Below are 72089 nucleotides of genomic sequence, written 5' to 3' on the forward strand. Positions count from 1 at the left end.
TCACAGGAACAGATGATTGGCTCAAGGTAGGTATTGATACAAAACAGCATTTTATTTTTACAACTTTGTTTCAATTCTGAGAATTCTTAAAAATACTTAAGTAGTGGCATTCAAATTTTGTCATTGCGTGTATATAAAATGTCCACGCTCAATAAATTGTCTTAGCGTCTAGAAAATAAATTTTATTGTTTTTCTAATTTTTACTGTGTTTGAAGTGGGAGTCACATTTTTATTCACCTGGAATAATTTAACTATTATGAGAAAACTCATTAGAGTAATTTAGAAAGGGATGTGTCATATTCTAAACAAATTTATTCAAAACATATTTTGTGCAACAAAAATATAAAATATCGATTTCTTTAATAGCTTAAAGAAAATGTTTAAGCATTTTAGTTAGAATAATATCTATGCAGTATGACATATCAGCACATTATTATTTAAACAGAGAATCTAGTTTCTTAAATAAATTCTTAAAAACACATTATTAATGTAAATTTTTTTTAAATTTATATTTGATGCATACTATGGTGGTTTTATACCTGGCACAGTCTAAATTCTTCCTCAAGAGTTAACAGTATTCAATGGTATAAATGTATAAATAATATATTGGCTAATAAATAAACATAATATATATCTATCATATAAATATAATTTTCGCAGTTATTTTAAGATGATTCGCTAGCGGAATGTACTGTAGTGTATTATGAAAATACCTAATTATGCAAATTAACCCGTCCATCGAGGACATACACATACTGGTAAACAGATGTAGGTATACTAAATAAAAGTTATGTGTCACACGTAATAATTTCGATGGCTAGGAGGCCAAAATGTGTATGTCCCCCGAAAATACATTTTTAAATATTTTTTCTCAAAATCGTTTTATTAGTCTATTGGGTTGATATGGGTCGTCTTTTTGATTCGGTAAAACATAAGTCAATATCATAATTAAAATATACCTTTATTTATATATTAAATTTTGTGTTTTTAGCACAATATAGGTTTTTTTAGTGCAGACATATATTAAGTCCTAAATTAATAAGGCATATAATAAATATTTTAACACGATATAAATGTTAAGTGGACAAATAGAATAAGTCCGGGACTTTTTACGTTTGTCAAAAACAATTCATTCAATTTTGGACTTGATTTCACACACCACACGACCGTTGTGTTATTCCTTACAGGCCGTTATTGGTACCTACCGTTATTTGGGTAGTTATGCCCACGTACACTCTATGCCTTGTCTCCAACTTCATCCGCGTGCAGACCGTTGATTAGGGACTGCAGAAAAATACGCCCGACCCAAGTGATATATATATAATCCGATTGCTCTGTGAAAATCGTCAATCAAAAAAAGCACACGCTACAGTGCGAACACCTCCAAGGGGCTAACCGTCCATTCTTATCGTATATTAATATACGCCTACGAAGTGTTCGGACCATCTGGGGAGGCAACTCGACGGCCGACGGGTCCGCTTCCACCAGCCCGCGAACTTCCACGGCGGGCACGTGGACTAGCACGTAAGTGGCGTCACACAGTACCTCATAATCTTAACCCACCATCACCACATCAGCCACCACCCGGAATACGCCCCGCAGTAGTTGCATCATTCTCCGCGGATCGTACGGCGTCGGCACATTCACTATCGTGACTAGTGATGTGACATTGGGAATATTCCCCAAGGAATGTTCCCGGGAACAGGGAATATTTCCGGAATATTCCTCAACCTCTCAGGAAATTTCCTTAGGGAATATTGAAAAAAAAAAAAATAAAAAATCGAGTTGGAATAGAACGACAGTCTATACTAGTATATTTTGTTCAAAAGTATGAATTAAGAGTACTGTTTTACTTTTATTTTAAAGCAATTTAAACAAAAAGACTGAAGTCTAGTTATATTTTTATTTTATTCATTACATTTATAAATAAAAAGTTATTTAGTGCCTAGTTATGTTTATTTTCACAACGTATTTCAATACAAAGTAGTAGTTTGGATACTTTATTAATTTTTTTCCTTTTTTTATCAAAAGTTCATATACCATAATACATTATTATTATAAAAGTATTAATTAAGAGTGCAGTTTTGCTTTTATTTTTATTAATAAAGAGACTGAAGTACCTATAGTTATATATAAATATATGTTGTTCATTATATGTATTAGTAAAAGTTATTCAGTATTTCAATTTTAGTATGTTTATTTTTATTTTTTCAATATAGATAAATTAAAGTTATATCGTTTATTTTGCGATCATTGACCATTGTACAGATTTAAAAAATTTAAATTATCGTTACTTAGTATCTTTTTTTATAAAGAATAAATATCTAAACTGACATAATATCAATAAAGAGCTGTCATTTGGATCATTTACAACCATAAGTTTAATTTAAAACTGAAATCTATGATCAATATTTAAACTTATTATATTCCCGGGAACCTAACCCGGCGTTGGGAACACGTCTAGTGTATGTTTTGTAAGGACCGACGACCTAAATATGACGACCATGTGATATCAAAAATAAATGTTAAGTATAAAATAGATATTATGTTTAATCATATTCCAAAAAACCGTTAAAATAGTTAAGTACATGTTACAATGTCTATTTGTTATTCAGTTAAAAAAATTAATTGTAAAATGGTTTGTATAAATTATTAAAGATAGTCAAGAATGTTGTACCATACTAATTTATTAATATCTGTAGTCTGTAAAATTTAAATTTCTGGAAAAGAAATAAATTATTCAAAATATTGTTATTCAATTACTACCTATGTTAATAATTATACGTCGTATTCAATGATTTAAACATTTTGTTCACTTTTCATTTATACATGATATTACATAAGTAACTATATTATATAACATATTATAGCTAGTTAGTTTTTTTAAATATTTACCTACACGTTATTGAGTCAATTAATGATCCGGTTGGAATTTACCTAGCCAATATTACCAAGAATTTTACCAAGAATTTATCAGCTACCTATTAACTACGAGTTTAATGTTAATCAACATTGTATGCTATATACTTACATAAACATACTTGAAAATTCTTGCTAGTCATAAGTTTTAGTTTGATACTGATTTCAAAGTTCTGGGTCAAAATGTATTGGTTATGTGAACTTGGTCCAACTTTTGATTTTTTGGTTTCACAGTGAGAGTTTGGACTTGCAAATTCAAAACTATACTTACAAATAACTTGCGAAATAATGGCATATATTTTAAAACAATAGCAGTATTTAGGTGCTCAAACTTCACAAACGTAGCACAAACATACGGGATTTCAGCGGAAACCAGCCCAAACAAAAACCACGGGTTTAAACTAAAAATGTTTAATGGGCGTGCTGGGGACATGCTATAAATATTAAGACCGTAATAATGTATACATAATTTTTCCATAATCCATACATTTATTTATTGTATTTTTTATTACCATCGTGTAATAGAATTTCGTTTGCAGGCATGCTGCAAAAACAACTACCGCGATATGACTCTGACGCTCAATAGGTACGTTCTTATAGCTTGAGCATACGGGCGACGGGTAGACAGATACTGTATTTAGGTAGTATATTGTACATCGTAAAAAAAATTCATTCGTACAGTAGAAAGGTAATAATGAAAATTATAATATATATATAGGATTTTTGTGAACCTGAAACTTCAGCGTTCGTCATTTATTATTACACCTCAAAAAACAAAAACGTAGTATTTAAATGCACAAAAATAATGATTTTTTTAGGCCTTAGAGTCTTAATATATAATATAGTAATATCTTCATCATATATACTTATTGCATTTAGAAATCATTATAACTTTTATGAGCACAAACCACTGCCACTTTTATGACGACCCAGGGATAATGTTAATTTGTGTCACCTCACTGTAATCCATTGAACGTTTAAACTTTTCCCGTAAGTCCATAATAACTTTGCCCTTGGCCACAAGTATAATAAATATGAATACTCCTTGTAGTCTTTTAATTGCATTACAAAATTCCAATATGCTCCATTTATATTGGAAGAATATAGATATTATCTCAAATGACCATGGAATTCCCATAATCAGAAATAGTTTGATGTTCATTACAAATCTGCCAAAAATTAAAAATTATAAGTTATATTGAGTCAAATGGAAAGATTTTATATATTTTTTGACCAATAAATCAAAAACTGTTAGAAGATTTTTATTGTCCTGTGGAGAAGAGGGAAACTCCAAACTCAAATTTATAAAATTTTTAGATTAATAATTATTAATAACTAATAATTAATTATTAATGACGTCATATTACAATTTATATTAGAATATTACCTAAATAATATGTTGTAATATAGTACAAGTTAAAAATATAGATTTCTCATTGTCTTCATAAATAAAGACGCTTATCACTTATATTTTAACTTGCCTCACAGGGATTAATGTTTTAAATATCTAATAATGTTTAAATAATGAATATTATGTATAGGTACCAAAAGTAGTCAACAAACTATATTAGGTATGTGAAAGAATAGTACTCTACTGTATTCTTACATCTCTTTGTTAACAAGAAAACTTTTTGTTTTTGAATTTGTAGGGATAAATTTATTGAGTTCAGATTTAATTCTTGAACAATGAATAGCAGTTAGCAAGAACAAAATTAAATTGGCAGTCAGCATCATTGACACGCATATAATTATGAAAATTAAGTTTCCGGTGGTGCGGCAGTCTGGAAAAATATTAAATATAAATCAATAATTATATATTTATAACCATGTAATATACAAATTTAATAGAGAAAACCAGTGGCGCCGATGTTCATTCTAAGTTATATTGAAAAATGTTAAACTTTATACAAACGCCTATACCGTCGATTATTATTTTTTCCCCTTTATGAATCCAACAAAAACTTTTTTTATCAACGTTTAAAATGAGTAAATAATATAAAAGTTAATAGTTGCAAATAAAATATATGAGTAATAAATATTTTTTAATCAAAATTAAATTAATTTTTTAAAGTTGTAATTAACAAAGGTAGGTAGGTATTTTTGAAAAATAATCCGTTCAACTACTTATTATGAATGTATGTATTTGTATTTTGTGTAATAGTAATACTAATAAGTAATATCGTATTGTTGTGTATTAATATAAAACTTATAATCATATAAATAATTATTATCTTCAAGCAAAAAATTTAAATCAAGTCATTAATACTTGCTTCTATAGTTGTGTAGGTCACACACATTAATCGGATTCAATTCTCTTTAAAGTCTCTTTTTATGCTTTTAAGCATTTTAGATCGTGAATCACTTTATATTTTAAAATTGTTAAATTATTGATAGGTATTAATTAATTAATTCAATTATTCATCATTACGAGTAGGTATGCATAGTCCAAAGATGTTACTACTTGATTTACTAATTTCTTTAAGCCTAAAACTATGACAAAAAATATTGGACATCTATTACGTTAGTCTGTTTTTATGGTGCATGTACCATACCGGGTATTACGTATTGGAAGAAGACAAGCTAAGTGTAAAATGGAAAACAAAAATATTCTATATTATGTCCACTGCTATCCTCATTGTACTTAATTTGACCTTAACATTGTCTACTACTAGATGGACATGTAGGGCAGCTGCTTCATTTTCTTTAAAAACAACATTCCATCTATTTTAACTATTATAACTAATAATTATAAATATTTAATAAACTAGCTGTTTATAAAAATTAAATTAAATGAAAATTCCAAGTAGGAAAATACAATGAAATGTATAGGATATATTATATATGTGTTTGTATGTGAGTGTGGTATAGCCGGTATAGGTATAGGAATGTTACAGGGGTAGATTGTGTTATATCGACCCTTCGAAAATTATTTTTCTACCAACCCTTAATTTGTTATGGTTGCCCAATGGCCTATATATTGGCCACATATATCGCATTTGTTAATAGTATTCTATTATATTATAGCTGTCATAAAAAAATGTAACGCGGTATTGTGGCCATTTTATCCTACCAGCCCAAAATGTTAGCAGGCCTTCAAGTTTTTTTTGAATGCTTGACTGGCCTATCCAGCTCTAGGAATGTATGTATATTCTGTATTACATGTATAATTAAATGTGCTGCACCTGAAGTAAAATCTTGGAATCACCTATATGATTACATTATCTTGTGGTCATAAAATATTAACATGTAAACCAAAATAATATTTACAATATTTAAATTTGATAAAATAAAAATGTCGAAATTAATTAATTTAAAATAACTGTGTGAGCATACCGGAAAACCAGCAACTCGTATAGCTCTTTGGGGCTCCAAGAGTCCATTCCTTTTCGTTTGATAATTGTAGTAAATATAAATAACCAATAGATGGGCAAATACTTGAAAATCCCCAACAGTAAATATGGTACATAATGGTACGCACTGATGTTGATGTATTTATTTTTCTTAAATTGTTGTACCTAAATTAAAAATGTGTTGAAAATATTATATGCAATTATATTATTATTATAATAATTCACCTATATAGCAATAGGTAATAGAATAAATATGTTCTACGCATAGTTAACTATGATAAATTTAATAACATGTATTAATATGCTCCATACTAGGTAGGTACTACATTTCTATTCAGTTATATAATATTATTCATCACTCGTTTCTTTGGTTGGTACATTATTACTAATGTGTAGGAATTTCTCACACGACGTTATTATAATAATTAATATTTATATTCCTTTTTCAGGGGCGTTATTAGAGGGGAATTAAGGGGTTGTTAGGTTGTATATGGTTGGTTCTTATTAAGTCCGGGGGGAGTGAAAATACTTTAAATATATTAATATATATCTTCATTTTTTTATAATGTTGATAGTACCATGATCAGTACTTATACTTATAAACATTTATTTACTTTTATTATATACTTCACATATTATATAGGTATTAAATAACTTTTATTCAGGTATAGCTTATCAATGTTTCATATTTTGATGACTATTGATGTTACTTCAAAGTTACACATTTTCACATGCCAAGGGCCCTCCTCCTCAACCATAAAACCAACACTGGTTATGACAGTAAAAATAGCAGTTCGAAGTAAAATGAATTATAAATTTATTTTATGAAAATGATTACACTATCACAATAATATTATGAAACGCACAAATATGCAGTAAGTGGTACCATTTATGTTTCCACTCAACACACAAGACAAAACACAGCGATTTGTAAGTCTTATCCTGTATATAGGAGTAATTCTAATAGAAGATGACTAGTTATTATTGATAAGTTGAATTATAATTATCTGCCTACTTGTTTGTAGCTCAGACGTTTATAACACCACAAAATAGAAACATTATTCTTTAACGTACTTTATAGCCATAATATTATGTAAAAATATAATTTACATACCTCATCTTCCAGTAAATATCGAAGCATATTACGTTTAACCAGCAAAATGTTGTCAAATATGCAAATAAAGTAAAATAATCTGAAATTACATTTTAAATTAATTCAAAATACATAAACAAATTAAATATAAATTAATAGTATATTATATAATGTGGAATTCAAAACATGTTTGCCGATAAGACCAATAATAACGGCAATATTTATATTTATTGTTGTTTAGTTTTTAGATGCATGGACAATTAGTAGCATGAAGTTAACCCCTCCACACATTGACATTCTCACTTTAAACCTTCACCAATATTTTGGAACTTATTTGGATCTTATTGGAACTTAATTTTCCGAATTTGGAACTTCATATTTCTCCCAGTAAAATTGTATTTTGGTTGGCACATTTCAATGATAATTTATTAAATTCCGATTATCTTGATTTATAGTTAAGCCCAGGGGAATAAACTAATCCACTCTCCAACCTTTACTTAAGGTGGGCCGAATCTGAAATACCCTTCGGAATTGCTAGCCAATACTGTTTATACAGGGATAGAAAGTAAAAGGAAATTTGAGAAAGATAAATCAATAAATTTCTTAAGACTCTGAGGGTGTTTTAGCTTTCTTTTAAACCATGCTGTAGCTTAAAGGTTGATCATGCCTCACGCATGAATTTAATTTTAGCTCATAAGATAGGTAAATCAAATTAGTTCAGCTGACCGCAAATTTACTATCTTTAACGTTTGTAAAAAGTAAACTATGTATTTGGGTTTCAGGTCATCTTAATGTATGGGATATTCAAGGATTTGTATAATTTAATGTTTGATCGCGCAAACCTGCAAAAAGATTATTATCAAACTTAATAGTACAAAAAATAACTAAAAACGTTTTTATGTTTTTAATATAATATTTATACCTACATATTATAATTTATAATTTATTATTGACACTTGCGATCAACCAAAAAGAAATTAAATAATTATTCAAGGAAATTAGATTCTGAGTGGAGCGATAAATGAATTGATTTTACATTGGTGTTTTTTTTTTATATGACTGTCGTCACCGTTTAAGGCAGTAAAACTACTTAGATTTTCTTCAAAAGTATCTTGTTCGATGGGAAAGTGAATCTAGTTGGTACATTTGGGAGGTGAAAATTCCAAATGGTTTTCAAAAGCGTCGGAAAAAACAACATAAAAATTATCGAAAAACGGGAATTTTTACGCAAAATCGTTTTTGGTGCAACTCTAATATAAATGACCGTATATTCCTGAAATTTTCACTGGTTGTTTATATGAAAATTTCCTATACACAATAAATACTTTGATTTGTTTGTAGTGGTTAAGATATTTTAAATTTCTAATTTTTTCAGTTTTTTTTTCTAAGTATCTCAATACAATTTTATTTGTTGGCAAAAAAAGCTTAAAAACGTACTACAAGGCCTATAGTATATTGTTACAATGGCGTTTGAAAAATATTAAAAATTCTTAATCATAGTTTTAAGCATTGCAAGTTCAAATCTTGACAATAGACGGAAAAAACATGAAAGTTAGCAAATCATTTTGAGTCAAGTATTCATAATAACTTTTATTTTTAAATTTAAGATTTTGTTGTGTAATACAAGATTCCTCATAAGTTTGACTACCTTCATAATAAAAAGCAGGTAAGACATACCGAATGGAAGTCTTACGGGTTCGTATAAGTTGTCGAATGCCATCATGTCGATTGTTCTGCATACGTACAACACGAGCAGGCAGGCAATGTAGCACATGACGTAGTAGCCGTGGACGTTCCGGAGGCTGGGCAGTGTGGCGTACACGAGCAGCGTGAGTGCCAGGCACACAACAGACGTCACGTAACCGGACAGAATTAAGAAGTAATGTCTACTGCTAATGCTGCCCTCGGCGTACTTGTTGCATATGTCCGCCATTAGATTTTGAAACCGGCTTTTTTCGCTAAGGTAAAGAATGCCATCCGTAGTCAATATAAACCCTTCTTTCAATATTTTTTTATTGAAACACTGGACATTGGCAAATAAAGGCAGCACCCCATAACTTTTGCCACTACGATAGTCACTGGGGCATAATATCGGTAGTATTTTGTAGTCAACCGGTGAATAGTCCACGCAGTATTTCGTGTCCGGTGCGAGGTCTTCGTATTTAGTAACGTAAGTTATATTATCTATTTCCAACATAATATTGAATTTAAACTTTCTCTTATTTATACACGGGAGATTGACGTAGGTGTAGTAAGGCTGCACTGTGCTGTTCGACCGGCCCACAGGATGGCCCTCCGCGTCTGTTTCATAGGCGGACATCGTGAACGGCTTCTCGCTCTCCAGCATGCAATCACTGTATGATATATTATACTCGTTAGTGTAATTAGAGGGAGATAACGCTCCGGTGCAAAGTAAAGTTAATTGCTAATGGTATTTATAATGGCAATTTCAATTTTTTCTTTTTACAAGATTTAAGCTATATTAAATTGATACGTTCTCATTATAATTTATTAATTGTAAAGGTACCATCAAACTGACCCAAACGCCCGACTACGAACACATTAATTCAAACTACAATTATTGAGAACAGAATAATGATAAGAAAATAGAGATAGCTAAAATCAAAAAGAAATTATATCCAGTAATGAGAATATTATATTAAAAGAATCTCGTGGCACTGTATTTTGTTTTCTATCTCTCTTTGACCGACCCACGCACAACCTAGCTAATTAATTACTCATCAGAACCAATTTCGTGTTGCTTAAAATTAAAATTAATGGACTGTTATAAAAACAAATAAAAAAGTTAACTGTTTAATACGTGTGATATTTTGCAATATTAAAATTTTTCTGCGATAAAATTATTATTTTTATATTGTAGTACCTATATTATTTCATACTCATAACTTATCATAACAAGACAGTCCACGCACAAAACACAGATGATTATCGTAACTAAGATCTAGGTCTAACAGAGGGTCAATTCACTCTAACATTAATATTCCTTTTATGTTCTGCTGAATGCAAATTTTTAGTGGCCAGCGTATGGTTCAGAAAATAAATAGGTCGTGTAGTGCCCAGTGGTATGCACAGGATATAGTATTTTTCTTTTTTTTTTTTTGGGGGGGGGGTCATAAAATAATTTTTATAATATGATATTTATACTTCATTTAAGATTTAACCTTGACTACCCAGTTGTAATTCTTATATATACCTACGTTTTTAAATGTTTAAGCGTGAATAAACGTCCAAAGTTAAGTAATTTTTAAGATATATAAATAGATCCATGTAGGGATATTATATCTCCCATAATGTTTTAATCGGTTCTGGATCCCCCGCAAATAAAATTATCAAAAAATACATGTAATAAATTATAATATAAGAAAAAACCTGTGGAAGTATATGCTTAGAAGGTATAGACAATGTCAAGAGAAGGTAGCTCGTTATGACTTATTGGCCAGTTCACCGAAATGAAAGGGTTAAATTTGTGTTCAGTAATTTATCGTTGATTACAAAAAACGATTCTGAGCAATGACAGTCGGTCAGCCAATATTTTAAAAGTTATTTTATAATTGTATATTAGTAATATGCTAGGTGGTGCCAATACTTTGAAAATATTATAAACATTATAAATATCGGAATGAAGTGGAAGAAAATATTCCTCATACCTATGTTTTTTTGTAAGTACCTAATTAAAATTTAAGTTTAGTGTAAATTCATATAGATTTTTTGGCGAATATTTGAAATTCAAATTATGTCAAAATGGGATATTCAAACATAAAATAATGATTTCTTATCAAACAATTTTTATTATTTTGCCACAATTCAAAACCAATTTATTAATTTAATGGTTCAATAAAATTGAATGGTACAATCATAGGTTACAAAATCATGTTCAAGGGGCAATTAGCTTACTATTGATTAATTAGGTAAATGTTTAGTGATTGATCAAGCAATCTGGTATTAAAATTGTAAAATTAATTATCGAATTTGCAAATTATTTTATGAAGAAAAGTTATAATTTTTATTTTTTTTATAAAGCATTTTCTTACAAAATTATTCAATATTAAAAAAAAAACAATTTCAGTTATTTAATTGTAGTTTAAAAAATATAATTCGCAGGGACTTGATACTTTCACCATGTACCTATATTATTATTTCCTATACACAATGCAATTTTTAAAGTACCTATTTAGAATAATTTTAATCAATTTACACCATCGTTCTCAGTATTTATCTAGGTTGTTATTAACTTGTAAGTTAATAATATCTACGTTTTGTAATATTTTTAATAATAAAATTATCACATACAACATACATTTTGTTTTTTTTAATTTGTTGAAATTACCATAGTACCAATTCATAAAAAAAATGTATTCATATCGATGAAATAATAATGTTTGTAATAAAATATACTTAGTAACATAATTATGGATAGACAGACTACTGGCACCACTTTTTTTTCATAATTTTTCATCCTATACAGTATACAATGATTTATAAATTTATTGGTCATTGAATTTAAATATTTTGAAAATTTAATAGTATATAGAAAATAATAATGTTAGTATAAGTAGAATGTTTTAACTTTTAAGTAACAATAAACACTTCAAGTAAAACTTCAGTAACATCCAACCCTTATAAACAATGAATGTGACTTTACTTTCAATTTTATTTTGTTACTTTCAGAAAGAATAACTTATGGTGCACCTTATTTGAATGTTCAAATCAGTGATATTAAAATAAAGTATTATGCATTTTCAAATACAAACTAATTCATGATTTTTACGACTTTGGTCAATTTTAAAACTACAAACATTCATACAAACAAGCTTATGTTGGGGAAAAACCTGTTAACTATTCGTACGCGTGATACTGTCGTAGAGACTTAAGTATTAAATATTCTTAATAAACTAATGAATTAGAAAGGTCGTATAATAAAATCGTATACAGAAGTGCGTTGAAAGTCGCTCCTATAAATTAACGTAATAAATTGTAACGTTATAATTTATTGTTTAAATTTCAATATTGCATTTTAAGTATTAGATATATACCTAATATATTATGACAGATTTTGCAATTGTAAAATTATTTAATATAATTATTCAACATGCAATGAATACATTTAAAAAAATGTTATTGTTGAAATAGGTACATTTTTTTATGATTATCATACTTACAAAATTGAAACTGAAAAACATTTAAAATAAAATAACATAAATATTAAATAGATATAATATCTATATTATGATCCGTGACCGGTTTTCGATTCAAGTTCGAACCAGTCATCCCAGGTGTTATAACTTATAATATTATATAATATGTCTACAGAAATGTACTGTAGTAATCCTCACAATGTACAAGTAGAATTGTGCCAAAATTGTTTTCAATTTATGACCATATTATTTATTCATTTATAGTTTATATTTAATACCAAACTTAATTTTATCAGCAAGCGAAACAACTAAAGTAATTATAAATATAGCAAAATTGCAAAAGCTAAAGCCTTTTAAAACTATTGCACATTTTGTGTGAAGTAGCGATAAAAAATATGTTTTACTTATCTACCCTTATAGATTACAGAACTATGAGACGTAACAGATTAATTAATATAAAACCATGGTAGTCAATTTTATGGGTAAGGATTGAAAATTAAAAACAAGGTGCCACATAAGTAGATTTTCAGTAACCCAAAAATCTAAATAATAAAAAAACATTATTTTTTAATAATTATTTTATTTTTAAATTTGGACGAAATTAAATATCAAAAATACAGTATGAAATTTTTTTAATATCATTCAAGTCAAAATATCTATTCAATAATGAATGTTCTTACCCAGAATACAATTCATAATTTGTTTTATTAAGTTTTTTATTAAGTTTGAAAATCTAATACTACATTCTCTCTAAAAGTTATTTACTGGAAATAAAAAAAAATAAGTTTATTGTTAAATTTAACATATTAATTTAACATTATGTGATTTTGTTTATATTCTACGAATATTGATCGTAGAATATAGTATAGCATATCATATAATCATCATGGAACATTCCACTGATACTTAAATTATAATTTTTTATACTCAATGCAATTTCCAAAGTAATTGAATAATTAAACACAGAAAGCGACCCACCCTCAGCAAAATTATATTTGTTTGGTAGCACATTTCATACATAAGCATGATTGGATTTTGGCGCAACTTTACATTGACAAAATAAACAAATAGCTGGCAACACTAGCACAAACACAGTGAATCTAATAATTAGGTATTATAATAATTATAGACATTTTTACAAAATATATTGTACCATCCGACACCCAACCCCTTAAATTAACCATGTTCTCGGCATCACTATGTGTAAATAAACACACATTCGGAATTTTACCAATCAGGACAACTCCTAACCTCCACCATCCCTTTCCCGCCAAATAACCACGGCACCAGTTGCAGCTGTCGATACGCTCAGTACCTATAAGCTTTATATATTACTTTATACTCAAATACATAGGCCGTCGTGGCCTTACTAGTAGTCGTCGACGTACATCTGGTCACGATTGCAGCACTTGTTGACGCACGTGTAATCATCCTGGCCACAGTGCTGTTTGCGTGGCCGGCACGTCTGGGCCACCAGCTCATCGGATGGCGTCAGGTTGAAGCAGTAGCCCGGCGGCAACTCGACCGCCGACGGGTCCGCCTCCATCAGCCTACGCACCTCCATGGCGGGCACATCGACTAGCACTTGCGAGTCGTCGCAATATAGCTCCTCATTATAGTAACCCACCATCACCGCATCGGTCACCGCCCGAAATCCGTCCTTCAGTCGCTGCATCATCCTCTCGTCACCGTCCACCCCAGCCGGTCCGAATTTCTGCCATTTCGAATAGAAAGGCGGAAAGCACTTCCAGACCGGCACTGCCGTCAGGTTGTCATCACACGGCTCCCCATTGATCGTCTCGATTATGTTGAACGTCCGATTTTTGTTCCGGCAAAACATCTCTGTTGAAGTACTGTTGCAACAGACCACGGCGTCGGCGGCCCACCAGCCGATCGCGACCATGAGAAACGCGACGGTGACAGCAAAATACGAACGGACGGTATTCATCGTGTGCCCACACTGTTTGCATTCTCGTTCGTGACTGTCGGCGCCGCGCCGCGTATGTCTGCAATCGAGACCGTTCGACGAGCTGCCGTCGCCGACAGCCGCGCTCGTATGTAATAATATTATAAAAATGTAATATTTAGGTCTTCGCCGCCTAAATAATATTATAATATTATTGAAATATGATTATTATTTATATAAATGTATACACATTTATACTCTGTTCAAAATAAGACGATGACTTGGCGGTGACCAGTTTTCGTTCCCTATTACGACGACGCGTCGGGCGCTGTTACGGAACAAAGCCACGCACATGCACACAACTCGGCCGTCGAGTCATCGACGTGTGTGAAGTTCCCCCCCCCCCCCCCCCCCCCCATATCGGGAAAATCGATCCGGACCAATTGTAAGTTAAAGATATTTATTTGTAAGTATTTGTAAGTTGTTTTTTGGAATTTGTAAGTTGGTCCCCACTGAGTTATCTACAGCCCTAGATATTAACCATCAGCCCCCCTCATATCGACCGAATCGATCCAGACCGATTGTAAGTTAAAGATATTCATTTGTAAGTATTTGTAAGTTAGTTTTTAGAATTTGTAAGTCAAACCTTACCCGTTGGTGTATTTCTCAAAATCCGTTCTAAGTGATAACTTCATTATAATTATATGATACTTCACCTATTCTCCAGAAAATCTGGTTTTTCGACTAGGTTTTCGACCATCCATTACCACGGGAAAACTAATTTTTATCTACATAATATCAAAAAAAATTGTTGAATAACATAAATCAAAACAATTAATTAATGAAACTATAATATGTTAAAACAATTAATTAAACTAAGCTGTTAATACATTAATAATATTTAAAAATAATTATGTTCATTTTTTTTATGAATAGTTTTTTTTTTAAATATACATTTTTTATTTGACTTATCAAATATACATTTATTTATTAAAAAGATTTTCTTAATGAATAGATTTTTTTATCAAGTATAAATTGTTTAACTACCATAGATTGAACATAGATTTATAAAGCCAATTTTAAAAAGCTTATTGCGATGAAATTAAGAATTACTAAATTCAATAAACTAAATTAAATAGATTTTTTAATTTATACTTATAATTAATAATAAATTGATACTTTAAAATATTAAAGAATGACTAAAAAAAATTAACTTATTAAATATACATTTTTTTATTAAAAAGATTTTCTTAATTAAAAATGAAATTCGCCAAAGGGTAGGGGTTTAACTTACAAACTCTGAAAACCAACTTACAAATACTTAAAAATGAATATCTATAACTTACAATTGGTCCGGATCGATTCGCCCGATATGGGGGGTAAATTTCACACACGTGAGTCATCGTCTTATTTTGAACAGAGTATATATCTTTTTACAGTACCTACTTAAAAGTCTGTTTTTTTTACTGAGCCATTTTTTACACGGAGTTACACGATGTGTTTTTGGTGAATTTATTTTATCACTATAAGTTTCTTTTTTTTATTTAATAAGTACTTTTATTTGTAATTTATCCATTTTTTTAATATAAATATTATACTATGTATTTAGAACAAAGATAAATTATTTGAGTAAAATAAACCATAACTAAAATATATTTGGATAGATCTTATTTTTTGATTATTAACTATTATTTTATTTTTATAATAATTACAAAAAACTAATACGTAATATTTAAAGACACAAAAATAATGATTTTTTTTATGCCCTAAAGCTTTGAGTCTTATTGTCTTAATATATAATATAACATTATTTACATAATATTTATATTCATATTGCAATTTGGAAATAATTATAACTTGTATGATATAGTGTTAATTTGTGTCGATTCACTGTAATCCATTGAACCTATAAACTTATTCCGGAAGTCCATAATAACTTTGCGCTTGGCTACAAATATAATAAATATATATACTCCTTGTAGATTGGTCATTGCATCAGAAAAGTTTGATATGATCCCCTCTTCAATTTGGAATAAAGAACATAGTATCCAAAAAAAATATAATGTTCCCATAATCAGAAATAGTTTGATGTTCATTACAAATCTGTAAAAATTAAAAATTAAAAGTTAGTTTAAGACAAATGAAAAGAATTTAAATATTTTTTAACCAATAAATCTAAAATTGTTTAGAAGATTTATATTAACTAGTGGAGAAAACGGAAATTACTAATTTTAAATTTATCAAACTTTTAGATTCATTAGTAATAACATCATATTTCCTATGTAATAACTAATAATATATTGTACTATAGTACAGTGATATAGATTTTTCATTATATTCATATTTTTTGACGCTTATCACTTATATTTTGACTTACCTCACAGAGATGAATGTTTTATATATTTAATAATGTTTAAATAATGAATATGTAGGTAACAAAATAAGTTAACAGACTAAATTAGGTATGTGCCCTATGTGAAGATATAGTACCCTACAGTATTCTTACTTTTCTTTGTAAACAAGAAATCTTTCTGTTTTTGAATCTGTCCCTTTGAATCCGTTGAGCTCAGATTTAATTCTTAAAAAATAAATAGCAGTTAGGAAGAACATAATTAAATTGGTAGTCACCATAACTCTGGAGGGTAGCAGGTCGACATTTAAAATTCCTTAGAGCGAGTTTTGTCTGGAATAATATTAAATATAAATAAATAATTATATATTTATAACCATGATGGTTGAGCTGAGTAGTGATTTAACACCATATGTTATATTTGCAATGTTATTTTTACTACAGATACAAAATAATCATTAATGTAACAATATTATAATCGTGGTTTAAAATATATTTGTGTAAAAATTACATTTTAATTTATTAATAATAATAAAAAGTAAACAGCTCATAAATTATGCGTGTGAATTTTCTACAAAAGGTAGTTAACATTAATTATGATACCTTTGATTAAATTATTATGGTGTAAATCTTAGTATACCTACGTATTGAATTATGAAATTGCAGGTACTACAAAACTTGTTGCTTTTATTTTCTTTACAACATATTTTTTGTAGTTAATTGAAAATTAATAAAAGTGAACTTTAAAAATCAAAAAAAAAATATCAATTAAATAATTTAAAATTTTTTTATTATTTTATTAGATAGAATTTATCCATTTTTTAATATAATTAATATACTATGTATTTAGACTGAAGATAAATTATTTAAGTAAAATATAACATACCTAATATAAAATTTAATAAATCGTATTTTTTGATTATTCACAAATATTTAAATTTTGTATTAATCACACAAAACAAAAACGTAGTATAGAAAGGCATAAAAATAATTATTTTTAGTATACCCTGGGGCTTCGAGCCTATTATATAATATAGTAATATCTTCATCATATATACTTATTGCATTTAGAAATCATTATAACTTTTATGAGCACTAACCACTGCCACTTTTATGACGACCCAGGGATAATGTTAATTTGTGTCACCTCACTGTAATCCATTGAACGTTTAAACTTTTTCCGTAAGTCCATAATAACTTTGCGCTTGGCCACAAGTATAACAAATACGGATACTCCTTGTAGTCTGGTAATTGTAAGCACAATGTCCCAAATAATCCAATTATTTCGGAAGTATAGATTTTGCATCTCAATTGTGAATGTGATTCCCATAATCAGAAATAGTTTGATGCTCATTACGAATCTGTCAAAAATTAAAAATTTAAAGTTTATAAATAATTTTTGACCAATAAATCAAAAATCATTTAAAATATTTAAATTAAAAAGTGGAGAAGACGGAAACTACTAACTTTAAATTTATCAAACTTTTAGATTATTGAGTAATAACATTATATTATATAGGTATATAATATTTTGTACTATAATTCAAGTTAAAAATATGTATTTATCAGTATCTTCATATTTTTAGACACTTATCACTTATATTTTCACTTACCTCACAGAGATTAATGTTCATAGCATTGTAAATTATTTTAAGTGCCCTTACATTAAGCATTAAATGACACAGCTGGGCACATACGGCAAACAAATAATAAAGCTTCCTAGTTTCTTAAATATAGTTATTAGGTACCACAATAAATATAGGACTTGACAATTTAATAAATAGATACTTGAAGTACGCCACAATTTCAAATATATTTATAGTGAAGGAGTTTTAAATAATGAATATGTACGTGCTTACTAAAATTAGTTAGGTATTTAGGTTGTCATATTCTATACAATTTTGTATTTAAAACATTTTAGTTAGAATCATATTTATGTAGTATGATATATTGGAGCATATTAATGAAACAAAAAACCTCGTTTTTTAAATAAATTCTTAAAAACAAATTATTATAATTATTTATATTTGTTTTTTAACTTATATTAGATACATATTACATATTATGGTGATTTTATTCTGGGCACAGTCCAAATTCTTCCTTGAGAGTAAACAGTATTTAATGGTAAAAAATAAATAATTTATCAGAAAATTAATAAACATAATATAAATACCAATCGTAAAAATACAATTTTCACGAATATTTCAAGATCATTCGCTAGCGGAATGTACTGTAGTTCATTATGCAAATACCTAGTTATGCAAATAAGCCCGTCCACCCGATTTCATACAATATGGTGATATGTATTATAGGTAATAAATCAAAATTATGTGTCAAACGTTTATCATATTTACACGTTTTTAAGGTAGAAATAACTGATGGTTTTTATTATATATAGAATATCCCAGTTTATTACAAACATAAGATAGGTATTTTATAATTTATACATTAACAATTTTGGCGCAATTTTGCTGGTACATTGTGAAGGTTGCTACAACAGAACATTTCTGTAGACATATTATATTATAATATAATATTATAAGTTATAACACCTGGGATGACTGGTTTGAACTTGAATTGTAAACCTATCCCGGATTATAATATACATAAATCCATTTATCACCTACGTCCATTTGTTTTAAATGTTTTTAGTAAATGTGTTTTTTTTCAAAACATTTAAAATACAATAATAAAATAATATTCATGTTCGCTTATGTTTTTTAGACGTATTTGGTTGGTATATAAATATTAAATAGGTAAACAGGTATTATGAAATAATACATGAAAACAATTTCACAAAAACGGGAAACATTGACATTTTTTGAACACAAATAAAAACACAATTTATTTATTTTTTTTAACACAATGTTCAGTTTTCTAAATTCTAATGTAAGAATTCAGTAGGTATATGATATACATGTATACTATTGTATACCTACTTTTATCATTTAAACATTAAAATATTTAAAAATGTTGAATACCATTTTAAATGTATAACACCAAAAGTTAGGTATACATTTAGGTACCAAACAATTATGAAGGTGATTTATGACGATTATATGTAAATATATAACTTATTTAAAAATAAAACAAAATTTATTAAAATATTGAAATATTTCATTTTTTTAAATTTTACACTTTTACAAAGTCCGGTATTCCAACTATTGTTCATTCAAAAAATTAATAAAGCCTACTCCATTTACGCTAGATATTTACTACCAAAATGTCCGAGGTTTAAATACTAAATCAAACTACCTAAATGCTCAAAACCCTCATTCTAATTTCAATGTACTCGGGTTTACTGAAACTTGGCTTTTTAAAAATATTAGTTCCTCTGAATTGGGTTTTACTAATTATAAAGTATATAGATATGTCCGTAATATAAATACTAGTGTCTAGTAGCGTCTCTAGAAGAGGCGGTGTTCTTATTGCCGTTGATAATAAATTATATTCAGAATTGTTAAATGCATCTTCTTGTTCATTAGAAATTGTAACTGTTTTAATAAAATTAGATAATAGAATATGTATTGTTAGTTCCGTATATTTTCCTATCAGCTTATCAGTAGATTTGTATACTTTTTATTTTGATATCAAAGGAAATATGTTAAATAATTATCTGAATGCTGAGTTTTTATTATTAGGTGATTTTAATTTACCTTTGGCAGAATTTTCTAACGCAAAATCTCTTTTTTTCAACAATTTATCCTTTCTAAACTTTAAACAAATTAATAATGTTTTAAATAAAAATAATATTTTACTCGATTATGTTATAACTAACTCAGATACCTACCAGTTTCCTTAAATACTTCACCTTTTATTAATGTCGATTTACATCACCCCCCTCTTATTAATAACTATTCATTTCCTTACCTTCATATAAATAATCTGATACATCACGAAATATTGTATAATTAGAATAAAGATAATTACAAAAAATTATTCTTAAGTTAAGTGCTTTTATTTTGCATAATATTTTTCAATTAAACGATGAAGATTATAGCTTATAATATAAATTTATTTTACTCTGACATTTGTTCAATTATAAATTATTTTGTTTCAACTATATTAAAATTTTATTTTAATTTAATTTTATAAAATCATTTTTATATATTTAATTTTTAATTTGAATACTCAGTTTTTACCTACCACGATTTTAAATTAATTAATCTGTTACGTACGAGTTTCCTAACGAGACATCACTGATGTATTATCAATATACGCAAGATATTTATAATCGCGGACCGTCACTACAACTTACCGCTCCCGCTTTTTTTTTTGTTCCATTCTACCAATCGATCTAATTATGCAATACTATTTCAGAAAACTGATCTGAATTCGTTAGAATGTCTTTTGAGTACGTTCACTCCACATTTTAAGATTTCTGTTTTAATTCTGAATAAATCCCGAATATTTAACGTTTGAAAATTGCGAAATTTTAAAATATTCAAGCTAAATTTGTAGTGATGGGGGGGGGGGGGGGGGGGGTGAAATTGGGAAAAGTGGACTGACCAAACATAATAACGAATTCAAATTGGTTTGAAAAGTATTATCGAATTACTAGACCCATCCGTATGATGGAATAAAAATTGGACGTTTTGGGTAAAATAACTGTTTAATATATTATAAACTATAGTATTTCGTCAGGAAGTTATTTCCTGGCTAGCCCCACATCGTGCCATAAAAAACCTCATTTCATTAAAAACCAAACAAATTGAAAACTGACAATGTCCGTAAAAAGCTCAAACAAAGTCAAAACATTTTAAAAATGAATGGTGTATAGAAAATGAGAGTATAAACATTCAGTGAAATTTCCATGTATCTACAGTTATTTGTTTTTAAATTAGGTAAAACCAAATAACTAAATTGCTACTTGAGAAATCAAGGGAATATCCAATCTTGTAAAAATATGAACTTCAAACGCTCATAAAAATTTAATTTGATTTGCTTGAAACATTTTTTTTTTTGATAAAGGTAAACAAAGTTATGAGGATCCTTATATTACATTTTTAAGCATTTTTACCCAACAAATAATATTTTGTAAACGATGAAATGTATCATAACTGTTGTGTTTCGATAGCTGACTTGCGACTAAGCCACTCCGTCGGATAGTGGACAATATGTGAGTCCTTTATAATCAGGACCCCACTATAGTTGCGTAAGTACATCAACAACTTCACCAGAAAATATAACTTTAAACTTATATCAGGTCTGTCATTCTTACTTAACCTAACCCTATGGTTACACACATTATTTTTAAACCAACTTGGGTAAATTGCTTGCTCGGACAGTTGAAATCCAATACATCCCATCACTCTTTATGTAAAACCCCCTTGGGTTAGTGTCTAGGTAAACACAACCGATTTCACCAATGTTTGAAGAACAACTATCCGACTACCAAACTTAACCAGACCCATAGGCTCAATTGGAGGGGGGCTTGGGTGTGCTTAGCACCCCCAATTTTGAAATTAGCACCCCCAAAATTGTTCATGTTAATTTACATTTTAATAGTCATTATGTATAAAAAAACAGTTTTTATTATGTTATTTTTTCTTTATATTTATAAATTATATTATTATTTAAAAAACTAATCAAGTGATATTCTGATGAAACGTTTGTGTATGTAGTGTGTAGACGGGTAATACGTAAGACGTGTAATAAAAACATAAAATCATAGTGAACATTTTAAGTTTAGATTATTTGTTAAAACCGTAGCGGTGTCGATAACACCCGTTCGTACAGCAATTCGGCGAAAACACATCGCTGGACACATTTGCAGTGTGACAAAATATATTACTCAGAATACTCTATGCATGGCTAAATATATAGGTATGATTGCAACTTTGTGATACGCAGGTGTCATGGCTGCCACTGGCAGTGAATATTATCACTTTGATTTATTTGCTAACAAATTATTAATTTCTTGGCTAAATAAATCCAAAAGTCACTGCCAGCTAAGATTCCTTTCCATGCTAAAACATGCAATAATTGTACGTGCGCAGCCCATAACGAAAATGCGTCTCAATGCGATCATACCTATATATTTAGCCATGACTCTATGTTTCTATGGACAAACCCCAATCCACTATTGCCACTGTTATAATTTTATCATTGATAAATGATAATGATAGTAAATAATTATATTTATACTAGTGACCAATCGACCAATGTTTTTGAATTGCTATTTGCTTGTATTTATCATCTACATAAGTGAACACTGCCACCCTGCATACATTAACAATTAACCGCTCGAATAGACAATAGTGAACGTGTGAATAAGTTAGTTAGTAAGTTTATTTGAAAGAACCATTTGGATTATTTTGTTTTATAAGTAATTTAGTCATAAACTTTTACTCATAACAAAGTGTTTTTAATAATTGAAAAGTATAAATATAACAAAAAAACGACCGATTGTGAAGCCAATGGAGAAATATCTGCCATTACCAGTAAGTAAAAACCTATAAAATCTCTAAACTAAAATTAAAGTTTGCACTGTCATCTTTCTGAGTGGTGTAAGCAAAATTATTTTACACTCTTACCACTCTTGTTTTCATTTTCACACTTCCAATCAGTTCAGTTACTAATTGTGAAAGATCCTTTTCAGCCTTAAGACAAAATTAAAACTTGGCTTAGGGTATCAATGGGTCAACAGAGATTAGTAGATTTGTCAATATTGTATATTGAAAAAGACTTGATCAATCAAATTGATGTAAATGAAGTATACAATATATTTATACATATTTACACATATTTATATACATATTTTTACTAAAACTGAAAGGAGAATGATATTAGAGTGAAGTGTCAAATTAAATTAAATTTAAAAAATAAATTTTTACATATTAGTTATTGTGCTTATTGATTAATTCTTAATTAAATAATATTATACTATCCAAAGCATTATAGTCAATACTAAATATTTTAGGTAATTGTTGAATGGGTATTGTACGATTTCAGCCTCTGACTATCTATAACCATATGATAATATGACAAAAAAAAAATAGAGGGGCTTCAGCAATTCAGCACCCCCAGTTTTTTCATTGAAATTGCGCCTCTGACCAGATCCACTACAAACCTGTGCCAAAAATTTGCAACTAATACGCAGCTATTTGCAACACACTTATAGCATTTCCTATACTCCATACTTTAACAGCTATCAACATATTTTATAGCTGTTCCCTTACACAAAATTCTATGTTTAATTAATAAAAAACTAATTTGAATATAAAAATTCCTCAATAAAAAAAAATTATGTTGAGACAAAAATGTATAGTTAAAAATATTATTCATTCGTAGAGTACCTACAGGGCCGGCGGAAGGCACAGGCAACACAGGCCTATGCCTGGGGCGGCATTATGGAAGAGGCGGCATTTCCTTGATAGTAGGAAGGACCGTATTTAGAATAACATAAATATGTTGCTACTTAGGCTAACGCAAAAACCAAAAACCGTTTTTAAAATACCAATGATTTAATTAATATAAATTAAATAAATTTATTTTTGGTTGGGACGGTTTATTTAAAAGTACAAATGTATAATACACCGAAATAAAATGTAGATAACGTATAACATTAATTGATTTTTCCCCGAAATGACGACGTCGCGGTGGTCGAACGTCGATAACAATAACATACTACTAATAATAATTATTCTGTGACAATAATATACGATATTATTATTATTTGTTATATTGTTTATTTTTGGCGTGACGACACGCCGACACGCCGGGCTATTTGCTGATAATACGATAATCGCTTCTATTTGTTCTATGATAAATTGATAATACTAATTACTAGCGTCTAGCACATCTCAATGCGTCTCAATAATATTATTTGCTTTTCACTCGTATACACAATAATTCCAATTGTGAAATGGTTGAACAAAATGATCAAGGTTTTAGTCTAGTAGAAGATACACCTGCAGATTCGTTTGACCTTGAATTATTAAAAGATCCAAAGATGTGGCCAGTTATTTGTGATAAAATACGGATGTTTTTAGTTCAAAAGGGCCCTTATCAAACACATTCGAAATCGTACCCAAAAGATAATACAGGTCGAAGATTTACAATCAATCATTTTTTTAGAAAATTAAGTAATGGAATGGAGGTAAAACGATCATGGTTAGTATATTCCGGTACGGGTGATTCTGTATTTTGTTATTGCTGTAAATTATTTAATGAGACAAAATCGTCTTTAGGCAAAGAGGGATATCATGATTGGAAGAACATTGCTGAAACGTTAAAACAACATGAACGGTCTCCACATCATGAAACATCTTTTCTTAAGTGGAAAGAACTAGAAATAAGAATAAATAATTCAAAAACCATAGGCAATATAAATGAAAAAATAACAAAAACGGAAATTCAACATTGGAGACAAGTTATAGAAAGAATAATATCATTAATAAGAGTACTTGGAAATCAAAACTTAGCTCTACGGGGAACTCATGACAAACTCAATTTAGAAAATAATGGAAATTTTTTAAAATTCATTGAGTTTTTAGGTAAATTTGACCCAGTTATGAAGGAACATATAAGAAGAATAACCTCCGATGAAATACACACTCATTATCTTGGAAAAGAGATACAAAATGAGATAATTAATTTATTAGCGAAAAAAATTAGACTTCATATATTAAATTGTCTGCAAAAAGCAAAATACTATTCAATTGTTCTCGATTGTACGCCAGATATTAGCAATAAAGAACAAATGACTATGATTTTCAGATTTGTCACGATTTCAGAAGATACTGGTGAAGTCACTATAAATGAATACTTCGTAGATTTTATTCAACTATATGATACATCTGGATTTAATATGACAAATATCCTATTGGATAAATTAAGAGAATTTGAAGTTAAACTTGAGGATATGAGAGGTCAAGGCTATGACAACGGAGCGAATATGCGTGGAAAACATAGTGGTGTTCAAGCAAGAATTCTTGAACTAAATTCTAGAGCTTTTTATGTACCATGCAATGCGCATACTTTAAATTTGGTTTTAAATGATTCTGCTAATTGTTGCCTTGAAGCTGTCTCGTTCTTTAGTTTAATTCAAGCAATTTACAATTTGTTTTCTTCATCAACTCACCGTTGGGATATATTGATTAAATATTTACCCGGTTTAACTGTAAAACCACTAAGTGCTACTCGGTGGGAAAGTAGAGTGGATGCAGTTAAAGCTATTAGATTCCAATTAAATGAAATATGTGATGCATTGTCAGATATTGTAGAAGATAACACTTTAACTAATGCATCTGGTGTTAAAAGTCGTTCTGAAGCCCAAGGAATTTTAAAAAAAATATCCGACTTTAAATTTGTGATGTGTTTAGTAATATGGTATGATATTTTATATGAAATTAATATTTCGAGCAAACTTCTCCAATCACCCTCGCTTGATCTATCAGAAGCTACTAACCAATTAAACATCACAAAAAAGTTCTTGGAAGATTATCGTTCTGAAGAAGGTTTTAAAAAAAACATTAAAAACTGCAAAGGAAGTTGCTAAAAAAGTTGGAATTGATGACAAATTTGATAGTTTACAAAGATCGAGACGTAAGGCGATTCTTTTTAATTATGAATCTCAGGATAACCCTATAAATGATCCAGAAATTCACTTCAAAGTTAATTTTTTTTATCAAGTTTTGGATACAGGTATTCAGTCAATAATTGAAAGATTTGATAAGCTATCTGAGCATAACAGTTTATTTTCGTTCTTATATAACATATCAATAATTGAAGATGAAAATGAGTTGTTAAACACTGCAAGGATCTACAACTTTCTCTCACTTCTAACGACGGTTTAAACACAGATATTAGTGCTGTAGAATTACATCAAGAAATTATCGCATTTAAAAGATATTCAAGGACTGAAAAAAGTGATCCACGCAAGGTTTTGGAATACATATGTAAAAGGAAAAGGAACGGCGGTGTTCTCGGTAAGACGTACAAAACCGGACAGATTCACGGCGGCCGTGCTAAATAATATTTGCATAGACGGCGCGGCGGCGTGCGATAACGTTTAATCTACATATTATATAACTCACAAAACACATTCAATACGAAAATAAAACAATACAAATAAGGTGGTATGTGTGTGTGAGACCAGCTGTCTTCAATGACCAGTGATAATTAACCATATAAAAATAATATTGTTGTTATGTTGCGGCGGCAACAGTAATAATTGCAATGTTAATTTTACTACAGATACAAAATAATATTTAATGTAACAATAGGTATTATAATTGTGTAAAAATTACATTTTAATTTATTAAAAATAATAAAAAGTAAACAGCTCATAAATTATGCATGCTAATTGTATATAAAAGGTAGTTAATTAATATATTAATTATGATACCAACATTAAATAACTATGGTATAAATCTCTGTATTATACCTACGTATTTAATTATGAAATTGCAGGTAGCAGTGTAGTAGAACATTTGTTGCTTGTATTCTTTACAACATAATTTTCGTAGTTTATTGAAAATTAATTAAACTATAAAAGTGAATATTAAAATTCAAGAAAAAAACAATTAAACAAATAAACATTTTTTTCTGAAATTTTATTTGATAGGATTTATCAATTTTTTTTTATAAATATATATACTATGTAGGTATTTGGAACAAAGATAAATTATTTAAGTAAAATATAACATACCTTATATAAAATTGGATTAGTCGTATTATTAAATTATTAACTATTATTTTAATTTTATTATAACCACACAAAACAAAAAACGTAGTACAGAAAGGCATAAAAATGATAATTTTTTTTATACCCTACGGCATAGAGCCTATTATATAATATAATAATATCTATATAATATATAGTTATTGCATTTATAAATATAAATATTGCAGGTATAATGATTTTTAATTAGAAATCATTATAACTTTTATGAGCACTGCCCAGTTTTATGATGACCCAGAGATGGTGTTAATTTGTGTCGACTCACTGTGATCCATTGAACCTCTAAACTTTTTCCGTAAGTCCATAATAACTTTGCGCTTGGCTACAAATATAATAAATATATATACTCCTTGTAGTCTAGGAATTGCATTCAAAATGTCATATACGATCCAATGAATTTGGAATATGATACGTATTATCGAAATTATAACCGGGATTCCCATAACCAGAAATAGTTTGATGCCAATTACAAATCTGTCAAAAATTAAAAATTAAAAGTTATTTTAAGTCATATGAAAAAATTTGAAATAATTTTTAAAGAATAGATCAAAAATTGTTTAAAAGATTTATATTAACTAGTGGAAAAGACCGAAACTACTAACTTTAAAATTATCAAACTTTTAGTTTAATGAGCAATAACGTCATATTACCTACATAATATTTTGTTCTATAGTTCAAGTTTAAATTATAGTCGAACTATTTTAAGTACATTAAGTATTAAATGACACGGTTGGGTGCATACGACAAACAAATTATAAAGTTTACTAGTTTATTATAAATAAGTATTAGGTACTACTATATATAATATATATATATCGGTAATTAACAAATCAATAAATACTCGAAGTACGCCATGATTTCAACTAAGACTATCAACTATAACTTATAGTGAAGGAGTTTTAAATAATGAAAATGTAGGTACCAAAAGACCCAAAGACCAAAAGTAAATAGCAGACTATATTAGGTACCTATGTGACCTATGTAAATGGATATTACCCTACCTACTGTATTCTTACCTTTCTTTGTAAATATGAAAACTTTTTGTTTTTGAATCTGTTGGGTTGAATGTATTGAGTTCAGATTTAATTCTTGAACAATGAATAGCAGTTAGCAAGAACAAAATTAAATTGGCAGTAACTATAACACAGATGGGTAGCATGTAGAAAATGTAAAATCCGTAGCGATAGGGGTCTGGAAAAATATTAAATATAAATTAATAATTATATATTTATAACCATGCAATACACTAATTAATTTAGAAAACCAGTGGCGCCGATGTTCAAAGTTATATCCCAAAATATCGAACTTTATACTTTGTGAATCCGAAAAAAATTCACAACCATAAAAATAAGTAAATAATGTTAACGTTAATAGTTGCAAATAAAATATATGAACAAAAAATATTTTTAATCAAAATTTTAGGTAACAATGTAGGCACCTAATTTTCTTTGAAAAATAATCTGTTAAACTACTGATTATTATAAGTGTATATTAGGGTGGTCTAATACTAGGCCAAAAAAATTTTTTTCCGAAAACTTTATCTCCTACACTTGATAATTGTTCTGTTTTGACAAAAACTGACTATATCGTTTCGTTTTTTATCTGTAATCCTGAGAATAATAGTTGGGTTGGCTGTGATATATGTTGACTGATCAATTTCTGACCAATAAGACTGAAATCGTACAAAAAGTCGGTTATCAAGCCCTGATGTAGCTGAAGGCAAGACTGCTTGAAATGCTGCTCCAATAACCAACTCAAATATGTGATGTCTGCATGCTAGCCAAAATAAATTTTTTCCAAGTTTACGTTCCAATAGTACACAAGAACCTTTGTTTTTCCCGGTGTTCGAGGACGTTGTGTCAAAACACATGGCAACAATATTTTGGCTTAAGTTCCATTCTTGATCACTCAATGTGAAAACCCGGCCAATGCTGTGCTATGTAATATTATACTTATTTATAGTCGTTGACATGACCGTATCCGAGAAATAAGATAAGATATAATATCATAAAATAAGATAATTACAAAACATTAAGCTGGTATTGTATATACGTATATACTATATACCGTAAAATGAAACAAACTTTCAGTTGCTTGGGATGACTCAAAAATAGTTATATTATATTAATATTTATAGATAAATTATTTTTAGACTATAGAGAATAACTTCAGGTGGTAGGAGGTAAACATAAATGATCATTGGTTTTTTAGACCACCCTAGTGTATATATTTGTGTTTTGTGTAAGTGCACCATCATGCAGATGCAGTGGTGTAGTATATAGAATTGTTTACAGAAACCGAATTGATGCAAAATAATTTTAAACAGCATTTTATTTTTAATACTTTGATTAAATTCTTAAAATACTTAAAAATTCTTAAATATAGTGTCATTCAAAATTTTGTTACTGCCTGCATATAACATTTCCACGCTCAATAACGTGTCTTAGGGTCTAGAAAATTCGTTTTATTGTTTTTCTAATTTTTACTATCTTTGGAGGGGAAACACGTTTGCATTCACCTGGAATGATCCAACACTTATGCAAACTGATTAGAGTATTTTGGAAAGTGTTGTGTCATATTCTAAGACAGAAGGTTATCGTAAAATAATAGTAGCAACATTTTCAAAATCTTAATTTTTTTCACGAAATAATTTTTTTATGACATAGGTACTTTGTACATCAGAAATATAAAATAACGATTTCTTTAATAGCTTAAAGAAAAAGTTTAAACATTTTAGTTGGAATAATATTTATTCATGTAGTATGACATATCGGCATATCATTTTAAAAAAAAACCTCGTTTCTTAAATAAATTCTTTAAAACACATTATTAAAGAATATTTTTTTTAAACTTATATTTGATGCATATTGCATAATATGGGGATTTTATTCTAGGCACGGTTCAAATTCTTCATTCAACAGTCAACAGTATTTAATGGTATAAATGTATAATATATTGGCCAATAAATAAACATATTATATCTACCTATTTACCTAACCATTTACACGTTTTAAGGTAGAAATATCATATAGCTTTAAATAAGTATAAAATATTCCTGCAGTTTATTACAAATGAATACATTATATTGTGGTAATAAAATATTAACACCTAGGTACACTGAGTTAAAATATGCAATAATTAAATCTGAGAAAACAAAAATTTCGAAATTATTTATTTTTAAAATAATTGTATGAACTTACCGTAAAAAAAGCATCTATTGTATCCTATATCGGGTGCCAATTCCAGTAGCGTTTCGTGTTGTGAATGTTGAAATAAATAACCAGTAGATACGAAAATACTTGAAAATCCCCAACAGTAAATATGGTACATAATGGTACGTACTGATATTGATGTATTTATGTTTATTGAACAGTTGTGCCTAAATTAAAAAAGTTTTGAAAATATTATATTATGCAGTTATATGAACTGTTATAATTTGTACTTTTAGATTTTAGAAGCAGCACCTTATATTATAATATGATATTATGCTAGACACTGGTATAATGCATTAGGTAATAGGTACAATACTATATAAGTCAGTTTATGAATTCAAAATAAAATATTTTGATTTTGATTTCAATTTTGCTTATTGCTTGGATTTAATGAATATTTCTGTGCCTTATTTAAATAAAACCTTAACAATAAAATATTAAACATAATTTAATTAAAATTTCACTTTTACGTTTTTACGATTTTAAATGTTCTACCTACGAGCTATATACGTGCCATAAGCGCGTTTCAAATATGCTTGGATGTTAAACGGTCCTAAGAAAACGAAATTTCCTACTGATGAACAGTTATTGACCAGGTCACTACTTTTGTTGAATTTAAATTGTGTATTATATTTCTTTATACAATTTAAATCGATTTTTTAATAAAAATTATCAACCGATTGTTATTTTGATTTAATTTATTGATTTTAGTTTCAATATAAATGTATCATTTTATTATATAAGTTTCAATTTTGATTATATTACTATGGATTTCACAGAGAAATTTTATCTATATCTTTAATCGAATAATAAACTATGTATAGCAATAGGTAATATAAAATATGCTATAAGCATAAAGCATAATTAAGCATAATTAACTATAATATTTAATAACATATGCTATTAGCATATGATATTAATATGCTCAATACTAGTTAGGTAATATTATGTACCTATTCAAAGATAATTACATTTATGACTTGTTTCTTTTGTTGGTACATTTGGGTGTAGGAATTTCTCACATGACTTTATTATAATAATTCATATTTATATACATTTTTGAATATACAACTATGTATGGTTCTTGACAAGTCCAGTGGGTAGTGAATATACTTTAAATATGTATACATATCTTCATTTTTTTTTACAGTTGATAGGACAATGATCAGTAATTATATACTTATAAACTTATACAAACTTTTATTATACACTTCATATATATAGGTATGTTATGAAATTATAATATAATTATTATTTAGGTATAGCTTATTAATATTTGACGTAAAGTGCTTCAAATTTACACATTTTCACATGCCAGGAAGTGGGGCCCTCCACTGAAACCAAAAAACCAACAAAACAAGCTGGTTATGAGAGTAAAAATAACAGTCCAAGGTATAATAAATATTAAATTTATTTTATGAAAAGGTTAACTCTATAACAATAATATTATGTAACGCACAAATTTTCAGTAAGTAGTGGTACCATTTATGTTATCACTCAACACACAACACACAACAACCTAACCTAACCGATTTGTAAGTCTTATTCCGTACCCGTATAATTATAATAGAAGATGACAATTATAGTTGTTAATTGTTATTACTTATAAGTTTAATCATATTCACCTGCCTAATCATTTGTATCCTAGAAGTTCATAACACACCATAAATATACACAATATTATTTTTGTACACATTTTTTTACCATATTATGTAAGAATATAATTTACATACCTTAACGTCCAGTAAACATCGAAGCATATTACGTTTAACCAGCAAAATGTTGTCAAATATACAAATAATACTAAATAACCTAAAATGTATTATACTTTAAATTAATTCAAAATACATAAACAAAAAAAATAATAATTAATAGTAAATATAATGTGGAATCCAAAACATGTTCCCGATAAGAGTAAATAACGGCAATAATTCTATTTATTGTTGTTAGCTTTTATATGGTTAGGTTACTTAGGTTAGTTGCTTGAAGTTGCCCCCTCCCCACATTGCAATGTTCACTTCAAATCTTCACCAATATTTTGGAACTTATTTGGATCTAATTGCAACTATATTTTCCGAATTTGGAACTTCATACTTCACCCAGTAAAATTGTATTTTGGTTGGCACATTTTGATGATAATTTATTAAGTTCCGACTATCTTGATATAAAGTTAAGCCCAAGTGAAACCACTAATCAAGTTTCCAATGTGGGCTGAATCTGATGTACTCTTTGGAATCGCTGCATTTTACTGTTTATAGGTAATACAAATATTAGAAAGACAAGAATAATTATATTGATATGAAAACATTTATAGGTATACAACTCCTACCATAAAATGTATGGCTGTAGTATTTTCGTGTATAAACGAACAAAACAAACGCAAGTTACTATCATCTAATCTCAGAAACAACTTGACTGATTTTAATAAAAGTTATTAAAATTCTTAAGAATCGAAGGGGTTTTTAGATTTTTTGTTAAACCACGATTAGCCAATAGCAGGGGTAAACCTTTTGAACACTACGTGCCATGAAAAATATTTTGTTATAATCAATATTGTAAAAAAAATAATTTAATTTGATAATGTATTTGTATAAAAAATTGACATACGTATTTGTACTGATAAGTGTTTACTGAGGTAGGTTTATTACTCTCAATAAACGTAGATAAAATACTAAACGCAATATTATATTATATATTTTAATTTTTCGCGTGTCACCTCGGGCACGCGTGCCGTGGATTTGCCATCCCTGGCCTATAGGGTAACTAACGCCTCATGCATGAATTTCGTTTTGGCTCCCAAGTTAGGTAGGTAATTAAAATTGGTTCAGCTGATCACATATTATGTGCTATCTTGTACGTTTGTAAGAAGTAGACTTCGGGTTTATGGTCATCTTAATGTATGGGATTTACTAGGAATTATATTTTATAATGTTCAAATGCGCAAAAGGATAATTATCAAACTCAAGTACAAAAAATAACTAATCATGTTTATAATATAATTTATATAAAATAATCTATTCCTTATACAAATATTATAATTTATAATTTATTATTGACACTTGAGAATTAACCAAAAAGAAATGAAATGTTTTTTCAAGATTCTGAGTGGAGCAATAAATGTATTAATTCTATAATGTTTTTTTTTTAAATTTTTTTTTTAGTCGTCACCGTTTGGGGTAGTAAAACTGCTTGGATTTTCTTCAACAGTAACTTGTTGGATGGGAAAGTGAATCTAGTTGGTGTATTTGGGAGGTTGAAATTCTCAATAGTTTTCAAAATCATCCAGAAAAACCACATAAAAATTAAGGAAAAACGGGAATATTTACGCAAAATCAGACAAACTCTAAAACAAATGATGCAATTTTCACTGGATGTTTATATTAGCATTTTCTATACACGATAAATATTTTGATTTGTTTTGAACTGTTTATGGAAATTTTCAGTTTCCAATTTTTTTAGTTTTTTTTCTATGAAAGTTAATTACATTTTATTTTTTTGCCACAAAAGCTTGAAAATGTAATACAAGGCTCCTATTGTATTGTTATGGTGTTTGAAAAATATTAAAAATCCTTATAGTTTTTTTTATAAGCATTTAAAGTTCAAATCTTGACAAAATACGGAAAAATTATGAAAGTTAGCAAATTATTTTGGATGAAGAATTTATAAAAATTATTTTTTTTTTAAATTTAAGATTTGGTAATGTAACATACGAGATTCATCATAAGTTTTTTACCTTTATCAAAAAAAAAACAGAAGAGACATACCGAATGGAATACACAACGGGCTATTTATGTTATCATTTATCGAATCTCCAATCGCTGTGCAGACGAACAACAGAAGCTGGCAGGCCACGTAGCACATGACGTAGTAGCCATGGACGTTCCGGAGGCTGGACAGTGTGGCGTACACGAGCAGCGTGAGTGCCAGGGACACGATAGACGGCACCAAAGTGGCTAGAAAGAGGAAGTCCTTTAAACTGCTTTGGGTGTCTTCTGCTTTGTCATGGACGCATATGATCGCCAGTATGCCGTCAGCCACCAGTGACTCGGCCTTGGCGTAATACTCCACGCAGTAGTCCATGTCCGGTACGAGCCGGTCTTCGTTGATACGGTAAAGGCTGCCATCCATGGACAAAATAAAACTGTCCAACAATACATGCGATATGGAACACGATCCTTTGGTGTAGTACGGCAGCACCGTGCTGTTCGACCGGCTCACCCAGTCCACGTCTATTTCATAGACGAACAACTTGAATGGCGTCTCGCTCTTCTTGCACGTCATACTACTGTACCTACGATATATTATACTCGTCAGTGTAATTTGGGAAAGATAATGCTCTGATACAAAGTAACGTTTACTGCTAAAGGCATTTATAATGTCAATGGCAATGGCAATATCATTTTTTTCTTTTTACAAGATTTAAGTAACATTGAACTGATACGTTTCCATTATTACTTAGGCCTATTACGGCCGTAGATACTAAAGTATTAGATATTATTCATTTTTCCTCTGAGCGGAGTGAGGAAGCTAGTGGTTTTACAATGGTTTTTTTTTTTTTATACTGTATACGAAATTTCTACCAGAAGGAGTGTTTTGATTTCATCATAAAGTACCATATCTTTTAGCAAATTGAATCATGATGGTACTTTAGACGAGTCATTTTTCGGTTTTCTCAATAGTTATTTAATGCCATGGGAAAAACTACCGACAAATTACGAAAAACCGCTAAAAATGGGATTTTAGTTTCTAATGCTTTGTTTATCACCATAGAAACGAATAAAAAATAATTATATTATAATATTAATTCAACTTACAGGATATAATAAATAATAACAATATAAAAAACCCAGACTGATTACATCTCCACTCAGAATCGTTTTTCTTATACAATGATATTATATCATTGAATTCAAGTTTAATACAATCCATTATACATTGACCCACTTGTAACCTACTGCACAGCAGAGTAACATCCACTTAATCGCTTTTTTATAAATTAATTCATAAATTAGAAAGGTATCGTTAAAATCGTATACAGGAGTGCGGCGAGAGTTGCTCATATAAATTAACGTAATAAATTATAACATAATCATTTAATGCTTTAATTTCAATATTGCATATTAAATATTAGGTAGATATATAATATAATATGACAGATTTTGTAACTGTAAAATTATTTTTGTCTCGGATGCACCGAAAGTTTGGTTTTCGATAGCGGTTGAAGCGCGGGAGAGCGTCCTTTTTTCGTCCAGTGGGTGGTAAAGAGGGAATCCCTAAGAGTGCTGGCTGGTAAAGTGGAGGGCGTCACCGTTTTCGGCCAAAATTTATCCTTCCCTTTTCGGCCAGTGTCACTTTTCGGCCAGTGACACTTTTCGGCCAAAACATAAAGTTCCTTAACAATTTTTATAATATTTAATTAAATATGATTAAATCCAAAAATGTGATTTTTTGATAAACATTCTTACCTACAATTGAGTGAAAAAATAATAAAATAAAACAATTGGCAATAAAATGGTTTAACATGTTATTAACTTAGTAAAATAAACTAACAATTAATTTTTGTTCAAAAAATGTTTCTATTTTTATTACTCTTCAATGTAAGTTTAATTTCAGTTCATAGTTGGTTATATTTTACTATCATAATTATTATTATATTTATACCTATTTTTATAACCTATATGTATTATTTGACTATATTAATTTCTATTCGATTAATGTAAGTAATAACATTGATTATAAATACTAATATAAATATATAATATAATCAATTGTAATAAATAATAATAATATGTTATAACAGTTTATTGCCAATTGTTTTATTTTTTATTTTTTTTCAGTTTTTTTACAGTTGTAGGTAATAATGTTAAAAAAAAATATTTTTTGGATACAATCGTATTAATTAAATATAAAAATTGTTAAGTTCAGTTGTTATAATTGTAAATTTTAAAGAAAACTGTAGTAGTAATTTAATTTCCAAATTTGGACGAATTTAGATATTTAAACAAAGAACGATTTTAGTTTTGTGTTATATTTTAAAAATATTATTCGTGGGTACTTGAAAATTCTTAAGTATATTATTATGTACAAATATGATAAAAAACAAAAGATATTAATTCAACTTAACCGGCTACCGTTTTAATAATAACAATATAAATATAATATATAATATAATCAACATATAATTTATTATTATAACATATAATCAACTATCTTGGAAATTTAAATAACTTATTTGCCTAAAAAATATTTTTTGAATTTTTGAATTTTTGAAAAAAAATCGATTATTATGCTATTCAATTAGAATTTCCATACTCATTACTGTAAAAAAACTGCATTTAAATATATTGATTTTCCACGGAGATACTAAGGGTGATATGGGACTTTTGGGACATACTGTATACATAGGCTGTATAATATAGGCCGCTGTGGACTTACTGTTCATCGAAGACGTATAATTCGTCGCCCATGCAGCACTTGTTGACGCACGTGTAAACGTCTTGGCCGCAGTACTGGTCGCGTGGCCGGCACGTCCGGGCCACCAGCTCATCGGACGGCGTCAGGTCAAAGCAGTAGTCCGGTGGCAACTCGATGGCCGACGGGCCCGCCTCCATCAGCCCACGCACTTCCATGGCGGGCACGTCGACTAGCACTTGCGTGGAATTGCACATTGGTTGCTCATAATCGTAACCCACCATCACCGCATCGGCCACCACCCGAAATCCGTCCCTCAATCGCTGCATCATCCGCTGCAGGTACTCGTCGCGGTCCGCCCTGGGTGGTTCGCAGAATCGCACTTCCGGATCATACAGCTGGCCCGGCGGACAGCACTTCCGGACCGGCACGGCCGTCCGGTTGTCATCGCACGTGCCACCGCCGATCGCCTCGACCGTGTGGTACGTCCGATTTTTGTTCTGGCATGACGTGTCTTCGCCGCCGCTCGTGACTGAACTACTGTTGCAACATACCACAGCGTCGGCCACTGACCAGGCGATCGCGACAACGAGAAACGAGACGGTTGAGGCGAAACACGACCGGACGGTATTCATCGTTTGCGCACACTGATTGGGTGACTTCAGCATGTTCGCTATCGTGACTGTCGGCCGCCGCGTATGTAATGGACATTGGACACTATTCGACGAGTCGTCGCCATCGACCGCCACGCTCTTATATAATATTATAAAAATGTAATATATTGGTTTTTGTTGCCTAAATATTGTTATATCATTGTGTAATGAGTTACGATTATTATGTATCTTACGAGTTGTCAATATTATTAATATAGTATAAAGTTTGTGTTATAAGTGCGGGAATTGAGCTATTTCAGGCAACGTGTGCAAGGGTCGCATTTCGGCCAAGACTGAAATTGCCTTCCCACACAAGTAGTATAAGAAAGCCATTCCTGGATACCCATTCTACCTCCGCATCCACCGCCGTCTCCCCAAAAGTATTATCACATTACTAGATCGATCAGTATGATGGAATAAAAATTGGACGTTTCGGCTAAAATAACTGTTTAATATATTATAAATTAAAGTATTTCGTCAGGCACGTTTTTTTCTGCCAAACCCCGCATCGTGCCATAAAAAACTTAGTTTCAGTAAAAACCAAAAAAATTGAAAACTGACAATGTCCGTTAAAAGCTCAAAAAGTCAAAAAATTTTAAAAATTAATGGTGTATAGAAAATGAGAGTAAACATTCAGTGAAATTTTCATGTATCTACAGTTATTTGTCACAATGTTCACTTCTTTGTTCTATGTTCACATATTTCTTAATTATTTTACATATTAAGTAACTATAATATAATATAATATATTACAAGTAGTGCATTTTTTACTAGTAAACATTTACATATTCGTTATTGAGTCATTTAATTATCCAGTTGGAAAATATTCATAGAATCAAAATAACAATACACACACACAGGCACACAGCACACAGTTAAAACATAACACATATAATATACCGTAGTTAACTATTCGTAAAGAACTGTTGGTACCTAACGAAGGCGAATTCCGGAGTGAAGAATATAATCTGAAATGTGTCTAAATTACCCTTAAGTGCACCTATATAATTGTTATCGTAAATTTGAAAGACATACAATGTACTTAATCAATATAACATTTTTACAAATAATTTATCAACTATTAATTAAGTACGGGTTTAATGTTAATCGAAATTGTATAGTACGCCCAGTTTAAGTTCTTGTAACTTTAGCATACGGACGACGGGTAATGAATAATAGGTTTATCTTACATCGTAAAAAATATTAATTTGTAGAGTAGATAGGTATTAAGGAAAATTATAATTATTATTCATTAAACTTTCTTAATGAACAGATTTTTTTGTCAAGTATAAATTTTTTAACTACCATACATTGAACGTAGATTTATAAAGCCAATTTTAAAAAGCTTATTGCGATGAAATTAAGAAGAACTAAATTCAATAAACTAAATTAAATAGATTTTTTTAATGTATACTTATAATTAATAATAAATTGATACTTTAAAATATTAAAAAATGACTAAAAAAAATAACTTATCAAATATACATTTTTTTATTAAAAAGATTTTCTTTATTAAAAATGGAAATTAGCCAGAGGGTAGGGGTTTAACTTACAAACTCTGAAAACCAACTTACAAATACTTAAAAATGAATATCTTTAACTTACAATCGGTCCGGATCGATTCGGTCGATATGAGGGGGGCTGATGGTTAATATCTAGGGCTGTAGATAACTCAGTGGGGACCAACTTACAAATTCCAAAAACCAACTTACAAATACTTACAAATGAATATCTTTAACTTACAATTGGTCCGGATCGATTTGCCCGATATGGGGGGGGGGGCAAATTTCACACACGTGAGTCATCATCTTATTTTGAACAGAGTATATATCTTTTTATAGTACTTAAAAGTCTGTTTTTTTTTTACTGAGCCATTTTTTTACACGGAGTTGGACGAAGGGTTTCGGTGAATTTATTTTATCACTATAAGTTTCTTTTTTTTATTTAAGAAGTACTTTTCCTTGTTTTGCTTTCTTTGTTTGACTTGTACATTTTAGTTGGCCTATTTATAATTAAATAGTATCAATATATTATTTTACCTACACGAGGTGCGAACACAGTTAACTAACAACAGTAATAAGCAATAATACACTAATATAGTAATATACCAATACTAGTAGTAATTACAAATGTACTCTGTTTCTGTTGATGAATACACGAAATGTTAGACTATTCAAAACTTAAATTTATCAATGTGGACTGAAGTTGACTAGTGTTATACTACTAATAGGTAACTATAATTATATATATTACACCCCAGTCTAACATTATTACCTGACAAATAAAATAAAAAATAAAACTAGTCAAACGTATGGAAACAATTATGAAAATTATATGGATAGTAAATATTTTAAGATAATAAAATGTCCGAAAGATTATGTCTGAAAATTTTCAAAAATAATTGGAAAAAAATCATTACCTTTTAAATTAATTTCCCTTAAAAATATGAATATTTATCAAATAACTTTTTTAAATCTTTAAATCTTAAACCTTTTTTTTTAATCTTTATACATTTGCAAAAATGATATTGAGAACATCGCGTTAAGTAAAGATATTAAGGTGTATTCGTATAAAAAAGGTATGTTTAATCATATTTTAAAAAACAGCTTGAATACATATTATTATGTTACAATTTACATTTTTTTTTTCAGTTAAAAAAATCAACTGTAAAATGGTTTGTATAAATAAATTGTTGTAGGTAGGTATGATTGTTGTTTATTAATATATATAGTCTCTACCATTTAAATTTCAGGAAAAGAAATAATTCAAAATATTATTATTCAGTTAGTAAGGTACCTGTGTTAATAATTATTCATCGTGTTCAACGATTCAAACACAATGTTCACTTAATATTTAACATTTGTAGAGTTGACAGGTATTAAGGAAAATTATAATTATTATTCATTCATTTTTTGTTTTAACTGGTTTTCAATGTCTTTCGATGAGTCTGTTTAATAAATTCACGTTAGGTAGCACGTTTTGTACACTTATCTACTCGCTATCATCAATATCAGCTGATCAATTACTAACTATTATGTCTTTTTGTTTCGCCTTTTAAATAAAATCATTGATTATAAATACAAGTAAATATTAGTATGTAGAAGCAATGCGGTAAAAGGTACTTATTAAAGTTATTAATATTTGAATATTATGTAGGTTTGTGTCTACAATGATCCATGTTTATATCTCGAAGGGCATCCTGTTACAAATAAATGTACGTATATAAATATAACACCATATTATATACATTATAGGTACCTATTGTATACATATAGGGAATATACATAAAATGTTTATTTCTGAAATATACTTTTATATGTAAGGATATAGGTACATTATATAGTTTAGATTGTATTTACAACGAATATTGAATCCACTGTAAATTTGATTTTGCTAAATCTTGAAGGATATGGTTAATCATATTCTCATTTTTATAATAGGTATCATAAATCTTAAAATTACGGTTGATCTGAATAATAACTAGATTTAACAACATATGTAATATTTGCAATGATTTTACTTTGTAAAGATACAAAATAATAATGAATGTAACAATATAATAGTTTAGGTTAAAAATGTATTTGTGTAAAAGATACATTTTATTTTATTAAAAATAAATAAAAGTAAACAGCTCATAAATCATGCATGATAATTGTATATAAAAATTAGTTCATCAATAATAATTATGATACCTTTGATTCAATTATTAAGGTATAAATATTTGCAAGTAGCACACAACTTGTTGCTTATATATTTCCTTTATAAAATACTTTTTGTAATTGATTGGAAATGAATAGAAGAGAACATTAAATTCAAGAGAAAGACCAATTAAACAATTTAACATTTATTTTGTAATGTTATTAGATAGGATTTATGAATTTTTTTAATATAAATATTATACTATGTATTTAGAAAAAAGATAAATTATTTGAATAAAATAAACCATACATAAAATAACATTGATTAAATCATATTTTTTGATTATTAATTATTATTTTATTTTTATAACAATTACCAAAAACTAAAACGTAATACTTGAAATCACAAAAATAATGATTTTTTTTATGCCCTAAAGCCTTGAGTCTTAATAAATAATATAATAATATTTAGATAATATTATATATTCATATTGCAATTATTTAGAAAACATTAAAACTTCTATAAGCACTTCCCAGTGCAACATTTATGACGACCCAGAGATAGTATTAATATTTGTGTCGATCCACTGTGATCTATTGAACGTCTAAACTGTTTCCGTAAGTCCGTAATAACTTTGCGCTTGGCCACAAGTATAATAAATACGGAAAAAATATATAAATATATAAATATAAATACTCCTTATGTAGTCTGGTAATTGCAGGCACAATATCCTAAATAATCCAATCATTTCGAAAGTATAGATTTCGCCCAAGACTTAAATTGTTTTCCCGCACAAGCCACACATATGTGAATAGTATAAAGTATATACTATTTTTTGTCACGCCTCTGCATTCATCGATCACGGCAAATGTAATACAGGGATCTAAGTAACAACTAGACCATAATTCTACGACAATAATATTTAATGAAAGAAATGATTTGGTTTTATTTATTTTAAGCGTCACACATGGAGGTTATAACAATACGAATAGAAATCCCAGTTGAGACAAAAATCTATAATTAATAAAAAATCTAATTTAGGTGAAAAATCAAGTTTAATAAAAAATCTATACAGAATAAAAAAATGTAATTTGAATAAAAATTTAACTTTTATTATTCTATTTATATTTGGTATTCCTTTTAGATTTTTTTATTTAAAAACTCATTTAATTAATGAAGAATTATTTTATTTTACATGTTATTTTTTAGTTAAACTTAGGTTTTGTTTATTAAATAGAGATATCCTTTTTATAATTTTTTTTACAATTTGGGTTTTCTTATCAAATTTAAATTTATATATTCATCATTACTTTTTCTTGTCCAAATTAGTTTTTTTATTAATTAATATAGATTTTTTTATTTACCTGGGCTTTTTTTTCTAATTAGATTTTTTTTTATTCATGTAATATTTTTTTTATTCAAATTGGTCTTTTATAATTTATATTTATACTAGCTCTCCGACCGTCGCTGGGGGATACCGCCAAACCCCTCAAGTTGGTGAAGAGTCTTAACCGATGTCGGAAGCTGCAGTGGTATTTTGGTCTGGTCGTCGGCCTCGAGCCGGTTGGTGTATGATAAGGAGGTCTGGTGATAAGGAACTGTGATAAGGTTACCTAACCCAAGTTCGACGTGGCCCGGGTTATGCCGCCGGAAATTCGGAATTCCGTAAAAAAAATCATATGGCCGCCGCGACGTCAAGCAGGTCAGTCACCTCAGTTATCCGGGTAGGCAATCCGACTTCGTCGGATAGCGGATAATGTGGGACGGCCGGGTCACGGCATCAGGTATGCAATCCAACTGCGTCGGATCGCTGACAATACGTTCTTTACTGCCGCCGAAAAAGCAAAAATAAATAATAAATTACGTGAAAAAAAATTTATAAAAATTCGGGCGTCCATGCAAATCATATAGCCAACGAATTTTTTGGGGTGTCTAGCAGGTCAGTATACAACCCAAAAAAACATATTGTGTATCCCTATGGCATATGAACTAATAAATACATACATATCAATATAATATTACAGTTGTCAGGTGAGTTCTGGTTGAGGTAATCAAATCGCCACTTTCTCATTTTGGTAATTCATAATTTAATGTAGCATAAAAATACTGCTACAGTTACTATATAATATATGAAGGGTACAGGGAAAAAACGGTAGTAGTCCATTTCTATAAATTTTTCAGGAGAGCAAAAACAAAGTTTACAGACTTCTACCTATCTAATTATTAAACAAAAAATATGCCTTATGAACTAGATATACCTATACATGCAACTGTATCTGTATAGGTACATTATATGGATTAGATTGTATTTGCGAATGATGCACTATAAATTTGATTTTGCTAAATATTTATACATTTGTTTATGAAAAACAATATTACTAGAAAAAATACATAATTTAATAAATTATAAGAGACATGTAGAATATAATATATCAAGTATTCACAACGTTATTTTTACTACATATACAAAATAACAATAAATAATGTAACAGTGTAAGAATTGTGGTTCAAAATGTATTTGTGTAAGAATTACATTTTAATTTATTAATAATCATAAAAAGTACACAGCTCATAAATTTATTTGTTATTTTATTAGATAGGATTTAGGTATCCATTTTTTTTAAATAAATATAAACGATTTATTTAGACCAAATATAAATTATTTGAGTAAAACACGAGGTAAAATATAACATACCTAATATAAAATTGGTAAATCGTATATTTTGATTATTAACTATTGTTTTAATTTTTTAATAACCACACAAAACAAATACGTAATATTTTAAGGCACAAAAATAATGATTTTTTTTATGCCCTCGGGTCTAGGCCCTAGACTCTAGGGCCATGAGTCCAAATATATATACTATAATAATATCTACACAATATAATCATATTGCATTTATAAATCATTAAACTTAAATTAGCACTGCCCAGTGACACTTTTATGACGACCCAGTGATGGTGTTAATCGGTGTCGACTCACTGTGATTCATTAAACCTCTAAACGTTTTCCGTAAGTCCATAATAACTCTTCGCTTGGCCACCAATATAATAAATACGAATACTGGGTGTAGTTGGTTAATAAAATTACAAAATAAAATTATGATTGAATTTTTTTGGAAATCTGATATCTGACTGAAATTTGAGATTCCCATAATCAGAAATAGTTTGATATTCATTACAAATCTGCCAAAAATTAAAAATTAAAAGTTATATTTAGTCAAATGAAAATATTTAAAATATTTTTTGATCAATAAATCAAAAATTCATTAGAAGATTTATATTAACCTGTGGAGAAGCCGAAAACTACTTACTTTAAATTTATCAAACTTTTAGATTAATTAATAATAACGTCAAATTACCTATATAATAATATACTACTAAAGAACAAATCAAAAATAGATTTTTCATTATCTTCTCATAATTCTTATAATAAATCTAACCTCACTGAGATAAATGTTTTAAATATTTCATAATATTTAAATAGGTAGGTAATGAATATGTAGGTACCAAAGGTAATTAACAGACTATATTAGGTATATATCCTATGTGAATAGATAGTACCTTACTGTATTCTTACCTCTCTTTGTAAACAAATAAACGTTCTGTTTTTGAATCTGTTGGGTTGAATTTATTGAGTTCAGATTTAGTTCTTGAATAATGAATTGCAGTTAGCAAGAACAATATTAAATTGGTAATCACAATAACCTTCAAGTGTATGTATAAGAAAATGAAGGATCCTAGACTAGGGCAGTCTGTAAAAATATTAAATATAAATTAACAATTATATATTTATAGCCATGCAATATACAAATTTAATATAGACAACCAGTGGCGCTGATGTTCATTCTAAGTTATATTGTAAAATGTTAAACTCTATACAAACACCAATACCGTCGAATATAATTTGTTTCCCCTCTATGAATCCAACAAAACTTTTTTTCAAATTATTTTTCCACCGGCCCATGATTTGTTATGATGGCCCAATGGCCCATATATTAGCCACATATTAATATTAATAAATTATAATGACTTAATCGAATTTTTTGACAGTATACTATTATAAAGCTGTCATAAAAATTGTAATGCGGCATTGCGGCCATTTTATCCTACCAGCCCAAAATGTTAGCAGGCTTTCGAGTTTTTCTTGAATGCTCGACTGGCCTATCCGGATCTAGGAATGTATGTATAATATACTGTATTCAATGTGTAATTAAATGTACTTCACCTGAAGTTAAATCGTGGGACCACCTAAGATAACATTATAATATTGTGGTCATAAAATATTAACATCTACACTGAGCTAAAATTTACAATATTTAAATCTGAGAAACTAAAATTGTCAAAACTAATTTATTTCAAAATAATTGTGTGAACTTACCAAAAAAAAAGCATAAAATGTCTCCAATATAAGGTGTTAATTGCAGTTGAATTTTGTGATTTGAATATAAAAAATAAAAAATAGGTATTACGCCAATACTTGAAAATCCCCAACAGTAAATATGGTACATTATGGTACGTACTGATGTTGATGTATTTCTGTATATTGACTTGTTGCACCTAAATTAAAAATGTGCTTAAAATATTATATGCAGTTATATGAACTGTCATAATTTGTACTTTTAGATTTTATGAATATTATCTGTTCCTAATTTAAATATAACCTAATAATAAATTATAGAAATATAATTTTTTTTTTCGATTTAATATTTCACTTTTACATTTTTACGATTTTAATTTTTGATTTCCGTATGCATGTTTCATATATGCATAGATATTAAACAGTCATAAGAAAACGAAATTTCGTACTGATAAACAAATATTGACCTGTTGGCTATTGTGGAATTTTAATTTTGAATTAAATTAATTTTTATTTAACTTTAGTTTCAATATAAATGTACCAATATATTATAAAGTTTCAATTTTGATATTATAACTATTGATTTCATAGAGGAAATTTATCGATACACTTAAATCTTAATCGAATAATAAACCACATATATTATAGCAATAGGTAATATAATAAATATGCTACAGGCATAATTAACTCTAATATATTTAATAACATAATATATCAAAATACTATGTAGGTTCTATCATTGATTATAAATACTAGTATTTATAATCAATGGTACCTATTCAATTATAATAATAATCATGACATGTTTCTTTTGTTGGTACATTACTGATGTGAAGGAACTGACACGACTTTATTAAAATAATTGATATTTACATACCCGTACCTGTATAATTCTAATAGAAGATGACAAGTTATAGTTATTACCTACTTATAAGTTGAATTTTAGAATTACTTGCCTACTTATTTTTAGCTTAGAAGTTTATAACACTACATAAATATACACATCATTGTTCAACACGTTTTATTACCATAATATTATGTAAGAATATAATTTACATACTTTATCGTCCAGTAAATATCAACGCTTAATACGTGTAACCAGCATACTGTTGCCATGAAAAAAAATGAATATGAACAACCTAAAATTACACTTTAAATTAATTCAAAGTACATAAACTAATAAAATATAATAGTATATAATATAATGTGGAATCCAAAACATGTATGCTGATAAGACAAATAATAACAGCAATATTTATATTTATTGTTGCTTAGTTTTTAGATGTATGGACAATTAGTTGTGTGAAGTAGTTCCCTCTCCACATTGCCATTTTCACTTCGAACCTTCACCAATATATTGGAACTCTTTTGGATCTAATTAGAACTTGGTTTTCCGAATTTGGAACTTCATTATTTTCCCAGTAAAATTGAATTTTGGTTGGTACATTTCAATGATAATTTATTAAGTTCAGACTACCTTGATATATAGTTAATCCCAGGGGAATCCTCTAATCCATTCTCCAACCTTTATAGGTGGGCTGAATCTGAAATACCGTTCGGAATTACCAGCCAATACTGTTTATAAAGGGATAAAAAGTAAAAGAAATTTAAGAAAAATAAGAATAACTGTCTTGATGGAAAATTGTTGGCTCCCAATTTTGTAACTAAAATTGGTTCAGCCGATTGATTGCAATATCTTGTTTGTTTTTAAGAAGTAGACTACGTATTTGGATTTTATTGTATTGGGTTTTATAAGAATTATATATTATAATGTTCGATTACGCAAAAGGATAATTAACAAACTCAAGCACAAAAATAACTAATAATATTTTTATGTTTACATTTAATATTTATATTTATAAAACAATGTATTCCTTATACGTACTTACATATTATAATTTATAATTGATTATTGACACTTGGAAATCAATCAAAAAGAAATTGAAAATGTTTGCAATCATATTAAATTGTTAGTGGATTGATGAATGTATTGATTTTACAATGGTGTGTGTTTTTTTTTACGACTGTCGTCACCGTTCAGGGCAGTAAAACTGCTTCGATTTTCTTCAACAGTATCTTGTTTAATGGGAAAGGGAATCTTTGGTGCATTTTGTTAGTGAAAATTCCCAATAGTTTTCAAAAACGAATTTTTACGAAAAATCGTTTTTGGTTTAACACTAAAACAAATGATCGTATAAACATGAAATTTTCACCGATTGTTTATATTATCATTTTCTATACACGATAAATATTTTGATTTGTTTTGAATTGGTTAGGGATATTTTCAGTTTCCAATTTTTTTAGTTTATTTTTCTTTGAATGCCAATAAAATGTTATTTGATGGTTAAAAAAGCTTTAAAATGTAATATAAGGCTGCTAATATATTTTTACAGTAGCGTTTGAAAAATTTTAAAATCTTTAGTCACAGTTTTTTTTTATAAGTATGTTAAGTTAAAATCTTGAAAAAAAGAAGGATAAATTATGAAAGGTAGCAAATTATTTTAAGTTAAGAATTCATAAAAAACTTTTTTTTTAATTTAAGATTTGTAAGTGTAATACTAGATTCCTCATAAGTTTATTGTCTATCTTTATAAAAAACAGGTAAGACATACCGTAAAATGAAAGGGAATAGGGGTCTTTCAATACAGTGTACAACTTGTACAAGTCGATCATTTCGCAAACGTTAACCATCAGCACGCTGGCCAAGTACCAGATGAAGTAGTAGCCTTGGACGTTCCGGAGGCTTGGTAGTATGGCGTACACAAGCAGCGTGAGCATCGCGAACACGAAAGACACCACAGGAGGACTAATCCAATAGAATACACGCTTCCAGTTAAAACGTTTGCCTTTGGCGCATATTAACGCCTGTGGGCGGTCGGCCGTGGCGTTATACTCCACACAGTACCTGGTCTCCGGTACGCGTTTGCCGTCGCCGTTAAGGTAAAGGCTTCCATCCGTGGTCAACATGAACCCGTCGTCTACCTTGTTCCTATTGGAACACTCGAGTTGTAAATAGTACGGCAGCACCGTGCTGTTCGACTGTCCAACAGGACGGCCGTCCGCGTCTGTTTCATAGGCGGACATCGTGAACGGCTTCTCGCTCCGCTTGCACTCCCCACCACTGCATGATATATTATACTCGTGAGTGTAATAAGAGGTAAATAAAGGGGGAGAGAATGGTCGGTGCAAAGTAACGTTTACTGCTAATAATATTTATAATGGTAATGGAAATTTCAATTTTTTCTTTTTACAAGATTTAAGCCACATTTAATTGATACGTTGTCAATATAACTTAGGCCTGTCCCAATAAGGGTTGTAAAGGTACCACCAAACCGACACAAACACCCGACAACAAAAAAAAATTAAAACTACAATTATTAAAAATAGAATACTTATAAGAAAATAGGAAATAGAGCAATCTAAAATCAAAAAGAAATTATAACCAGTACCTACCTAATACCTAATGGAGAATATTATATTAAAAGAATCTCATGTCGCAATATTTTGTTTTTTAACTGTCTCTGACCCACTCACGCACAACATAACTATTTTTTACTCATCAGAACTAATTTTGTGTTGTTTAAAATTAGAATGAACGAACTGTTATAAAAACAGGTAAAAAAAATTAACTGTGTTAATAAGTGGGATATTTTGCAATATTTAAATTTTTCTGCAATATAATTATTATTTTTAAATTGTAGTACCTACCTATTTTGCATGCTCATAACTTTTCATAACAAGACAGAAAACGTACAAAACACAGATGATTATAGTAACTTTATGTTTAACCAAAGGTAAATTCACTCTAACATTAAATATTTAAATCTAACAACATAAGATTGATATTGCTGAATGCAAATTTTCAGTGGCATGAGTTGTTCAGAGAGAAAACAATTAGATCGTGTGCTGACCAATGGCATGCGCAGGAATTTGTTTTTATGTTTTTGTTAGGGGGGTAGAATAAAATAATTTATATAATATAATATTAACACTTCAATTAAGATTTAACCTAGACTACTCAGTTGTATTTCTTATATATATCTACGTTTTTAAACATATAAGCGTGAATAAACTTCCAATGTTAGGTCATGTTAAGGTATAGAAATAGACCCATGTAGGGATATTATATCTCCCATCATCCCCTATGTGCTGATATACTATTATACAATATTATACAGTTTTAAAGATAAATAAACATAATAAATTAACTGACAACCATTATATGTTTAGTTTACAGCAAATATGTTTGCAGGTGGTTTAGTGATGTCGATAAAAATGTTTTATCAATTATCAAAAAATACAAGTAATAAAATATATAAAAAAAATGATGGAGTGATATTATATAAACTAATTTATTTGTTACAAAAAAAACCTGTGGAAGTCTATGCTGTCGATGTCGAATGAATGTAGCTGGTTATGACTTATTCGCCAATTCACCGAAAAGGATGTGTTAAATTTGAGTTCAGTGGTATATCGTTGATTACAAAAAACAATTCCGAGCAATTACGGTCTTTCAGCCAATATTTTAAAAAATATTCCATATTTTTATATTAGTTATATAATAGGTTATACTTACCAATACTTTGAAAATATTATAAATATTATTGATATTGGAATTTCTATGGAAGAAAATATTCCTCATACCTAAGTTTTTTTTTACCTCCCTTATTAAAATTTAAGTTAAGTATAAATCCATATACTTTTTTGCTGAGTGTTTGAAATTTAAATTATTTCAAAATGGGATATTTAAATATAAAATAATGATTTCTCATTAAACAATTTTTCTTATTTTGCTGCAATTGATAAACTAATGAACAATGTATTAATTAAATGGTTCAATAAAATGTAATGGTCTAATCATGGGTTACAAAATCATGTTCAATGGACCTTTATCTCACCGTTGTTTGGTTACGTAAATGTTTAGTGATTTTTCATGCAATCCGGCATTAAAATCGTAACATTTGTTAACAAATTTCCAAATAATTTTGGGAATAAAAAGTTATAATTTTTAAATTGTATAAAAATTATTTTATTAAAACTGAAAATACAAAGTTTCTTATTCGTTGTATTCTTACAACGACCTTAAAATATCAAATATACATTTTGCACAAAAGCATTTCTAGAGATATTTCAAGTTAAATTTTTTACAAAATTATTCGATACCTATTTAAAAAAAAAAAACAATTTTAGTTATTTTATTGTAATTGAAAAATACAATTCGTAGGGTCTTGATACTTTTCACCATGTACCTATAAATAATTATTACATACAACGTAAATTTGTGTTTTTTTTAAAATTTGATTAAATTACAGCATTGCCAACTCACAGAAAAATAAATTACTCATAGGAACAAAATAATAATGCTTGTAACAAAACATACTTAGTAACATTTTAGGCAGACAGACTGCTGTAACCACTCAAATATATTGAAAATTGAATAGTGTACAGAAAATAATGATACGTTTAAGTAAAAGTAGAATGTTTTGAGTAATAAAAATCATTTGTAGAGAGATCGTTATTTTACGTGTGAATATCAATTATTATAATTTAAACTTCAAACACTCATAAACAATGAATGTGCCTTTATGTTAAATTTTGTTTTGTTATTTCCAGAAAGAAAAAAATATTATGCATCTTGTTTTAAATTTTCAAATCAGTGGTATTTAAATAAAATATTATAATTTTTTAAATACAAAAGAATTCACAATTTTTACGACTTTTTTCAATTTGAAAACTACAAACACTCATAAAAAATAAGCCTATGTTGGGGAACAACCTGTTAACTTCGTACGCGTGTTACTACCATGGAGACTAAAGTATTAGATATTATTAATTTTTATAAATTAATTCATAAATTAGAAAGGTGTCATTAAAATCTATCCAGGAGTGGGGTGAGAATTGCTCCTATAAACCAACGTAATAAATGATAACATTAGTTCATAAACTAACTATGCATACGGGCATTAACAATGTTGAACTCAGATATCAAAAAAAATATCTAGATAAATATAAATATAAAACGTTATTATGTAGATGGTAAAATAGATATATTCAAATTTTTACATATCAAAACAAAAAACCTGGATATTATTAGTATTTATAGATGAAGAAGATTGTTTGCGTGAAAAATAATACCATCTTCCAAGCTATGATTTTTTGAATTAATTTAACTATTTCATATCTAAAGGTTAAAATGCATTATATCTAGCTTACAAAGATTAATTATAAAAATATTGTAATACTTATACTTATACTAGCTGAACCCGTGCACTACATTGCCCGTAAAAAATTGCAACTTTTAAAAAAATTATGATGTTTAACTCCATCTGGGCGTAACTCGCTGCAGTAAGTGCAACTCAGCCACCATGGTAAAACAAAGGACACCTCTTTCATTGGTAGGCAATGTTCAATAATTTGATTTGGTGCTAACTTGTACCTGATCTGCCCAAACAACCAATGGAAACCGTGAGATACAGTGATCAGTGAGTCAGTGGTATTTGGATTTTATATAATACATAAATATACAATTTACACGCTTAATTTAATTAATAGATAACTCAAATGTTAATTAACTTAGACAAATGCTATTGCGATAGGAACCTCCGTTATTTAATCTTTCATTAAAAAAAAATTAAGACGATTGGTTAAGTAGTTTCGAAGAACATTAGCATCAAAGGTTTCAATTTTCAGTTTCATATATAGATATATAGATAAGTTTACCTACTTGATATATGAGAACACTAATTAATAATTAACATTAATTATAACTCTTATTTATCAACCATACATAATACTATAAATCTTAATCTTAATTTATTTGTAAAGATTTCGACTGGTGAATTGTTTTGAGAATAGAATTTCTATTGTAATTAATAATTATATTAAAAAATAATATCAATTGGATCGTCAGAATTATTAGTATTTTAATAACTATAACACCATAGCACCAGGGTATTGTTTGTGTGAACTGTTAATACAGAATAACAATTGCCAGTTATTTTATCTTACTAGCCAAAATTTTAGGTCTGTATGACTGTATGTTATGTTGTCAAATAAGCGAAAACATACTCGGGCACTACAGCATAATGCTTCTTAATACCATAATATGCAGTTTATACTGTTCTAAAATAATTTCGGTATATGGGCGAAGCCAATCAAATCTATGTAAACAAACTACCTAAAGACATTTCGTTGACATGTGTTTTTTCTTTGAATTAGATAAATTTATTTAGATAAACCCAACACTGGGCATTAAAGACTTAAACAACAAAAATTAATAACTACATTATATTATAATATTATGTTCGGTTTAAGTACTTTGTATTGAACAAAATTCATGAACACTAAGCTTTTGCATGTTTATAACAATTTTAGTCAGTAAAATAATATTAAAGTCGGTTGTTGGGAGTAAAGTGGTCATTGGTTAGTATTATTACTTCTTCCTCCGGTAAAACAGTACACGGGCATCTCTATTTTATTACGCATCATTCCAGACACGTATCATTTTGAAAACTATATTGCTATTTTTTACAAATCATATAGAACTATTGCAGATATACGTGCATCATTATAATATATAATATATGAAAATAAATGTACACGACATAAGATAAGTAAAGAATTCATCGTTTTTCCTCAATCGTTATTATGTTGCCATGTTGATACCATTGTCTTGTATAATGTAGGTACCAGCCAAATATTTCTACAAAGCGAACATGAATTTTATTTCAGGCATAGGTACATGTTTTTTAAGATTATCATAGTTACAAAAGAAACTGGAAAACATTTAAAATATAATGGACTTAGGTATTCAATGGATATAATATTATGTATAATATTATAATCTGGAACAAGTTAACGAGTTCACGAAGTTAGGTTTCACGAAGTTCAAACCAGTCATCCCATGTGTTATGACTTATAATATTATTGTAGTAACCCTCACAATGTAGGTACCAGTAAAATTGTGCCAAATTGTTTTCAATTTATGACCATGTCATTTATTCATTTAAAATTGTTGCACATTTTGTGTGAAGTAGCGATAAAAAATACTGATGTAAAATATATTTTACTTATCTACCTATATAGATTACAGACCTTTAAGACTTAACAGATTATTTAATTTAAAATCGTGGAAGTCAAAAACTGAGCATTTAATGGTCATTAATTGACAAAATTTATCAAATTAAAAATTGAAAAATGATTTTGTAAAACATTTATAAGATTTTCAACTTTTTAAGGTAAGGATTGAAAATCAATAACAAGGTTCCACGTAAGTAGATTATACAGTAACTAAAAAATCTAAATAATAAAAAAAATCAGTATTTTTTAATAGTTATTTTATTTTCAAATTTGAACGAAATTAAGTATTTAAACGAAGAAGAACGATTTTAGTTTCGTGTTATATTTTAAATATATTATTTGTGGGTACTTGAAACTTCTAAAATATATTATTATATACAAATAAGATAAAAAACAAACAATACTAATTCGATTTAACCGGCTACCGTATTAATAATAACAATATATTAAATATAATATAAAATATCCTTAGCTGACAAACCATCTCCGCTCAAAATCATTTTTCGTATACATTTATATTTTATCTTTCAATTCAAATTTAACACAATATGCATTACAGTCATCCACTTGTAACCGACGCTACAGAAGAGCGACCCACCCTCACCTAAATTATATAATATGTATAGATAGCACCTTTCATACATACACGTGATTGGACTTGGGCGCCATTCTACAATGACAAAATAGACAGGTCCCTAGAAACTATAGCACAAACACGGTGGATACTTTCTACGCATATAAAATTCATTGGTCAATACCTATAATCTCCATAATACTTAGGTATCATAATATTCATAGACATATTTACATAATATATTTTACCACCCGACATCAACCCCTTAAATTGCCAGACTTAAGCCATGTTCTCGGCACCACTGCGTGTATACACACACATTCAAAATGTTGTCAATCAGGACCACTCCTTACCTGCATCATCCCCTTCCCGCATTAAACAACCACAGCATCAGCTCCAGCTGTATAACCATTTTATACTACTTTATAACGCTCGGTATAAGCATAATATTATGTACTACCTTATACTTATACATTGGCCGCCGTAGACTTACCCGTCGACGAACATATGGTCGCGCTTGCAGCACTTGCGGACGCACGTGTAACCGTCCCGGCCGCAGTACTGGTCACGTGGCCGGCACGTCTGGGCCACCAGCTCATCGGATGGCGTCAGGTCGAAGCAGTAGCCCGGCGGCAACTCGATGGCCGGCGGGCCCGTCTCCATCAGCCCACGCACTTCCATGACGGGCACGTCGACTAGCACTTGTGTGGCGTTGCATATTGGTTGCTCATAATCGTAACCCACCATCACCGCATCGGCCACCACCCGGAATTCGGCACTCAATCGCTGCATCATCCGCTGCAGGTACTCGTCGCGGTCCGCCCTGGACGGTCCGCAGAACTGCACTTTCGGATCATACAGCCGGCCCGGCGGACAGCACTTCCGGACTGGCACGGCCGTTCGGTTCTCATCACACGCGCTGTCACCGATCGTCTCCACCATGTGGAAAGTCCGATTTTTGTTCGGGCAAGACCTAACGATGCGTTCTCCGCCGCCCTTGACTAGACTACTGTTGCAACATACCACTGCGTCGGCGGTCCACCAGCCAATCACGACAACGAGAAACGCGACGGTGGCGGCGAAACACAATCGGACGGTATACATCGTGTGCGCACAATGTTTGTGCGGTATCGGCACATTCACTATCGCGACTGTCGGCCGCCGCGCGTATGTCAGCAATGGAGACCGTTCGACGAGCCGCTGCCGCCGACCTTCGCCGACCGCCGCACTCTTATAAATTACAATATATTATAAATTGGTTTTTGTTGCCTAAATATTATTATATTATTTTGTGTATTGAATTATAATAATTATTTCTATCATGTTAGATTGTACAAATAAATTATCAATATTATTATCAAATACATTATGGCTAGTCGGGTTATCGCATAAATTATAATCACAAAATAATCACTTCATCAAACTCCGTGTAAAAAACAGCTAAGTAAAATAAAAATGGATATATATAAGCACCATAAAGATGTGATATCATAAATAAATGCAAAGTAAATTTATTTTGATTCAATAATTTATCTACTTGGCGAGAAATTATTTTGCGTGGGAATGTCTATTATAATGTTCTTTTAAATTATAATGAACTTTTGAAGCCTTTTGTTCACGTCATTTCGTGTGCTGTATCATTTAAAGTATATAATTTATCGCCAAGCAAATAAATTACTGAAACAAAATAAATGTACTTTAATTCAATTTATATAGAAATTATTTATAATAACACATCTATATAGTGCTTAAAGATCTGTTTTTTTTCTTTACTTAGCCATTTTCTACACGGAGTTTGACGAAGTATTTTTATTGTAATATCACCAAATTTTTAGAAAATTTTAGGGAAAACAGTTTTTTGGGGAATTTATTTTATTTTTAATTTAAAAATATTACTTGTGGGTATTTTAAACTTTGAAAGTAGGTAAGTATGTAAAATGTACTGTTTTAGGAAAATAATAATTCAACCTACTTTTTCACTATTGTAAATAGCAAATACCTATAATATTACTTTCATAGCAATAATATCATAAAATATTCTTTTAGAACGTAATATAGCTCGTTATCGCTCAGAATCGTTGTTGCCTGTTAGAATACAATGATTTTATATCGTTGAATCCAAATTTATCACATATTTTACAAATTACAATGCACTTCACGACACCTGCATTACAGTACAGTATATCAGAGTGGTCACATTCTCACATTTTATTTTGTATTTTATTTTAAAGTTAATAATATGTATTTAAGATATGAACTATCTATACAACTTTAAAGTTTAAACTTATATTTTATGATATTAATTAATAGGATAAATTGATAACAATAATATCTTTATCATAAAATGTAAATTGTATTTTTCATTAAAACCATAAGATAATATGTCTATATTAAAAACATGTCAATGGTTGAAGTTTGAAACATAATTTTGATTTAGTATTATAGTATTAGTATCATAGTTTATTTGCATTTAATCAAGTATAGGTATTTGCATAATAAAACTACAGTACATATTTTGTAATGATAATATTATTATAATGTTATAATAATATTTTTAAGCAAAATATTGCTGTCTAGCGATTTTAAAATATTTGTATAAATTGTCCCGTGAGGATTTATCCATTGCGATGTTTCCTGAGATAAAAAATATATCAAAAATTTGTTTTTTTATTAGAATCCAGAGACAAGGACTACGCATATTTTATTTTTTAATTAAATTAATTTTTTAGGCCAATAAATTATTAATTTATACCATTAAAAAATTTTGAATGTTGAGTAAGGATTTTGACATCGCCCAGTGTGGTATAGCCGGTATAGGTATTCCAATGTTACAGGGATGGATTGGGTAGACTTAACACATCGAAAAATATTTTTCTACCGACCCATAATTTGTTATGGTGGTCCAATGACCCATATATTGGGCACAATGGGCACATATTAATTTTAGTAAATAATAATGACATTACCGCATTTGTTGACAGTATACTATTTGGACATCGCCCAAAATAAAATTACTATAATATGCATCAAATATAATTTTCAAAAAATATTCCTTTATTACTGAATATGTGTTTTTAAGAATTTATTTATGAAACGAGTTTTTCTGTTTAAATATTATGCCGATATGTCATACTGCATGAATATTATGCCAACTTAAATACTTTAAATTTTTCTCTGAGCTAAATTTTAGCTCAGTGTCCGTCATGTTAATATTTTATGACCACAATATTATGTAATCATACACAGTCCCAGGATTTTACTTCAGGCGCAGCACATTTAATTATACATTTAATACAGTATACACATAAATTCCTAGAGTCGGATTAGCCAGTAGGGAATTCGATGGTATCTAGAAGGGCTGTAGGGCTAATAACTTTTTGGGCTGGTAGGATAAAATGACCACCATGCCGCATTACAATTTTATGACAGCTAGATAATAGTATACCGTCAACAAATGCGATAATGTCATTATTATTTACTAATATTAATATGTGCCCATTGTGCCCAATATATGGGTCATTGGACCACCATAACAAATTATGGGTCGGTAGAAAAATATTTTTCGATGGGTTTAGTCTACCCAATCCATCCCTGTAACATTCCTATACCTATACCGGCTATACCACACTCACATACAAACACATATAATATAATATATTCTATACATTTCATACAATTTTCCTACTTGGAATTTTCATTTAATTTAATCTTTATAAACAGCTAGTTTATTAAATCGTTATAATAGTTAAAATAGTAAGTAAGTTATTTTTACAGAAAATACAGCAGCTGCTCTATAATCCCATCTAGTAGCAGACAATAATTTAAATGTTGTACATCTATGACCGAATGATCATGTTGCAATTATATTTTCTAAAATAGCATGTATTGTAGGACTTTTTTCTTCGATAGAAATATAAATAAATTGTATAGTACCAAAAAACATAATTATTTTAACCGGATGCTGAATTTACCTTTTCCCATATATAATCTACTAGGGCCAAATTAATACAGTGATCATAGAGCATTTGACATAATATAAAATATTTTTATTTTACACCTTACACTTAGCTTGTACTCTTCCAATAGGTACTAGTACATGCATCATCATAACAGACAGACATAACAGATGTCCAATTTTTTGTCATAATTTTAGGCTTAAAGAAATTAGTAAAACGAGTAGTAACATCTTTGGACTGTGCATACCTATTACCTACACATAATGATGAATAATTTAAAAACCATAATTTTAGGACCAAAAATATAAATCTTTTTTATTTTATTAAATCTTTACTGGTTTCGGAAAAGGTTTGTATATTGTGAGTAAATTGTAAGTTATTTATTGTATACTAATTTATTAATGAAACAATAATAGGAAAAATTGAGACTTTGTTAATATAAAAATTAAAATCATTGTTCTTGTTTCTGTATAAAACGATGGTGTATTTGTGAACATTATAATGCTAAAAAACGAGTTATAATTTTATAACTATATGCACTATAGTTTCCTTCAACATGGGAAGTCGAATGATATTTTTTACTGAATTCCAATTCATTAAAATTGTGTGTATGTGTGTGTGTGTGTGTGTGTGTGTGTGTGTGTGTGTGTTGGTTGTGTTTTTTTTTTTATTGGGCCACATGGAACAAAGGAAACTGAATAAACTGTAAATTATTTTTCTTTATAACATACCTTATGTAAGATGTCACTGAGTCAAACAGTGCAATTTAGTTGTAACAAAATATTATATTACATTTCAATAAATGCCACTTAAAGAACGCACGCATAAAAACCGGATTTACGAGATATTAGAAGTCAACTACTTAATGCGTGTTAATAAATACCAAATACCGACTACGTATATCTATACACAAAATTACCATTATGTTTAAATTAATTGTACATTGTTAGGTACCCTATTGCCTAACGAGAAAATATATTACATTTATATTGTTGACTGAAAAAACTGAATTTTCTATAATATGTTTTATAATTAGATAGGAAAAATAAACACATTTTAGTTTCGTTTATCACACAGGATCCAGGGTTTTTAGTTTTGTAGTTCGTGAATAACTTATTGTTCCCTAATCGATGGTAAACAAGAAAAATAAAAAGTTTCACAAAAGATGTGTCATGCAAAATAAAGGATTATGTTTTAAGCTCACTTATTATAGTACTGATTAATATACATAAATTATGTATAAATTCATAATTATTTTTTTTATAATTGTATTATATTATATTATTTTAATCAATGTTTTTATTGAAAACTTAACTTTACCACGATAATCACAGTTTCAATATTTTATTTGAGTAAGTATTATAATTTATAACTTATGTATTTTAATGAATTCTCGGTCAGACTATGGCTTTATCAGGGGGGGGGGGGGTCAAGGGACACAGATCCCCCAAGATGTCTTCAATACTTTACCAATGTTTAAAATAATTATTTATTTTTAGTACCAAATTAAATATTTTCCATCATAAATAGCTAAAAATCTAATTAAATTGACTATATTGACTGTTTGGAATTATAATATAAAAATATTATTATACCGTCTAATTTGATTAGTCATTTTCTAGACGCAACGAATAGTATCGATGCTGGTCGGCGCTGGCAATTTTTTACATTATTAAAAATATTCTTTTTTTTTAAATTATTATTGTTTTTTATTAACATCGGCGTCATTGGCCATTAAATTGTAAAACAATGAGGAACATATTTGTAGTAGAATTATTCATTTTTTTTAGTGAATAAACTTGAGATAACTTGAGGAAGTAATGAGATTAATGGATTGATAAGAGACTTAAGCTCGCTTACAAAGCTTGACATTAGCGAATTAATATCAGGAGTTGGAGGAGGAGTATCAGCTTAGATTGTATATTATGTTGACCTTGAGTTGTCTGAGCATACGTTTGAGATTGACCAGAAGAAGGATTGCAGGAAGTGGTATTACGTGGGTGGCTATCTTGTACAATGTTAGACTTATAACTAGAGTTTACATGTAATTTTTGATTATTTAGGTTGGTTTTCTTACGTTGCTGGAGGTTTTTATAAACTGTTCATCCCCTGTAGTTGGCTGGGTGGTTACCTGTGCAGAGGGCGCATTGCATTGGGTCTTGACGTGAGTTTGGACAGGCAGATGATGAGTGGTCATCACCGCACCGGACACAACGAGGACTGTATCCGCAGTAGGCTTTAGTATGACTATAAGCTTGGCAGTTCTGACATTGGCTAATAGTTTTAGGTTTATGAGGTTCTTCTATTTTAATTTTAGTGTGCAGTAAGGATTCAAGTTTAAAAATTTCATTTGAATGATCTGACGGCTCGAGGTCGACAAAAAATAATGGCAGGGGTACTGTGTAGTCTGGAGAACGAATGTATTATAGTGGCCGCAGTGTATTTCTATTGGGGTTTCAACAATTTGTTAAAGATCGGATTAAAAATTAAAAGTGCATGCATTCTGAATTGTTATAATATTATTATGTCATGGCATTACTGTTTAACATCTATTATTATTATTTTTGAAGTGAAACTTCAGGGTACGGAAAAAAACCAGCGGTCGGCCGCCACGTGCTACATATTTTACAAGTTATAATAATATGACGTAACCTGGCTGGCGCCCTCCGTTCCGTCACAGAACACGGGACCGGCCGTATCGCGTTCGGCGGCTCGTGCTGGAGTCCGGGTCTGCGCGCCGTAAACTCTTTTGCCACCAACAGTAGAATTCGGCCGTTGTACTGGGCGTCAACCTTGGAGGTAGGTCGAGATCGGAATTCGTACCTAGTGAATTTTCTATGGAGGTAATATTTTTTTTCAAATTTATCGAAAAACCTAAAATTCTTTTTGCATTAACAGTCTTATTTGGACGTCGGATTGTGCGTCAGCCTTGGAGGTAGGTCGAGTTCGGAATTCGTGCCGAGCTAATTTTCTATGGAGTGATATTTTCGGACTTGTAATTAATTTTTTTTATTCCAATACACGCCTAATATCAGTTGCACGACTACAGGAAGTTTTACTTCATCCGAGCGTACTCGTTACACGCACACTTTTTTTTTTATAAATAATACATGATAATAAGTTTTAATGTTATTGTAAGCTCAATACAATCATTTGTTCCGTTCAGAATCTTAAATGTACCTACCTACATTTTAGATTCTGAGTGGAACGATGAATGTATCGAATTTACAATGATGTGTGTTTTTTTTTAAAAATTTTTTTTTATGTCTGTCGTCACCTTTTGTTTATTATTAATATAAAATATTTTTTTTACATTAGTAAAAGTAACTAAAAGAAAAAATACACGGTCACCTTTAAGCATCCCGACCGTCATCTGCCCACTTGTTCATGCGGTAGCAGCGCTTTTCTACTTACCCGCATATAACTTGTAAATAGATACAAGTATTCTAAATATCTAGTATAGATAAGAGTATAAGACGTGATAACGAACAAAATCAAACTATTATTATTTATTACGAGGCAGTGGGTCACCGTAAGATCCTACCGTTTGTCCGTTTCATGCTTCATGTTACTCAGTGCATAATGTAAATGCATGCAGGTTTATATGTCTGTACCCAAGTTGTAAATATATGTACTAAACGTCAGGGGTGGCCAAAAAGTCGATTTCTCTGGCCGCACACGTCATCCGCGACTGAAATAACTCACTTCCCACCCTTGCCACACAATATACTATTGTATCACGTCTGACATTTACATATATTTATATATATAATATCATAATTTATAAAATTTTTATGACTAATTTGAATATAATATTATCTAATTTCGATGATTAAGTGTGTATAAATTTATATATACTATATAATATAATAGGTTGGTACAAATAGTATGTAATATTGAAAGCTTACAAATTTGATATTTATATTTAGTAGGATATAATAGCCGATTCGAAAATACTGATCACTCTGAATTCTGATCATTGTGATCGTTCTGATCATATGTTCCCCTCTGATCCTCCACATCCTCCGATCCGATACATTTACAACACATATATTCGCGCATGCGTACAGTCACGCCACCCTGGTAGACCACCACCGCCGCCATAAACCCCCCACCCTACCAGCTTTACCACGTATAGCTGTATCCCCTTCATATACATACGCAGCATATGCATACGTGATATTCAGTCGCAGTTTTCATTTCATGAAGTGACAAGTTGTAACACAGTGTATAAAAATGGCTTCAAACAGTGAACGGGTATACAAATATATTGCGCCAGCACCGATGGGCGAACTCATCGACTGTACTAACTACACAATCGATTTTGTTTAGATGCAAGTTTTTACAAGTCAGCATCGATCCTACACAGGAGTTCAATGTTTCTGTACGTTTAATTACTCCGTCGCGTTTTGTAGACATTTCCGTGGACTTTTTGAAACGTATATATTCATTGATGGGACATATTCTATCAGATATATTGGATACTACAGTAAAATACAAAAGATTTATTTTTCTGGAGAACGAATTTGTTTTGCTTACGTCTATGATATATAGAGGAGAGTGTATGTTAGTGATAGAATCAAAAATTGAACATGGATGTAGAATTTTATTAAGTCCGAAAGAACTAATGGCAATTCAAAACATGGAGTGGACTATTTTCAAAACCGTAACCAGAAAAACGATGGTCGTGCGACCAATGATTCTATTATAACTTGATCAGATAACGGAATATTTTAAAAATGATTATAATATTGAAAAAGACGTGACACTCGAAGAATTTGTAGCAATAATCAAAGGAATTCAAATTGAATTAATATCTAAACATGTACCGAAAAACAAATATAGTTTTATAAATCAGATAAAATTGCTCGGAACTGACCAACTAGCAAGCAGTTGGATGATGAAACTTAATAAATCATTAAAAGTATGAATGCATGTTTTTTATTTATTTTAATTATACTAAAATATATTTTTCAATTAGGGAGTCGAAGAAAATTACGGTCCGGAAGATTTCTTCTCACCTCCGTATACTCAGAGTTGTATGCCTCGGCCATGCAAACAGTCAAAGAAGATAAAAATAATAATAAATATACTTTATAATCAGGTGAACGATGAATACAACGGACCAGCCCCGGCCAGAGACGAAACAAACAATTTAAAAGTAAAGAATGTTTATAATCATTTGAAACCTTGAATATAATTGTATTAATTTTTTAGGATTTTTGAGACATATGATTCAGCGATGACACCAATAGAAGCCAACAATATAGCAGACGAAAACAATTGTTTTTCTCAATATTTGTTTTGATGTGTACAATTTGTATAGTATTTAAAAAATAAAAAAATCTTTTTTGTCTATATTATATACGTTTATACTCCCACCCATAAAATGGGCGGGACCACCTTGAGATTAACCTATCTAAATACATTTTTACTCCCACCTCATTAATACTCTTACCCCCGGTATTAGCGCCCCGGTATCACACCACATGACAAGACAGTCGTGTGTCTTCCGTCAAACGAGTCGTGTTGCCTTATTACTAACTTATTTCGAGACAGTCGTGAACGTACCTAACAAAAATGGCTAATGATCTGATCGATTGTACTACATTTTTTGTTGATAGCAATATTTTTATAAATATAGGATTAAATCCTGGTTTTTTGTTAAATTGCGTTATATGCGTCTCAAATAACTTGCAGTGTGTTAAAATGAGTAATATAAATAAATAAATATAGCTCTTAATAACATACATTTTTACTACCATCTCATTTACTGTTGGAGGAGTTTAAATTGATATCAATAGAAGAATATAACGGCGACAACGTTATCTCGATAAAGTGTTTGCAACAGGATCAAAATGTGCAATTAACTAAAGAGAATGTTTCAAGGATCTTACAATTAAGTGATGCCATGGAAGAAGTCATTCAGATGAAAAATATATACACACGGTCTACTACATTAAATCAAGCCTGTAAAATTTCAATGTATCTTGGAAAGGAAATACTGTTACCCATAGATACAAAAATAAGCGATGTTGAAGTTTATTTGACCCGTATCGATGTCCAAGAATTGAAAGAACAACTTCCGTTCACTGGTCTTTGTTTAATAGCAGACTTGAAGATTAAAGCAGTCAAACAATTGGCTAGGGGGTGGTTATCTTCTTCGAACGAAACTAAGGTAATACGATTTTATTTTTACATATTATTTTATACTAAAGAAAACAATTTTTTTTTTTAGCCTGAAGTCAACAGGCTGACTACGAGGGCATTCCTAGCACGTAAAAGAGCAAAAGCAACCCGCAAATTAAGTTTTCATCTATAATATTGTATTATGTAATTTTCATATTGTTGTCAATAATTTATAAAACTTTATATTTAAAAATAAAATATTGTATTTTTTTTATTATGTCATTATTTTTGTATTAAAACATAATGTAATATTTTATTGTAATATGACATTTTATTATATAATAAAAAGAAAAAACATGATATTTAAAAAAAGCATTTTTATTTTACAAACTATTTACAATTTTCTTACATCACCATTAAATGGATTATAAGTTATAATTTGGTCGTGTAAGATGAGACAATAAGCTGCAGTCTTTTCAGGTATGGTAATATTAGTCTCAAATTCAATACGTAGGTCCACGGTTGACGACTTCACATTGTCGTTTTGATGCGATAGATCGACAACGGCGATTGGTACATGGTTTTGATAAATATGTTTTGAGAGTAACGGCTCGCAGTAGTCTCTTTCGTAGTACGATTTTTGAAAATCTGTGTAAGCTTTATACAGTATGAAAGTTTGTTTGTTTTGGAAGTCTGCTCGGAAATCTTCGTACGGATATGCTTCAGAATTTAAGTATACCTTAAGATTTTTCAATCTACAGTGGTCGAATCGAGTGTTATATTATTTTTTCGATCTGTTTGAAATCCAATCAATACAAATCTAGGTTTTTCAAGTAAATTGCTAGACTTTACAGTCCACGAATGTGAAGTATTTTTAGGTAGCACTGGATATTCGCAGAGATCCCAGGTTCTGAACGCGCACGATAACGTTTTACGGGAATCCAATATTTTTAACAGCCTTAACTTTTCTTTATCACTAACTTTGATAATAGGCAATTTCCATAATATCTTAGTCAGTTCGACTGTAATTTTTTTATTTTTCTCAGAGTTATCAGTAACGTGTAATGTGTCAAAATCGGTTGACGAGCGATTCAAAATCAATTGTTGATTACAATTAAGTAATATTTTCTTGTAATCTTCAAGAAATCCAAATAGATGTTTCAGTGGAACGCAGACGGTAAACACATTGTTGGTCATGAAATTTTTATTATTATCGTTACTACCCAACGACGACCCCCAAGCCGCATTTTCCAGCGTGTTCAAGTCGTTTGGAGTATATGAACAGTAACCAAACAAGACGAAATTCCGGGTGATTTTATTTTCTGTACTTCTACGCCGTTTATCTCGTATTGCATTTCGGAGGATCAAAACGCCAATCCATTATTCGAAAAACTAACGTCTAGTGTAAGTGTAAGAATCATGTTTAAAACACTTATCCTAATTTCATCGTTATTAGAAAAAGACATGTTTGAATATGGGGTGAACGAATGATAATTCTTTTGTGTTATATTACACTCGTCGACATAGCCGGCTGCTATGTCTCAATGCGAGTCATCCATGATTAAATTTTCAAAGAACGAAGAAAATTTAAATTATTTTTCGTGAGTTTGGTTTCGGGTTTTTTCGATTTGGATGTTGACTTCTTGACTGTAGGTACAATACTGATGGGTTTTTTGATTGTAGCTCTTTTTATATTGATGTTAAATTTGAGCGCCATACCCACGCGTTCTTTCCAAGCGAATCGTAATTGGTTCGCCGCGTAGATTTATTAGACAATCGTTCTGATCTGATGAATTTTATCGATGTATATTTCAACATGGAATCGAAGCTGAAACCTGAGGCTGTATAATAAAAAGCTGGGTCTAAATTGTACGTTTTCATGCATAGATCGCGGAAATTTTCGAAAACGTCCGCGAGCAACAGCACATCCACTTTCAAGTACAGATCGGAATAATCACTAAGCGTTTGACTTCCGAAGTGTCTCCATACTTCCATAGCGTGTTCATAATGCGTATCCTTAACGCCCTTCTCCTTAAGCGTGCTATAAAAATCTTTTTTGTGGTAGACTAGGTGGTAGACTAGGCTCGTCCAACTTATCCCAGCCATCCGTATACTCGTATGGATATACACCCTAGCGAGTGACAAAAGGCATTTCACCATCATCAAAATATTTCGCAGTCTCGCGGAATTTCGAAAAATCTTAAGTTAAAAGGTTTTTAGCAAGACTACTCAACTTTGACGGCATAAACCTACAGGTGTCTACGAACCGTATGGTAAACGACCTACTTATATATTTTGAAAATGACATAAATTTCTCTTCGCTATTTGCTATAACCTTGATACTATTCGCGTCATATCCTAACTCAGTTACAATAAAATGAGCGTCATAATTAGTTAGGTTATGGAAAAAACATGGGACAAATTAAGGCTATTTTAATAAATTTTAAATTACATTGAGAACATAAAGATTGCCTAAATCTCCCAGTCAGGTGACAATGATCGCGAACTTTCTAATTTGTATCAAAACTAAGCTTACATAAATTACAATTTTTATTAGAACTATGTTTTTGTGTATCTTCGTCGCTCATAACTATAGGGGTATTTATCTTAAACAATTCCTCGATTTTATGACCCACGTCAACGATATTTTCAAGAAAATGTCTGGCAACATCCTCTCGACTATTAATTCCGCGATAAATCACCGGTGCGGTTGGTATATTAAATCGCTCAATGAGCTCTAACGGGACGTTTTCGGACGCTTTGACTAAAAACCCATAACTCATAGGTTTGTGGTTATGTATTGCAGTCGTATGTTTACCTCTTTTCTCATTAGTCTTCACTAGCAGCGCTTCAAAATCGGCGTAAATAGTAAACAGTTGTCGTTGAGCATGTTGCCAGTTTTCAAATTCAAGTGTTGTGTCAACATCAGGCATTCTGGGTAGAATCGGTTTATGTGCTCCACAAATCAATTTATGCTGATCAAGTACTGGCCGCCCGTTATATTTTAACGTTTGATCGTCGAATGACGAGAAGCATCGTTTACAAAAATATTTTGAATTCCCGTGTTTAGTTAGTTGCGAATTAATCGTGAAAAATTTGATATATATACATAGTGGCTTTTTTCACCTTCGGTGTATAAAATTAAATCGAGATGATCGGCATTTTCATTTTCTACGACTTTTAATGGAAAATTGTGATGACTCGGATATTTTGAAGACGGATGAGATATTTTTTTGTTTCCGTAAATATTTATAGAGACTTTCGGATTATTTTTTTCGAATATTTTAACTTTACTCCACGGTGTTGGGAATGATAAGCCTGTGAAATTATATTTATTCTCATGTCGATAATAATTATCTCCTACTCGATGTTTATTTGGCCCTGTCACTTGCTTAGTCAGAATTGCCCATTTAAAACAATGTTGATCAGTGTTCTGCGGATTGATCGTTGCCCCCCTATTTGTAATAGAAGTATAAAGCTGAATATACGACGATCCAGCTACACTGTTAAAACAATCTGAACGATTTTCATATTGATTCAATTCATTTTGCTGGTCATTATTTTGCATGTTCAACGTAGTATTAGAACTTGTATCGTTATTCGCGTCATCTCGTTCATTATCAGAATTAATAACAGGCAGTCCAATGTTTGGGGTTTTACCCATGGGGGTATACTTGTATACTGTTAATAAAAGCTCATCGATAGATTCTAGTACATACCCACTACCTTTTGCTACATACATTTTCTCCTCGTGTAATAATGTAGCGAACGCCTGATCTATTCATAAATCTATATCGGAATCGATAAAAATTTCTCGGGCTGCTGTCTTAAATGACCTATTTTGCGATGAGTTATCTAAATGTGGTTGGTTATATGTGGCTTTAAATTTAAGTTACATTTTATCGGATTAACCTAACAATTCTTCTCAATAATTCAACGAGTTCAGGCTTTACATTAGCGAGGAATGAAATATAATTTTCGAAATTGTCCAGATTTTTAGCATAATACCATACGATTTTTCGACTATGTACGGATTAAACCTCCACGAACCCTGCAGATGCATTATCGTTATCCATACGAGCCTTTTTCGATTTAATACGGCTTGTTGTATTTTCTACGTGAATGCGCTTATTCCCTACAGTAGTCATATAAGAATCTACTTAGAAAAAAAAAAATAAAAATAAATAAATCTAGCACCGATAAAGGAAAAAAAAATCTTACCTGACGCATCACATGGTCCGGCATTGTCAAGCATTTCCACATACAATTCATCGTTTCTGTCATTTAAATCATCCATATCATTTGCATTTTGAGTCTGATTTGATGGACCTGCTGGTAGGCCTGACACTATAATATTGGGGGCGATCTCGAGCGCGTGCAACAGCTTATAAAATAAATATTGAATTAAATATTAAAAATATAAAAATAAACTTAACAGCACATAAATATAAAAAATAAAAATAAACATACCATGCACATTTTTCAAATGTCTATTGAGATTGGATTTGTACGTGAATATCGACGGGCAGACGGTACAGGGAAAACGTATACCATCGTGATTTTTTTGGTGAGCAATCAAATTACCTTAACGCGCGAACACCGACGGACACTGCTCGCTTTTAAACATTTTTTTTAAATAATATTTATAATATTTTTTAAAATAAACGTATACAACGAACTAAGACTGATTACGTACTGGACGGTAGTTTACAAGTTGGTGGGCTGACTTGTCCTGGGTCTCCAGTGATTATCATTATTATTATAAAAAAGACTTGGGTAGAAGATGCACAGTGGTAGGGGTAAACACCCCTGGTAGGGGTTGACATCTGTAATAAAATTATCATATCGTCCTTAGTCTGCACTGAGTATTACAATAGACTCTTGCACCCAGGTAGGGGGTGTTTACCGCTTATACTAACTTGTCTGATGCGCGCATTTTTTAAGACGAACAATAATATGTAGGTTATACGACTGTAACACGTTATACGCTTGTATCTTAAAATGTTTGGTTTGGGTGGTTGAGGTCATTCAGCGGTGACCTTGCAGGTTAGGCTACAGTCGGCGGCGGACAAATGTATGTGCATGGTTTTTTTTTTGTTTGCGTTATATTATCATATACGTATCACATTCTACACGAATATATTTTTTAAATAATTACTTTCTGATATACTACGTACACATATAAATTGTAAATAATTATTAATAGATTATGATAACTGCTCACAGCAATCTGATAACTGATAACGCGGGATAGGGTTGTGCGATGTGGAGGGTATAACAGCCGGGGTGGTGGGGTCGGCCGAAGCCGGGTGGCCGGTGGCGGTCTGCCGAGGTGGAGTGGTGACAGTTGTGGCTTGAAGGGGTGGAGTAATGTCGGCGGCGGACAGCCAGGATGGAGGGGTGAACTGTCAGGTGGGGTGGAGTGGTGATCGGCCCGGGTGGAGTGGCGGTCGGCCTAGGTGGAGTGGTGTCGGTGGTGGTTTACCGGGGAGGCGTGACTGAACGCATGCGCGAATATATGTGTTGTAAACGTATCAGATCGGAGGATATGGATGATCAGAGGGGGGTCATATGATCAGAAGGATCATAAGGATCATATGATCATATGATCAGAGGGATCAGTGTTTTCGAATCGGCTATTATATCCTACTATATTTATTTACATCTTTATAAGAAAAAGAGCCTATTATATATATTAAATATTTTATTATTTAAAAACGCACCGTCTTCTTCATATATTTCAATTGTATAATTGGTGTTTTTATTCTAAAACCAAAATGAAATAAGTTCTACATAGACTGCGTAAACGCGTTTTGTCCATGTTGCACTTAGATGAGGGTGAGAAAACCAATAGTGCGCTGATATCCGCTTAAGTTTCCCAGCATTTTTTTGCAGGAAAATAACATAGGTAGCTACCAAATTACCTGCGAATAAAGTTATATATTCAGATAAAACGTGATCTAACGTAACGTAAATATATCAAAATATATGAATGTTAATTAAGATATGAATTTATTGTTTCAGAGTAACTGTCTGCTTAGGAGCATAAACCAATTTAAGAAAAATGCACATGTTTTAATGTATTTTATTGAATCCTGATTATGTGGACTCCGAATACGATGAAATCTTAAAAATAATCACATGGAAGTTGATGACATTCGTAAGGATTAGATAATTTATGGCTGTAATCATTTTCATAAGCACCACCTGGAAGATACTAGTTTGTAGATAAATTAGTGTTATCTTATTTTGTACAATAATCAAAGTATGTTACGTCTAAACATGATAATTAAATGTTTAATAAATTTAAAATAACAAAAAGCTGCATTAAATGTTAATGTAAAGGCGTAGTAATACGTAATTATACCAGCCTACGTTCACATGTCTTAAAATGTACAACAATAATTAGATATATGCATGTCACTTACCCGGTGCCAAGATGACGTGCCCAATCAAAGCGAGTTCAGGAACCTAAAAAAATAATAGTACAATAAAAATATTCGTACTATTGTTCTGTATATACATATAAATATATTATAATATATTATATAGCTATATAACATGGATAAACGATAATACCTAACTGTATAATATTTTTATACTACTCTCGATGACAAATTTGTTGCACGGCGTAATCATAGGCAATTATAGGTACATCTGTGCATTGAATATAATTAATAAATATTATTATCAAATGTTTCCTACCGTGGAAATCTTAGGCTGTTTTTTTTCATTAGGCAAAAAATATGAAAAAAAAGTTGGGTGAATTAGGCCTAATAAATCGTTACAACAATGAACCCAAATTTTCGTTATACGCAAAAATAAATATACAAATTTGGCGTTTGTCCCAATTGAAGACACGGATAATACTCTATTATTATTATCTGAAAACTTACCAAATGATTTGCAAACACTTTTAGACTGATTTGAGGACAACTACTTCGGAATAATGAATCAGAGAGGTAATTTACGAAGACAGCCTTTGTTTCCTCACGAAATGTAGAATGTCTACAGCAGAACTTTAAGCCAATGTTAAGAACCCCTGATTAGTACATATTTTATTTTTTATATATCTATATATGTTAACAACATATATAGACAATCATAATGCAGAGTGTGTGTCGTAAGACGCTGCTACCGTGGGAACCGCTGAATAAGGGTTTTTTATGTGAGACGGGGCACCGTCACGACAACACACAGGGAGTCAGTCAGTCGTAGAATTACGAGTGTTCGATTAACAGTTTGTAGCTATACTTAAGATTTTTACTACCAATTTTAATAAAAAATACATTAATTATTTTAATCTTAAATTGGTGCGTACGTTTATTTTGTGTTGTGCGTAAAATCCATAACACCAACAAGACAGAACTTGTAATCACGCTGAAGCAGCTCATCTCCGGCTTCAGACGGAATTAGGTATGGATCATCTGGAAGATTGTAATTGACAGGTTACAAAAATTCAAGCCAATCGTGACTTTCATTATGAACAACTTGTTGCTGGACATAATCCACCAGTGAAATTAAAGAAGTACCGGGATGCCGATCAACGTATTTTAACGTTTGTTCGAGACTATTATAACAGAGACGTTGTCGATTATTTAAGAGGAATTACACA

The 72089-nt window shown here is 29.9% G+C and overlaps 4 protein-coding genes and 2 pseudogenes across 6 annotated transcripts; 2 read left to right on the forward strand and 4 right to left on the reverse strand.

Moving 5' to 3' along the window:
- Nucleotides 1-3630: 3630 nt before the first annotated feature.
- LOC132937248 (probable G-protein coupled receptor Mth-like 11) lies at nt 3631-14826 on the reverse strand. 2 transcript variants are annotated; one of them, XM_061004082.1, is made up of 6 exons: nt 13889-14826; nt 9040-9716; nt 7384-7462; nt 6253-6434; nt 4526-4700; nt 3631-4088 (listed from the first exon to the last, which is right to left on the reverse strand). In XM_061004082.1, exons 1-6 carry the CDS (start codon nt 14464-14466, stop codon nt 3839-3841), a joined length of 1941 nt encoding a protein of 646 aa, XP_060860065.1. In that variant the 5' UTR covers nt 14467-14826; the 3' UTR covers nt 3631-3838. The 2 variants fall into 2 exon arrangements, with proteins under 2 accessions (XP_060860065.1, XP_060860066.1); XM_061004083.1 differs by having other exon boundaries at nt 13907-14824.
- Nucleotides 14827-16198: 1372 nt separating this feature from the next.
- On the reverse strand, nt 16199-17085 carry LOC132937252 (G-protein coupled receptor Mth2-like). The gene is made up of 2 exons (XM_061004087.1): nt 16931-17085; nt 16199-16527 (listed from the first exon to the last, which is right to left on the reverse strand). Exons 1-2 carry the CDS (start codon nt 17053-17055, stop codon nt 16275-16277), a joined length of 378 nt encoding a protein of 125 aa, XP_060860070.1. The 5' UTR covers nt 17056-17085; the 3' UTR covers nt 16199-16274.
- A 909-nt stretch (nt 17086-17994) lies between these two features.
- On the reverse strand, nt 17995-37777 carry LOC132937249 (G-protein coupled receptor Mth2-like). 2 transcript variants are annotated; one of them, XM_061004085.1, is made up of 7 exons: nt 37109-37777; nt 34438-34964; nt 32407-32485; nt 30662-30840; nt 28478-28652; nt 27727-27935; nt 17995-18135 (listed from the first exon to the last, which is right to left on the reverse strand). In XM_061004085.1, exons 1-7 carry the CDS (start codon nt 37750-37752, stop codon nt 18128-18130), a joined length of 1821 nt encoding a protein of 606 aa, XP_060860068.1. In that variant the 5' UTR covers nt 37753-37777; the 3' UTR covers nt 17995-18127. The 2 variants fall into 2 exon arrangements, with proteins under 2 accessions (XP_060860068.1, XP_060860067.1); XM_061004084.1 differs by lacking the exon at nt 17995-18135 and having other exon boundaries at nt 27004-27935.
- A 6099-nt stretch (nt 37778-43876) lies between these two features.
- On the reverse strand, nt 43877-55566 carry LOC132937251 (G-protein coupled receptor Mth-like). Its single transcript, XM_061004086.1, has 6 exons — nt 54883-55566; nt 48349-48857; nt 46797-46875; nt 45758-45936; nt 44957-45131; nt 43877-44562 (listed from the first exon to the last, which is right to left on the reverse strand). The coding sequence occupies exons 1-6, from the start codon at nt 55491-55493 to the stop codon at nt 44319-44321; spliced, it is 1797 nt and encodes a 598-aa protein (XP_060860069.1). The 5' UTR covers nt 55494-55566; the 3' UTR covers nt 43877-44318.
- A 7015-nt stretch (nt 55567-62581) lies between these two features.
- On the forward strand, nt 62582-63653 carry LOC132949392 (uncharacterized; annotated as a pseudogene).
- A 272-nt stretch (nt 63654-63925) lies between these two features.
- LOC132934410 (uncharacterized) lies at nt 63926-64667 on the forward strand (annotated as a pseudogene).
- Nucleotides 64668-72089: the final 7422 nt, after the last annotated feature.

The sequence above is a fragment of the Metopolophium dirhodum genome, chromosome 1 (assembly GCF_019925205.1).
Source record: "Metopolophium dirhodum isolate CAU chromosome 1, ASM1992520v1, whole genome shotgun sequence".
Lineage (NCBI taxonomy): Eukaryota > Metazoa > Arthropoda > Insecta > Hemiptera > Aphididae > Metopolophium > Metopolophium dirhodum.

Excerpts from the sequence above, each read along its gene's own strand:
- LOC132937248 (XM_061004082.1), bottom strand. The coding sequence starts at position 14,466 with ATGAATACCGTCCGTTCGTATTTTGCTGTCACCGTCGCGTTTCTCATG. Across the intron at positions 9,717-13,888 it reads ATGTACGTCGACGACTACTA|TGATTGCATGCTGGAGAGCG; the intron begins GTAAGGCCACGA and ends TATATCATACAG. Across the intron at positions 4,089-4,525 it reads TTTCTTGTTAACAAAGAGAT|ATTTGTAATGAACATCAAAC; the intron begins GTAAGAATACAG and ends AATTTTTGGCAG.
- LOC132937252 (XM_061004087.1), bottom strand. The coding sequence starts at position 17,055 with ATGGTGACTACCAATTTAATTATGTTCTTCCTAACTGCTATTTATTTT. Across the intron at positions 16,528-16,930 it reads TTTCTTGTTTACAAAGAAAA|ATTTGTAATGAACATCAAAC; the intron begins GTAAGAATACTG and ends TAATTTTTACAG.
- LOC132937249 (XM_061004084.1), bottom strand. The coding sequence starts at position 37,752 with ATGCTGAAGTCACCCAATCAGTGTGCGCAAACGATGAATACCGTCCGG. Across the intron at positions 32,486-34,437 it reads CCCGTTGTGTATTCCATTCG|GTTATTTAGTATTATTTGTA; the intron begins GTATGTCTCTTC and ends AATACATTTTAG. Across the intron at positions 27,936-28,477 it reads TTTCATATTTACAAAGAAAG|ATTTGTAATTGGCATCAAAC; the intron begins GTAAGAATACAG and ends AATTTTTGACAG.
- LOC132937251 (XM_061004086.1), bottom strand. The coding sequence starts at position 55,493 with ATGTATACCGTCCGATTGTGTTTCGCCGCCACCGTCGCGTTTCTCGTT. Across the intron at positions 45,937-46,796 it reads GATATTTACTGGACGATAAA|GTGCAACAAGTCAATATACA; the intron begins GTATGTAAATTA and ends TTTTTAATTTAG. Across the intron at positions 45,132-45,757 it reads CATTTTATGCTTTTTTTTTG|ACTGCCCTAGTCTAGGATCC; the intron begins GTAAGTTCACAC and ends ATATTTTTACAG.